This window comes from Balearica regulorum, chromosome 3 (genome assembly GCF_011004875.1).
Source record: "Balearica regulorum gibbericeps isolate bBalReg1 chromosome 3, bBalReg1.pri, whole genome shotgun sequence".
NCBI classification, from domain to species: Eukaryota; Metazoa; Chordata; class Aves; order Gruiformes; family Gruidae; genus Balearica; species Balearica regulorum.
Window position 1 is genome coordinate 81,176,469 of NC_046186.1, and position 64,240 is coordinate 81,240,708.

General features: G+C 42.7%; 2 protein-coding genes across 2 annotated transcripts; both read left to right on the plus strand.

Annotated features, from left to right (window-relative positions):
• The first annotated feature begins 2,522 nt into the window (after window positions 1-2,522).
• On the plus strand, window positions 2,523-39,108 carry NUP133 (nucleoporin 133). Its single transcript, XM_075748674.1, has 26 exons — window positions 2,523-2,764; window positions 6,225-6,343; window positions 7,070-7,173; window positions 8,184-8,291; window positions 10,042-10,173; window positions 12,730-12,900; window positions 13,512-13,667; window positions 13,760-13,830; window positions 14,410-14,557; window positions 15,447-15,594; window positions 16,308-16,465; window positions 17,644-17,735; window positions 19,878-20,041; window positions 21,665-21,759; window positions 21,890-22,114; window positions 23,121-23,243; window positions 23,972-24,071; window positions 25,042-25,284; window positions 26,512-26,645; window positions 28,252-28,410; window positions 29,828-29,963; window positions 31,655-31,773; window positions 33,279-33,359; window positions 35,190-35,254; window positions 37,724-37,812; window positions 38,866-39,108. The coding sequence occupies exons 1-26, from the start codon at window positions 2,580-2,582 to the stop codon at window positions 39,000-39,002; spliced, it is 3,462 nt and encodes a 1,153-aa protein (XP_075604789.1). The 5' UTR covers window positions 2,523-2,579; the 3' UTR covers window positions 39,003-39,108.
• Window positions 39,109-42,991: 3,883 nt separating this feature from the next.
• Window positions 42,992-45,664, plus strand: ACTA1 (actin alpha 1, skeletal muscle). The gene is made up of 7 exons (XM_075748675.1): window positions 42,992-43,378; window positions 43,459-43,599; window positions 43,770-44,094; window positions 44,235-44,396; window positions 44,609-44,800; window positions 44,923-45,104; window positions 45,247-45,664. Exons 2-7 carry the CDS (start codon window positions 43,471-43,473, stop codon window positions 45,388-45,390), a joined length of 1,134 nt encoding a protein of 377 aa, XP_075604790.1. The 5' UTR covers window positions 42,992-43,378; window positions 43,459-43,470; the 3' UTR covers window positions 45,391-45,664.
• Window positions 45,665-64,240: the final 18,576 nt, after the last annotated feature.

Genomic DNA, 64,240 nt, shown 5'->3' on the forward strand with positions numbered 1-64,240 from the left:
GGCACTTTGTGGACCATAGTGAAAACGCTAAAGAGATTCCCATGCTAAGGAATGAACATAAAATTACATCCAGATGTAAACAGAGTACTGATCACAACATCATCACTGTAGTGAATGATTGGCATCCCTGAAAGAGCTAAAGTTCTTTCAGCTTAGGTTTCAAGTAGTTAATGCAATTTTTTGCTTCAGTCTTCTGATACAGAGAGTCCCTTTTCTGTCAAAACTTTTATTATTGAGAAGGGAGTGGATTACAGTTAGGGGAGAAACAGAAGAGAATATCCTGCTTTTGTGATCTCTGCCAGCTCTGTCTTCACATTTCCGCTGCTCAACATTTTTCTTGAAGGGAGAGAATTGTTTCCAGTTACTTAAGAGATCCTCAACTCATGATGCAGTGATCCAATACTCTGACCTATTAGGGAACTCTGTATTCTGGTGAGCTAGATATTACATATCTTATGAAGAAAATGGTACTGATCTTTTATACACATCTTTGTTTAAAGATCTGCCTAGTCCCATAAAGCATATTCAGTTAAGCATGAGAATTTTTATTGGCTCTGCAGGTGATGGAGTTTGCCGCTATCCTTTCAAACTAATTCTTTTTCTAAATAGGTAGGCAGCTATTTGTGGCTAATCTACCCAATCAGTGTATTTATACTGTTTTTCAATCCATCAATTAAAAAAAAAAAAAAAATCAATCCCATGTATTTTGAAGTTGTAGCTGTAATGTAAGTCCACTATTTACATTCTCTTACTTCAAGTCCCCACCAGGTCAGGGTAGTCAGAATTGGCAGCTGGACATTCACCCTGTTCAGGTGAAAAACAAACACCACATGAATCCCAGTTCAAGAACTGGTTAAGTCTCTAACCGCTATCAGCATAAACTGCGTGTAGAAAATGAGGTTTAAAGGTTGAGTTGTGTCCTCTCTCCTGAAGATGGAGCTCTTAACACAGGGCTGGGACAGCAAAAAAAAGCCCAGTAATTCCCTGAGGAAGTGTAGCAAAGCATATACAGGATTCCATCAGAAAAACCTGACTACTCACACTGCATCATTTTAAATATTTTAGAAATGAGATGTGAAGGGGAGCTTTCAGTTTTTAAAATAATATAATGGATGTTGGGAAATGTGGATGGCAGCTTGAATTTTACTCAGTTTTTCCCCATTTGTGTGTTTGTGTACGTGTCTTCCGGTTTGTTTTTTTGTGATGAAACAACAGTAATATGATGATGATTTAGTATCACTACCTGAAGTATAATAGAGAAGGCTAAATAGAAGAATACTACATTAATGTAACAGTAGGGTGAAGCTCCACTAAACGCTCATATTTTTGCTTTTCCCATAAAATCAAAGCAAAAGGAGATGGAGCAAAGTTAAAAGGCAAAGCACTGGAACAGGTGCCTCATCCTTCAGTACTGCCAGATGAAGCATCTCAAGTTTACCTCCTCTGCATTTCAAGTTCAGTCATATTGGACAACAATCCACACAGAAAGCTTAACAGCCATAACTCTTTTAATCAAAGAATGCATTTCTGGAAAATGATGGGATTTTTTTTTAATATTTTATTTTTAGTTAATTTTATCTTAACTAATTAGCTTCATTGGTAATATACATGCAAGTCAAGGTCTTCCCCAAGTAGATGGTACATACACACCTTCTGAAAGCTTTTTCATACAAACCAATGCAGCTGAGTATTTTCTTTAAATGAGAAAATTTTCTTCCCCTTTAAGATTAAAATCTAATTCTATACCAGTTGCAGGGTGTGACTGTTATTTACCATAGATGTGTGACATACCAAGGTTTACACGGAATACGTTTTCATTTTTTTCAAATTTTTGTTAGAAATTTGGGGACAAACACAGGTTACAGCAGAGGCTATTTTAAAGATAAGGTAACTCTATTAGTGGAATACGCATCCTTCCAAAAGTGCTGAACAGCAGATTTTCGAGCGTACCCAGCTGCCTTTCTCTGCTCAAGTTGTTTAGGGCCAAAACTGCACAAACTCAGTGAAAACCAGCCTCGTGCATCCCTCCGGGCGCATCCCGAAGGACCGAGCGCATCCAGCCTTCTTCAGGAAGACCCGAGCGAGGGACCCATGTTTTTGGGAGACCCCCAGACAGACCTGGCTGCCTAAGCCGCTGTGTGAGGAAAGGCCCCTGTGCTGGGCAGGAGGGCAAGGCGAAACAACCCTCCTCTGAAGGTAACAACGTGCCAGCGGGCCGGAACCAGTCTCCTTCTGCTCGCCCCCTCCGCAGGGGGAAAACCCCTCTTCCGAGGCCAGCGGGAGCACTGGTGCAGCCAAGGTAGAAATAGGACACTTCTGCGTTAACGCTTGCGTCTGTGACAACCACAATGTACTTATAAGGGTAGTTTCCCGCCGCTGCGTTGCATCGCGTAGAGCCGCGAAGGCGGCAGCGGCGGTACGAAAGCTGAACCTGCCCCCGCCTCAAGGGGCAGCTGGCGCGGGGTCTCCCCCGCTCCCCGGCAGGGGCTGCGCCGCAATCCGCTCTGCCCCGCCCCGCAGTGACGCAGTCAGCCGGCGCCCGGCGGGAGCCCAGGGCCGGTACCGCTCCTCTCTCAGTCATGTTCCCCTCGGCTCCCGCCTCCCCGCGGACTCCCAGCGGGTCGGCCCGCAGGAACCTCGGCAGCGCCGCCCCCAGCCCTCTCTCCCGGCCGGGCGGCAGGAAGAACCTGGCCGTCGTGGCGGCAGCCAGCTCCCCGGTGCTGTTCTCCCCGGTGGCGCGGAGGAGCGGCTCCCTCTCCGCCCGGTGAGTCGAGTCCCGTCCCATCCCGTCCCGTCCCCTCCACCCGGCCGAGCCCCGGGCAGGCGTGAGGGGGCGCGAGCCGCCTTTTCCCGCCGGGCTGTTGCCTCGGAGCGCGCCGGGAGGGGCGGGGCCGGGCCAGGCCGGAGCTCCCCGGGCTCCCGCCCGCTTCGGGCCGCGCCGCTCGGACCCGGAGGGGTTTCCCCTCTCCCTTCCTCTCCCGTTTCTGGAATGAACACCGACCCTTCCGTTGCCGGGGTTCCGTGGCAGACGCTGCACTCGGGGCTTGTGGGGACCGCTGCCCGTAGTGCAGCCGCCTGCCGGCCCCCTGAGGAGAGGGAGCGGCAGCCCCCGTCGCGGGGCCGCGCGGAATGTCCCCCGGGCACCTCTGCGCCTCCACTGGGCTCTCCCCGCCACCCCTTCCGCTGCTTTTCCGCAGCCACCAGAAGCGGCGTTACCTCTTGCTGCCCGCGTGCAGAGGAGATCCGCAGTGTGCGCTTGCCGCCCAGAAATCCAACCGTGTCCTGGGCGGCATCAAAAGAGGTGTGACCAGCAGGTCAAGGGAGGTGATCCTGCCCCTCTACTCCGCTCTTGTGAGACCCCACCTGGAGGACTGCGTCCAGCTCTGGGGGACTCAGTACAGGAGAGACATGGAGCTGTTGGAGTGAGTCCAGAGGAGGGCCATGAAGCTGATCAGAGGGCTGGAGCACCTCTCCTATGAGGACAGGCTGAGAGAGTTGGGGTCATTCAGCCTGGAGAGAAGGCGGCTCTGGGGAGATCTAATTGCAGCCTTCCAGTACCTGAAGGGGCCTACAGGAAAGATGGTGAGGGGCTGTTTATGAGGGAGTATAGTGACAGGACAAGGGGTAATGGGTTTAAGCTGAAGGAGGGTCGATTTAGATTAGATGTTAGAAAGAAATTCTTCCCTGTTAGAGTGGTGAGGCACTGGAACAGGTTGCCCAGAGAGGTTGTGGATGCCCCATCCCTGGAAGTGTTTAAGTCCAGGTTGGATGAGGCTTTGGGCAATGTGGTGTAGTGGAGGGCGTCCCTGCCCGCAGCAGGGGGTTGGAACTAGATGATTGTTAAGGTCCCTTCCAACCCAAACCTTTCTATGATTCTATGACTGCCATCCACAGCCTCTGCTCCCCTGTTCAGGGGGAGGCGTGCTCGTTTGTTACTCGGGGAAAGAGTCTATTAAATCACTGTTACTGTGGATCTGAACAGGCTCACTCTTTGCTGAAGTAGCAGTTGTTGAGAGAGCTAATAGGAAGCTAGGCTAGTGATAAAAAAGTAGCAAAGGAAAAGTAGCATAATTAAAAAAAAAAGCCAAGTATTCAAGTGTTTGTCATCTGAATCTTTTCCAGTGGTCCAGTGGCTCAATAAATCTATTAAGACATACTTCTAAATGAGCCTAATGAGAGGGCTTTGCCTGAAAGGTCTTGCTTTCAACTGTTTGTGTAAAAAGTTCTAACGTAAGACTTCATCTCTCTTTGCAAGCCCTGCGTCATTTTTATGTTCTTAAAGCCATCATAGGTTACAACATTGCTGTTTTATGAATGTGGTTTTACTGTTGGGATGTATTGTAAGATATTCTGTATCTCTGATCATCCTTAAATCTCTTTTCAGCCGTTTTTCTACAATATCCTTTTGAGATGTGTGCACGCTAGGCAATCCTAGTACTGAAGAAGCTGACATGCTGCGTAGAGTTGTCATGGTGTTTTCTGGTTTGCCTTTAGTTCTGTATTTAATGACTCAGGTGTTCTGTTTGCTGTTTGTCCTAAATAATACTGTACTGTCAAGACACTGTCACTCTGGTAGTTTCTTTTGTGACAGTGCTGAAGAGTTTAGACACCAGTACAGCTTTATGGAATGGGACCTTCCCTTCTCCTAGTAGAAACTTTGCTGCAGTGTGTAAATTAGACTTTCTTTTCTCTGTATTATTTTTGCTTATTGCTTATACAGGATATGGTCTCCAGTAAGACTTTTCCTCACATAGCTTGCTTCCTTTAGGAATCTTTGATAAGGGATCTTTTTGAAAGATTATGGGAAATATAAGTACTTAGTATTGTCTGGATTGTATTCACTGACTTTTTTCAGAAAATTCTGATAAAATTGTTAGGCAAGACATGACTTTTTTGTATGAAAAGAGAAAGAAATCTGTGTGTTATTAATCTATATTTACTCATTTTGCTCATTTACTCTACTGTAGGAGTAGTAGAACTTCATTAATCTATAGTTTCTCAGGTGCTCTCAGATTCTTTGTAGGATATTTGACACGATCTCATAGTAACAAATTCTGACTCAAACATTTTATAGGCAAAGAGTTTTGATGTTCTTTTGTACTTTTAGTGTAAGATATAATTTTTAATGTACAATATCACGTGTTTGGTATGTTCTAAATATCTCTTAGTAGCATTTGAATTCAAGGGTTCCTGAGATGTATCCCTGGTATAGGAAGAATATGCAAAGAATCAGAACCTCTGCATTTAAAGAATAAATTATATCATTCAAAGTTAAGGCATTTCCATCTCTCTATTTTTTCCCCTTTTTATTTTTTTCCCCCTCTCCCCTCTTCTCCCTTCCATGTGAGTCAGAACTGAGGGTTGACATGAGCCCCAGATCAACTTCAGGGTTTCAGAATCCCTTCTCTCAGGAGCAGCTATTTGGTGTTGACATAAACAAGAGTGTCCATTTTCATTTCTGAGGAACTCCTACTCAGATCTGTTTAATATGGTATTTTTTGGAACCAGGTGTCAGGATTGTCTTCTAGCTGTGTATCATCTTTTGGTATTTCATGCTGAGAAGGTCTGTGACATCATTTTGCTTGTGAGGAGAAAGAAGAAGAGGGCACTATCTTCTAAAAGCAGAGAAGTTTTACCTGCTTAATGGCATTCAAAAGACAAGACAGACCTATACTATTGCAGAGAGAAGGTGGGGGAAGATGCAAAGCAGCTTTTATAATTTATATTGAGAAACAAATAATGACTGAAACAGATAAGAACTGCAGTCTCCACAGTAAAACAATGGCAGTGGAAGTGCTAGCTGATCTGAGCTGCCAGGGATGTTCAAAGTGTTGCGCGGTGTGTACTGTGTCAGAACTGGGAATGGAAATAGGATCTGCAGTCAGGGAAGAAAGAACCTCTGTTGAGCTTCTCTTGGTATTGTGGATAGCTTTATGCTGTAGATAACCAGAATGCAGAGATTTTGTTACTGGAGGAGAGGCTGGGGGAGGAATGCATATTCAAAATCAGTTCTTTAAAAAATAAAGGGATTTGATGACAGCTAACAACTTGTAAAGAGGCCGCCAAATTACTGCTTTTGATGGTGCTCCCAGAGGGACCATGTTTATTTCACATAAACCCATTTCATCACATCTATTTCTAAACAGATACTAACAAAGTAAATGTCCGTTGAAGCTGCTGGAGAAACAATAGACAGCTAACTATAACTTTTTGTTTTGTTTAAGAGCAACTCCCACCAGAGTTATACAGCATCCCTCAGCAAGTGAGACTATTAACTATGATGTTAAGGCTTTTGGCTCCTCTCTGCCTGTTAAGGTTATGGAAGCCCTGAAAAAGGCTGATGGTAAGAACTGATTTTATCTCTTATTTTCCTCATGAAAATTAACAAGTGAGAGAAGTGTTAACATGTTGTTGATGCTGTTTAAATGCTGACTTTGCAGAGGAAACTGAGATGTTTATAATATCACTCGTGGGTATGGATGCATGTGAATGTCCTTCAGCTCCTGTCTTAACCAATATATCCTATAATCTAAGGTTATGAAGAAAGTCAATAGTAGTTTTTTAGTAACTTTTGTTACTTGTTTCTTTCTTGTCCTTTTCACTTGTTTTGAATACGTTGTTTCCTAGAGTGGATGCTCTAATTTTATTTTTTTATTTATTTTAAATCCACAATTTGTTGTCACTTCTAAAAACCCCAGTGACACCAACCTTTCCCTGAGTTCAAGGAATTAGTCTTCTAAGCAATTTTCCCCTGATTTCTTTTTCTAATAGATATAATAGGAACAAAAATGTGTATCTCTGACAGCTCTGTAAATTGCTCAGGAGTTTTAAAAATGATTTTTATCTGCTGTAAATTGATGGAAGTATCTTCTAGGATTGCCTTTTCACTCTCAAAAATTGAGCGTTTGTCAAATGGATTTTAAAACTACATGGAAATTCTAACATGGAATTTAATTTGAATAGAAAAGATATTTCCTATTTTCATATGCAAATGAAAGTTTACTGATTTTAAGGTTACTCTACAGTGTCTTAAAAGATATTAATGCTTTAAAATTACTGTTTTATGTAGCTGATGACCAGCTGAGCGTTCAAGTGGATGAAAGTGGATGGGCCTGGCTGGTCCATAAAGAGAGGCTGATTATTTGGAAGATTGGTCAGTCTCCAGTTGCTAAGGTATTTGAAAGATCAAGATGGAAAAATGTGTATGGTTTGTGCTAGTTAAACAAGTTATTCAATTGTGTTGTTTAAAGCAGGGGTTTCTTTATAAATTGGAGTTTATGTGTTTCCCCCCAAAAATGACATGGTTGGTACAAAGTCATACTAACAACAGTAACTGAAATTTAAGCTTTTGAGAGATCTTATAATTTTATATTCCTCTCCTAATTTTTAATTGTCAACCTAACACCCAAGTTAATTTTTTGCATTTTAATATGTCTCTTATGTTAGATAGTCTTGATTAAGTTTATTTTACTAGTTAGAAACTAGTTGATGTGTTACAGATTGGTTTAGATAATTCTGTGACTGATTTTCAACTTGTCAAAAAAAAAGACTGCTTAGGTTCAGCTGTGCTGCAGGTATTTTTTCATGCAGGTTTCTTATGTCAAGAAGTGGATTTTTTTTCCTCTGGGCGGTGTTTCTCTCAGCAGCATTTCAATGTATAGAAAGTATGGTCAGAAGAACTCTGTAGTTACAAAATCGGTGTCTTTCTGCATTCTGGTACTTGCAAAGATTTTTCAATGGATGAAAATTTTTCTGATTGATTTAACTTTTCAGGAGGGGAGGAGTGTTTCCTCCTTCTATTTTGTTAGTACCTAGTGAGCTTTCTCAAGCACTTTCAGTTTAATTTTGGTTTGCTGCCTTGTTAGTATATTATATTAAGGAATATCCAAGTGATAGCACTTCTGAAAGAATTAGCTCAAAATTGTAGTGTTGTGAGAATGCTCGGGGAGGGGTGACCAAAACAAAAGAAAACCAGTTATATTTGAAAATACACAAGTAGATGGGTTTTGGCTGTTTTCTGGTTGTGACAACCTTGCTGAAAATCTCTTGTGACATTCTTTTGGTTCCCTTATACAGTGTCTGGGCTAGTTGAAGATTAAATTTTAGCAGGGTCAAAAAGTCTGAAGACTTTCTGGCAGAGGAATAAGTTCTCATATTTATAATGGCATCTCTTTCTTATTTAGTTATCTCTGTGCAAGGAACTGCAGCTGCCACCCAGTGACTTCCAGTGGAGTTCTAGTTTAGCGGCTATATCTTGTCTCAGTTCCTCAGGTGAAGCACCTTCTCTGCAGGTGATCAGCTTTTAAATTTTAGTGTTTAAAAATGCTTTTAGAGTAACTTTGAATGTATTCTATTTTATCAAGTATTTGAAAACTGCATTTGATGTTGCAACATCTATTTAAAAGTTTAGGATTGTTAGTTTGCAATAAATGGTTTGAAATAAACAAACTTCTGCTAGACTATTCAAATTACACCATTTGCATGTTATAGGATCAGATTAAATTATAGTTTACCTAAAGATTACTCTGCATGCTTTCATAACAAACAAAAAATATAGTCAACTAAGAGGTATTGTGTTAACAAACACTAGGGCAATCAAATTGTCAGTCAAAGCAAGTGCAATTTAAATGCTTGCCAGCTGAAAAAGTTGTTCACCAGTGGTTTAATCTGAGTATACGTGGATGAGAAGCAAACACCAGCACCCTCCCTTGGCTTGTCTTTATAAGGAAGCTGGCCCTGGGAGGACAGCTGATTTAATCTGTCTTGACTGATTACTTTCCTAAGTGCCCTTTCATAACATACTGTGCTGGAAGGTGAGGTTTGAAGATCAGTTGAGTTTTCTGAAAGTATGTTAATGTGTCTGTTGCTATCACTCATGAAGAAAAGAAGCTCTCAATTTCAGCTTGAATGTAGTTAATATATGTGGTGCTCTAATAAAACTGGATAAGCAGTTGTATTTGGAAGTAAGAAGCAGCACAGAATATGTAATAGAATCTTTTCTTTTGACTTATTATGCTGTTACACTTCCAGATGATGAAAAGCAATCTTGATATCTTGTGATTAGCTTATAAAACTCTAAATACTCTATGACTTAGTCATACCCAAAGAAGTTTAAGATTAATTAATATACCTAAACCAAGATTTTTTTTAATTTTTATTTCATCTTCATCTTGTGAGCTGTGCATGGATGCTATGATTTTATAGGCTGAAGCAGGAATATTGATGGTAGAAAATATTTCACTAAAATGAAAATTATTAAATAATGGGCAGGAATCACAAAGGACAGTGCATTCTTTGGTGATTTTTTTTTAATTACGATGTTCATTAGCCAACTGCTCTCCTTTTGAAGATATGTGTCTAGTAAAAAATCAGTTAGAAAACTCCAAGGAGCTCAATAACAGTTCTCACAGTTCTTCTATTATTCTGTGATTTATTTTATTTTGTTTTTTTTCAACAACCAGTAGATTAGGTACAATGCTTTCTGTCTAAATCTCTACTTGAACACAGTCTCTTGCTTCATGCTTTGAGTTTGGTATCTGCTTTCCTGAGTCAGAAGCCCTAATGTAGGCACACTGTGGGCTTATGTCTTTATGAAGAGAAGAGTCACCGTGTGATTTGATATTTCTCTTAATGACACTAGAACAGTTTCTTTGTTAAATTATAGTCTGCATTTTACGTCTTCCATAGTAGCGTATAACTCTTGGCATCTGGAATTCTCCACAGACTTACTTGTCTTGCAGCTGTAACTTTAGTTTGTATTTCAGTAGCAGAACCTGAATTATCAGGAACAAGAACCAGTAGAAAATATTATTTTTAGCAAAATAAGCGAGTATAACATTCCCTGCACATATTAAGTTACACTACAGAATCATTTTGCAATTCAGTTCTAGGTTTGTCAGTGTGTGTCCATATGTATTTACAACTTTTTTGTGTGTTTGTCACTCACAATCTTGATATGTAAAATAACATGTTTCAGTTAAAGCTGCAGTCTGATTATTATTATTATCTTGTGTGTTCTGTTAATTATTTTCTCGCTTCAAGTCTTTGGCAATAATGGTTGCTACCAGTGAAGGTTCTGTGCGCTACTGGCCCAATCTTGCACATGAAGGTTCCTATACAGAGACTTTTACAGATTTTGGAGGCTCTCTGTGCAGTTTCCTAACAGCAGTAAAGGTACGGTACAGTATGATTTATATTAAAATACTGCTTTAATTCCTAAGTTAAAAATGAAAAAGCATGCTTCACATTATCAGTCCTAAATTTCCAATAAATGTTGCAAAGCAAGCTATCAAACATTTTGAGGAGTAATTTCAGAGATTGTTGATGAGTGTGATGATCTTAAGTACCAGAGATAACCAGTAGTTATAAATAATAATGTTAAAGTTGAGGAAGCATGCAGGATTCAACCACAAGGTTAAGAGGACTGGTTTGCTACCTCAGCCTGTGAGGACCGTCAGTATCACTACTGTGATTACTTCCAGTGGTAGAAACCCTGCTATCACAAAGACAGAGAACTACTTCATTTGAATCCGCAGACCAAACACTCAATGTCTTGTGATATAGCTCACTAGTGACTGAATTTGAGAGATTTCTGTAGGAAAGTAATGAACAAGTATATTATGAATTGTTCTTAGAAATTCTGTTTTCTGCTGTTGATGTGCCTAAATGGGGAATACTCTCAAAATGGAATATATCCAAAAATTCAGTGTGTGTTACTATATGCATTATGTTCAAAATCAGTTATCATCAATTAAATTACATTTTATCTCATGACCTTTTCAACATCTACTGTTCATATCCTGTAATATAAATATTATTTTGGAGCATCAACATGTCATACACATTTGTAAGCCTAGTCAGAAGACAGTGATCTTAATGAGAATTTTTTAAGAGTTTCAAGATGTTAGGGAATACTAAGATGTATCTACCCTATTGGAGCTGAATTGTGCCCATGTTTCACTTATCAAGATGAGGAAAGCAAGGTCTTATCACATCTGTAGCTGAAACATTGATGTCAATGTGAAATCAGAGCTAGAGGACCTTTTTGGGTTTTTTAGAGCAGAACCCTTTTATTGATTAATCAATGTTCTAAAGCTGCGTTATTATTCATATGACAACTGTACTTAATTAGTCATCCTGTCACTGGACGGATTTAACCTTTAGCAAAAGTTTTGTATAGTATGATGATGAAAATGGTGCCAGTTTGTTTGGGGTTTTATTTTTATTTTTCATGTTGTTATGTGAACGTTTCCTGTACAGGTAAACAGTTATTCAGCAACCTCCAGGCCCTCAGCATTCATTTTTTTTAAAATTGTTGTACATTTACCAGGCTTTGTTCGTCCCCTGTAACATACAAACTTTGATCAGTTTTAAATTGAAGGCACTTTTTTTTTTTTCTTGTAATGCATTGGCACTAGGGGGCATGAAGGCTATGTCTGTGTCAGCAAGCAGTGAAAGGCAATAGTTGAGAATCTATAAAGTAAAAAGGTTAGTGCTGAGGCAATGCCACTATCTACAGTGGTCGTTTGAAGGAAAGGGTTGTTATTTTAAACTAGTTCCAGCCTAGCTGCATGAAATGAGTGTCTACTTGTGGTCAGAGCCCACCTTCCAGTTTCGTTTCATTCCAAGGGTGTGCAGCTGGTACCCTCAGACTGCTGTGTGATGTGATCCAGCAGGTAGTATGTGGGTCCCCACAGAAGGTCGCTTCAGAAACAGGCTCTTGATAGTAATTAAAGATGCACCCATGAGGGCAAGCAAGGGATACGCTAGCAGAAGTCTCTGCCTCCTAAATGAGGTATATAAGCACCTACGATGGAGTGCATGTTTTGCATAATGCATTAGACTTTTCACATTTTCTTAGTGCAAAGGTAACCCTATTTTTTCACCATTGGGATTGCATGAGATTTTAGTTCTGCTAAACTGAACTGGAGTTTCATGGATTAAAAATGTCATGCAATGATAAGAAAATGAGTCTCTGCTAGTGCTAAGTACCAGTCTGATGTTTCACTTATTGCTAATGTTTATTATTTCTTTTTAAAAAATCAAACAAAAAACCCAAACAAAAAAACCCAACAGAAAACAGTGTATTTCTTTGTATCTACATATTGTTTTCTTTCCTGGTCTGACACTAGCGTTGTGGTATCTTCTCTCAGTTATACATTCACTAATGAACTTTCTTTTTTTAATTACCTATCCCAGTCATTTTTGACGTAACCAGATGGAAGATTTGTGATGCAGTTCATTTAAATTAGTGTCTATAGAATAGGATGCTATTTAAAAAAAAAGTTATAGTGTGCTTAATAACACTTCAAGTTTTAAATGCACACATGGAAGTTGAATGTTATTTAATTCATAATTCGACCTGTGAATGTTACATGTAGTAGTGCCTGTAGCGATTGAATACATGTATTTTCATATTTTTCAAAAATATGGTTTAAAATTAAAGAAGTATGCTGAGAGCTGTATGCTGCACTGATTCAAGCATAGAGGATAACGTGTAAAATTTGTTTAAACAGTCTTTTTATGTGATAAATTCTTTCCTTTTTTATTTTCTTTGTTAGCTCTCAAGTGCTCTGGATGCCTTGTGTCTTGTTCTTGTTTGGTGTTTACCTTTATGAGCTGACATAAAGAATTGTAGAATCATTTAATTTTTTTTTTAATCTGGCAATAGAATTATTTCAGGAATGTAATTTTAATTTTTTAATATAGTTGTTTTTTCTTTTTTGTTAGGGAGGAAGCTTTATTTTATCATCTTCCAGAGGCCAGCTAGTTCGATTGATACCAGATAGTTCTGGCAAGATTCACCAGCATGCCCTGCCACAGGGTCAGGGCATGTTTTCTGGAATTGGTAGAAAGGTTTCTTCTCTTCTGGGTATATTGTCTCCTGGACACGATGCTGTGGTAAGCTTGAAAAATATTCATATTGTAATCTAATTTCTCTCTGTAATTTCTAGCTTTAGTGTTTAAGAAAGGAAAAAAAAGAAAAGACTGTGTAAGGACGTATAATGACCAAAAAAAGAGCCAAGGCTCAACTCATTTGTGTTACTTATATTTCTTTGAAATTTGGAAGAAAGACAGAAACCAAATACATCTGTATGCTGAATAGAAGGAGACTTTAAAGTAGTAATACTTCCTGGGAATACACAATGATTGCAAAGATGTCTTGCCTTTTTCTAGTAATAGCCTCATTACTGCTTGAAGAAACTGACAGTAACCTGTAATTTTACTTCTCTGATTTAGGGTTGCCAAGGATTGGTGATTGGGTTGAGCTTTGTCAATGAATTTCACAGAAGTTGGAAGAAAGTATGAGAGGCATACTTACTATAGATGTTCTTATATCTATGAAATAAGACTTCTGTTGCAAATTACCATGATGCTCTCAATCTCATAACTTGTGTAGGTTGCTCAAGGAAGTGATTTTTTTGTGGACTGAGAGTGGTGTAGATTGTTGTATCCAAATGTTAAGGTTGTACTTTAACATTTTTGGATATTTTTTTTTTTCCTAAATGCAGATTTCTAGTGTTCTTTGGGATAGAGAGAGATCAAGCTTTTATATGCTGACAAGTTCAAATCTAAACAAATGGGAGATTGATGATTCATCAGAACGCTATATTCTCAGCTGGGATATCAACAGGATCCTGAAAGAACATATTACAGATGCAATCTGGGTAAGAGCCTGCTCACCTGGAAAGGGTTAGTGTGTTTGTTTGTTTAATAGCCTATTTACATATAGTTATAAGTCAGATGTATTGTTTTTTAGGGTTCTGAAAGTAACTATGAAGATATTAAAGGAGAAGTAAATATACAATACATGGATTTGCAACAGAATCGGTAAGGAAGTACACTTGCATCTGGTAAGACTTACATTAATGAAATAAATGTGTTCTGTTTTCTTGCAAAGACTTTATGTAAGTAACTGCAATTTAATTTTACTTGAGTGCGACTGTTGATAAAATAAGCATACTGTATTAGATAACTATGTTGTCCTATACTTCATGCTATTGTTATCTCTTGGGCATTACAAATTCGTTAACTGAGAATAATTCCTTTCACTTCTTTTAGTGTCACTTTATCGGGTTTGGGTATTTGTTTTGTCTTGGTATTACAAAGACAGCAAGTAAGCAATTGTAACTTGGTCCAGTAAATGCAGAGAATTCAGTATCTCTGGTGTTTAATTTAATTACGTAAAATCACAACTGCCTTGGTTCAGTTTTGTACTGCAGTATGAATACTGTTAATAAAACAGCTTGAACAAATAGCATAGTCTTTCTAGAAAAATAATACAATATTGGAAAATTTTTATCTGTGATTATACTTAAATATCTTTATTGTGAGTGGTAGAGTTTGAGTTTGAGGAAGTAAAATATGTGATAATCATCTCTCTACGGTGTGATATCTGTTGTTGAATAGTGATGGATTGGTGATACTTGCTGCAGCATGGCATCCTGGAGATCGTCCCTGTCTTGTCTACTACACTCTGATAACAGTAGAAGATAAAGGCTACCAGATGTCTGACGATGTTGTTGTGGAGGTCACACAGTATAATCCATCTTTTCAGGTATGCAAATGAAAGCTCTCAAACTAGGTTAAGAAAGCACAATGTTTCAGAATATTCCTGTACATAAATCAGCTATCAGATTTTTGTCTAAAGTAAAATCAAGTTCTCTGTCTTAAGGTTGGTCTCAGAAGTATGTATTCCTAGTATTCTGAGGAAAACGTGTACTAGCATCTTTTTGTGTTTAATAGTAACTGTATGTAAAGTTTGTGCTTTGCATTTTAAAATATAAGATAAAAAAGCCTCAAAAATAAAAGTCTAAACATCTGGTTGTTACTGATTTATTTTAATTTTTGTCCTGTCTGTGAATGTTTCTACAGAGTAATTTATTGTATACTCATGCAGTCCATTTGGAATAGATCTCAGACTCTGAGACTCTTGTAGCAGAGCAAGGAATTATGAGACCTGTATTTTGGTCCTTCCTAGACAGCTGGCTTGCTGGGGGGGGGGCGGGGAAGGACATGTTGGTTGTCCTTCGTGTACTTCGTTTGTGCTGTCACTTCTGGAAGCATAAACTTGGTCATTAACTTTCTTCGGTAAACTACTTCCACTCTTCCCCTCCACCCTGCCCAAGCCTGTAATGGCATCTTAAAATTTAATCTTAAGATGGAAGGAGAGTGTGAAAACTGTAGAATAATTGATCTGTTTACTTATCTCTCCAAGTGAAATTAGCAAGAATTTAATACATATGGAAGGAAAAAACCCTAGGATCTTCAGGTTTAGGGCAAATTAAAAGTAATTTTGTTTTGTTTTTTAGGTTAGAAGTTATATGTGTATCTACTTGTCAAAAATTAAAACAAATTCAGGCAACTCAGATCAGCCTTTAAAATGTTAGATGTTTGTTTAAGGTTTTGATTATATATGTGATATTGTTCATATGTAATGCTTTCAGTCAGAAGAGGAAGTGTTGTGCTGTCTGGTAGTCCCAGACTACTTTAGCCATGCTGCTTACCTCTATAAGGAAGACGAAGTGTTTGCTTGTTCTACTGGAACTGGAAAAATTTCTTTACCACAAGAGAAAATCATATTTGGCATACAAGGTAACATGCAGGGCAAAAAAACCCATCGCATTTTGTTGATGCTTTCTAATTGAATATTTTTACAGTATTTAGATTTCTTGGAAAGCGTATCATATTTAAGCTCCTTTTTCTTTTTATTAAATCTCTCCTGAGTGTATGGAGAAAGTGCTGACATGACATCCAGTATTGTTATTGCTTACTCTACAGTGTTTCAGGTGAAAATTAAGTAGATCTCCACTCTTGGTATATGCAAGAGTGGGGGGGTTTGTTTGGTGGGGGGTGTTCCCCTTTTTTTTTTCCTTTTCTTCCAACATGCACTGTGGATTTTATTTGTAGGTTTTTTCTTGAAGCTAACTTTGTGTTGAGGCTTAGCCTAAAATTCATACTAGCTGCCTGTGTCAGATATCTCTAAGTATGTCACCTTTGACCTTCAGAGGTGTTTTCAAGTAGGACATGCACATTGGTCATTTGGTAGAATTTGAACCACCTGAATCTTCATTATTTTTTCTTTTTTTATCTTTTTTTTTAAACTTGCAGTATCTGCATCTTGAGTAGCAAATAGTATGCACAATTTCTGTAAGTCAGGTGCAGTTGTCAATTACTGTTGGTTGGTTCATGACAAAACTCAATAATTGTCTATGAAACTGTTACATTTTGTTCTTAAAGTGGCATTTATATGTTGGGTTTTTTCTTTTTCATGTTCTTTTTTTTTTTCTCCTCTTCCTTCATCTTAGGAGATAGCATTTTAGGAGCAGGTTCCTGTACTAGCCTTCCCATCTTTTTTACCAAAAAAAGTGGACTTATCACCATCTTGTCCAGGGAAAACATTTCTTTGCTTCCTGAAGACCTTGAAGATTCCCTGTCCTCTTCTGTTGCTGGACCAAGAAGTGAGGTAATGTTTGTTTGTCCTCTTCTGTTGCTGGACCAAGAAGTGAGGTAATGTTTGTTTGCTTGGCTGGTTGAAAACTCAGGGTAGAAATAAAATGTTTTTCTGGCAGTTTTGAGTTTTCTCTGTGGAACTCCTAGCTTGTTTGAGGTGGTTGGTTTTTTTAATAGAGACTCAAACACTTGTAGTTAAGGCAGTTTTCAAAACCCAGGAAATTTTACAACATCTGTCAGTTTGGGTAACTTTTTTGTTTTCCTTTGCTTAGAGATGAAGATTTCTCTGAAATTTATATTTTCACGTAGATGTATTCCTATATGTCACTAGACCTGATATAACACTACTACAGAGACTCAGACTTTGTTCTCACTTTTTGATCAGGATGGTTTCTTCAGTCTTTTGTGCATATAAGAGACACTTTTTCTTATCACATTGTGAAAAGCTTGGAGGCTAAGCTAAGAAGGGCTATATAGTGGCTGAGTATTGTTTCTGTTATATATTTAATATATTCTTATAAAAATATGTTAAAGTATTTTTATTACTATTTTGTGCAATGTGTGTTTATTAAGCTCTTATTTATATCAAATGTGTTTTGTTTAAAATCTACGTGCCCTAGAGATGTCCCTGGAGTGGGAGGGAAAAATAGAAAAGGTGTTACAATATGAATCAGAGAATATTTCTATGGGGTAATAGTGAATTTCATACCTTATTCCAATTAATTCACCTTTTAAATCAGTTATTAACTAGTATTTCAGTAGCAGACCTTTGTGGTGATTGCTCAGATGGAACTACATTTTTCTTATTGAAATAATCTCTAGTTAGGTTTGTCTGCACTTATATTGTTTTTGTGGGTGATAGTACTCATTAATACCTTTTAAAATTCTGTCAAAATTGTTGGGTTTGAATGCTAAAATATTTTAAATTACCATTAAAAGTTTGGTTGGTGAAATAAGTTGGCATAAATTCCTTTGAAGTTTGTGTGAATTTTATTAAAATGCTTGAGGTCAAACCACTGTGTGACTTTGTAATATGTATTATGGGTTTATGTTTGGCTTAATAAAGACAGCTGCTTCTAGGTAGCATTTTTATTTTAAATCTCTGTTGTTGCTACTTAGAAACATTGTTTTCATTTCATAATGAAGATTGGTATTTGTCTTTCAGCTGAAGTTTTTACTTTGCATTTTCAGAGTCCTGCATTTGATGCAACCAGTAGACTAGAAATTATAGCTCAAGAAGATAAGACTAAGTTACTGAAAGCTGCTTTTCTACAGTATTGCAGGTAGAAATTGCACTTGATTTTTGAGGCTTTGTTTGTTTGCTATTCTTGAAGGCACTCTGACATTTGAGTAAGATTGTCTTGTTAAAGATACTCTTGTGCTGTTTTCATTAAGGTTATTTTAATGACACATGCACATCCTTCTCAGGAAGGTGTTAGCTACTGAAGGGATACCTGCTAGAAAGGAGCAGAATTCTATAATCTCCATGACTTTTTCTTACTTTGCATAAATTGTGTGATGTTACATTACTGCCAGTGAACCAGCTTTAAACTTTGTTATTTTGATGTCTTTATTCTTTTAGTAAGCAGTGTTTTGCTGTTAAAAAAATTCTTTCCTTTTCTAACACATTTTTATTTGCATAGCTGTTTTCAGTAATGCTTTCAAATATGTTTAATGACTATTTATGTGGCCATGAAGAATAACTAGCATGGCAGATTCTCTGGCAAGATGTTGGGGTTTTTTTTGAATTGATAGATATAGGAGGAGCGGGAGTGGAAGGAAATACACTCTTTGTCAAACTAGCCTGATTAAAGCAACGTGACTGTTGGGAAGTATGCAATGCCTCTGAAAGGTTTGATGTTGAGATAAGCAATTTAAACAAAGGAAGAAGAGGAAAGATGAAGATAAAGACAGCTGTAGAGTTAGATTAATTACATTTAGAGGCAATTTGTTTTCAATACATATTTATTTAAAAAAAACATTAACCCACAAACCCTCTTAGGAGTAATCTCCTTAAAGAGTCTTAAAATTTGGGAAGAACAGATTTAAGATAACGGGAAGTATGAGTGCTTTTGACAGAGAGATGGATGTGAGGTAGAAGATTATAAAGGGGATTAGGCACATATAATAAAGGATATCAAGACAAGATCTGTAAACGTGCACGAAATTTAGAAAGAAAATCTATATGTACTCACAAGTGGATGTGCCAGTAAACAGACCTGCTGCTGCAGATGGCTGCAGGCCTAAGGTGATTGGAGTATCTAAGGTCTGAGAGCACAGACAACAAACATGAAAGTTGATGTCACTGAGGATGTGAACAAGGGTCAGAAGAAACCAGGAGGTAGTAAGGAAAACAGTGTTGAAACAGTATGAAAGTTTAATGTTACTTTGATTAAAATTTAGGTTATATTTATGAAACCAGAAGAAACTAATAATTTGATGTGTATAGTATTGATTCAGATTTTTTCCAGGAAAATAGTATGATAAAATGAATGGAGAAATCTTCCACAGAACAGGTGTAGCAATGACCTGTCCAGATGGCCAAGAAGTTGTGCAGAGCAAATAATGGAAGGTTGTTTCATAGTAGATTCAGTATATTGCAGTTTTTAAAAGTATAGATTGCTTTAGTAAACCTTTGTGCGATTTCTGGATGCACTGCTGTTTTTTATTTCAAGATATCTTGGTCATATAAACATTCAAACTAAAAGTCTCATGAAAAATACAAATATTTCCAATTCAAATAATATATTAGAATCATGGTATCGCTTCTCTGTCAGAATACTATACTTTTTAGTCACAAAATCAAATCAGTGCTTTTTGTGAATATTGCATACTTCTTACATAGCTTCAGTACAACGTCATATTTTGGAGGTTTAAGCATTTGGATGCTTCTAACTCTTTTACTTATTGACCTGAATAGAATAGGATTGTCTGAAACTATAGCAAATAAGAATAATGCATTCTATTTGCTGAAGCATTTTCCTGAGAACTTTTACTCTATTGCCATTTGTGGGAGTGATTACATATACTCTTGACAGGATTTTAAAGCAAGCAATAGAAATCTGGTGACTTAGCTACCAGAGACATCTAGACTTAGCTCTGTATGATGAATCTTTTCTCTTAAATAATAATAATAGGGATAATAAAATAAAAAGTGACTTGAAACATTTCCTCGCTTGTGCTTTTTTGTTTTATAGATTGTGCAGCCTACTTGCTTTAAAAGAATCGGAATACCTTTTATCCATAGAATCAGAATACCTTTTATTCATAATTAGTTTAAAGATAGCCCAAACAATGCTTGATGTTTATAATGTAAAGTACTTTACAAAAAGCATATCAGAAAATGCTACTAATTGAGTGGGTCTTGTACCTATAATCCTGTCTATTGTTTTTATTTCACATACTTTGTATTTCTTTTATTTCAGGAAAGATATAGTCAATGCACAAAGCATGGTAGTTGAGCTCTTTCCAAGTAACGCAGATCTGGATTCTGATGCTGAACTGGATAGGGCAGTGACACAGATCAGTGTGGACTTAATGGATGATTACCCTGCCTCTGATCCAAGATGGGCTGAATCTGTACCTGAAGGTAAGCATAATGGTGTGGGGAGGTTTGTGGGGGTTTTGGCATTAGTTGGTGTGGTGTTGGGTTTTTTTGGTGGAAAACCTGTCCATACTATGGACAGTTTTAAAGTTTTAAAGTGCAGGATAATTACTAAAGCCAAAGGAGGCCAGTCCTTTCAGTTTTCTAGATGAAATTGTCATTTAACCTTTGCAAAAAAGGCATAGGTGTTCCTTGCCCTCGTCCACCACTAGATATATTTCCAGAAAGGTTAAAAGACACATCCTACGGGACTGCCAGATAAACTTGCAGTCTACTGTGGTTAGTTCTTGACTTCACATAGTAAACACAAACAGCAAAGAAAGCATTTCTGAGAAGGGTACTTTATGCAAGGAGCAGGTGGTGTTACTTTAGTGAATGATTTCTTGGATAGAACTAAATTATTTTCCACAAACAGATATGTTGATGGAGTTGATTTGCTCATGCTTAGCCTTTTGTCAGCATGGCTGCACAGCTTCTGGCAGGCTTTAAAAGAGGACTAGAGAAATTAATTTTGGAGTATTTGTTGTACATAAAGGATTAAAGCAGACATGTTTTCAGCAAGAAACTTCTTTGTTCGTGTTTCCCTCTTACGAACAGTGTTAATTTGAAACTGTCCCCAGCTGTTCCCAGGACCTCTGGGCAGCAGCTGCCAGTTACTGAGTAGAGACTGACTTTGAAAGTTCATGTAGTAAATAGTTACAGATGGATGATGCTTCCTGCTGTTGTTTCTGCATGGCAGCCAGATAGAAATTGTCAGGCATCAGATCCTTACTATTTTCTGAATCAACTTGATTTTTAGTTCAGCAGCTTATCTGCATTTACTCCTGAAATAAAAGTGAAAATTGATAGTTTCTTGGAAATAGTGTTGCTAATTTTGCTCATAGTGGTAGTTTTGACGTTTTGTACCTTGGTAGTCTTTTGATTTAAAGCACACTTAGAATATACAAAAATTCTGAAATAGGAAAATAACTTGGGCTTTGGAGAACTCTGAGGTGAAATGCTTGTGAGGATAATCATGAAGAAGCTTCCATCATCCTTACTGACTCCTTTTCTGTCCAGACAATCAGTTCCTTAAATAAACTTAGCTGTTCAGATGCAAGCTCATTTGAGGAAGAAGAAAAGTGGTGCAGTGCTGGGCAACCACTTATGTTGTACAGTGGAATTATGCAGGCAACACAGAGTCAATTTAGGTCTGAATGCCTGTTAACGCTTTATTTTGTAGTAGCTGTGGTCTAGGGCATAATAAATTTAGCAATAGCTGGTCTGCAATGAAGATAAATATTTGAATCTGAATCTTACTAAAACTTGAATAAGCTGGTGAGCTGCTATTTTGGCAGCATAATGAATTGAGTGCTTTGAAATAGTTGTACTGGTCTGAAGATAGTTGATTTCTTCTAAAGGCTTTACTTCAGCTATGATAGAGTTCAAAAATCACATTAAAAATAGCACGATAAGCAACATACAAATGTGTGTGCATATATTTTAAAAAGTACTGCTGCAGTAACACTATAGAAATTTATAGAAATATGTTTACCTCAGAGGGGAAAAAAAGTTATCAAAGAAATGAAGATATCAAGTCCTCTGATCCAAGATTTTTTCTGTTTTTAGAAGCAGCTGGTTTCAGCAACACATCTCTCATTCTTCTTCATCAGCTAGAGGATAAGACAAAAGCACATTCCTTCTTCATTGAGTTTCTTCATCAGGTAAAATTCTACTCTTCTTTTGGTATCAGCAGACACAGAGTATTATTTTGTCTTAAAGTAATTTTTCTAGAACACTCTTTAAAGTGCATGTGGTGGTTTGTGGTTTTTTTGTTTCATTTTTTAATAAAAGGTTGGTGTATTTGAACGTCTGGGCAGTTTTCCAGTACGAGGGATTCTGATGGCAACTCGATTGTTGCTCTGTGAGCATGCAGAGAAACTAGCAGCAGCTATTGTTCTCAAGAATCACCACTCCAGGTTGCCTGATCTAGTGAATGCTGCTATACTGATTGCATTGAACAAAAGGGAGTGTGACATTCCACCAAGCCTTACCCCTGCAGATGTGTTCTTTCGAGAGGTAAGGAACCTGTTATTTCTGAATTATTGTGTAGTATCACATGTAGTAAAAGTTGTAATGCTTTAATGTATGCTTTGAACCTTTTCCCTTTAAAAATAAATTCAACTTTACGCAATTTCCCTTCAAATAGGGATGATGTGGTAGTATTTTCCTCACTTTAGTGTACATACTTTTTTAATGTCTGCAGCTGAAATGTGAATTCTGACAAATTTCACGTAGCAGAAGTAAAGTTGTCATGGTTTCCAAATAACCTACATGGATGAGCAATGAAAAAGACCAGTGAAATCCTCTGGCACATCAGATAACGTATGCTAAATTAACATTTTAAGGGGTGAAGAGTATGAAGCTTTCCAGATAGGAGAGCTGCTTTGATGAGCTGTCCTGGATGGAATTGTATCAATGCAGTCTTTCATAATTTTTTGTCCTCTCTAGCATTAGTGAATATTAGATAGTTCTCAGTTTATGCTGCATTACGGTCAAGCGCCTGGTCTTTATTTCTTTCTTCCTTCTTGAGAAGAACTACACACAAAACATTTATTCTTAGGATTTTTTTTTCTGTAGAGGACAGTAGTTGCTAATGGAGAAAAATAAATAAAAAAGAAAATAGAAATAATAGTCTGCTATTTTAAAGCAGGTATGTTATCCAGTATACGTTATCTAACAAAGATTCTACTGCCAAATGTTTCAGAAGAATATTGAGGATTATGCTTAATGAAAGTTTATGAAAATGCCTTCAAAAAAAAGAAGGTTTTTAATTTTTTTTGTTCCTTCCAGATTTAAGTTCAGAAACAAGGCACTTCTTGTATTCTAAGAATTGTATGAAATAGCAGCTGGTGATTTCATTATCTGTTTGGGTAGCTGATACCTTTTAATATTTTAAATAAATATTGATGTGGTTTCTACTAATACTTGTTTATTTTTCTATACAACTCATAACTTGGCTTTCAGGTCTCAGCTGGTAACGGATATGTTTGTGCTCAGTGTAACTTCTGTTTCTATCTTTAAGGTGTCCCAGATAGATTCCATCTTTGAATGCTTACTAGAAGAGGAGGAACAAATCCTGAAAGATATGCCTATTGAATCAATCGAGTGGGCCCAGATAGTTGTCAATGTGAACAACATCATTAAGGTATAGAATCATAGAATGGTTTGGGTTGGAAGGGACCTTAACAATCATCTAGTTCCAACCCCCCTGCCATGGGCAGGGACACCCTCCACTAGACCATGTTGCCCAAAGCCCCATCCAACCTGGTCTTAAACACTTCCAGGGATGGGGCCTCTGCAACCTCTCTGGGCAACCTGTTCCAGTGCCTCACCACTGTAACAGGGAAGAATTTCTTTCTAACATCTAATCTAAATCGACCCTCCTTCAGCTTAAACCCATTACCCCTTGTCCTGTCACTCACTCTGAACTGCATTAACTAAAATATTTGTGGGAGGGGAAGGTGTTTTATTGAAGAGTTGAGTAATTGCAACTTGTTGAGTGCAGTACATCTGAGTTACTGATAGGAGAACAAAAGTGAATGCACTTTTCACATGTCCAGAGATATTAGGAAGGAAAATACAGTCTCATGCAGAATTAGGGACATTCCTTTTCATCCTGAGCCACTGCTAAAGAGAATTTGAGACGTTGCAGTGTCATTGGAAGTTGTGAAAGCATGAGTACAGAGCAAAGAGTGAAGAGCTTATGTTTGAGCACTGAGGTTTCTTGCTCAGTCAGTATGTGCTCTTCTATACAACTGAGAAAGTGGCATAGAAAGAGGGATATTAAAATAATATTTCAGAATTATAAGACAACATTGTTTACAGTCTGTGTATATGCAGGTAGACTTTAAAGTACTTCTTTCCTTTAAACAGGACATGCTACAAGCTGCCTGTCAGTATCGTCAATCTAGAGCCTCTTTATATAAAACAGGAGAGCTTCCAGAAAGAGAACCTGAATATATTCCATGGACAGGTGAGAAAAAGTATTATTACTAGTTTATTAATTATCTATCCTAAACAAAAATACTTTTCATGAATTTCAGAACGTAGAATTTCAATCTGAATGTTAAGCTTACTGTTAAAAGCTGCTACAATGTTGTCAGTAAGAATAGGAGAGGCTAAAGGTTTCATTTGGTGAATGAAATAGAATGAATCGATGAACACTTATTTTGTCCAGTATTGATGAGAATTCTTTAAAACTTGCATTGCAAATTTGACTACAAAAACAAAGTTTGGGAGACAAAGCTGATTTTCTTTATTTATTTTACTATGCACTGGTTCTGGTTGGCAGACCTATGGGATACATAACGTTAAAATGTGATCTGTAACTGTTCTAAAAGGACTGATGATTCTCCACCTAAGTGTTTTGTTTTGATGGTTTAATAACATGAAAAACTATCAGAGCAAATGTTGGCAGAAGCATGTGCTTTCCAGTTGGTGCTTAAGCTTCCCTGTGGCCTCTGTGTATAAAACACACTTGTTTAGTGCTCCCAAGATAAAAATCTTTGGAAAAGCAGGACCCACACAAGCTATTCTGGTGTGTTATGTCTTGATGACTACATCCAAGTATTTGAATCAGGTTAAAAGAAGTTGACTTTTCCTTGCGTGTGTTTTCTACTTTGCTTACAGGTTGTGCAAGCGATTCTTTTCTTCTGAAAAATAGCTGGTATTCATAGTTGACAGTGTAGATCTGTATAGTTCAAGGAGGTGTGTGTGGGGGGTCTGTTCTTTTTTGTTTACTACATTTTGGACAAATTTAATATGTGAAGGTAGATGGGAGTAGGTGTTCGGGGATTTTTTGCTTTGATTTTTAAAAGTAAAATGTTTATTAGCTTTTTTCTTTCTTTCTTTTTTTAATGATACTTAGTAATGTTGTTTGTTATACTTCAGCATAGCTTCCTGTGGTGATAGAATTATTGTTTTAATGTTATTGTTTTCCCAAGCATCTAGTGGCCTTCGTACAGCAATAATCCGTCAGCATGGAATCATTCTGAAGGTGGTCTATCCCCAGGTGGACAGTAACCTCCGTAGCACTGTGGCTGAGCAGTTGGTGGCACTACTGGATTGTTTTCTAGATGGTTATGTTTCTCAGCTGAAATCTGTGGACCGCCCTGCTGATCAAGAGAGATACAGTAATGTGGAAATGGAATATGTGCAGAAAAGATCGGAACTTCTGTCTCCTTTCCGTAAGTACTGTCTGTTTTCCTTAATGCAAAAATCCAATGTTTGCATAGGAAACTATGCAAATCTGATGGAGTAAATGACATCTGTTTATGAATTCTATTTGCTCTACATGCTTGCCTTCAGAGTATAAATGAGTGTTTTTATGATTTAATGGGATATTTACAAAATAACAACAGATGACAGAATTGCGTCCAAGACTGCACCTATGCCCACGCCTTTAATAAGACACTTTGCTGCTTGAATTTTTTTCTTTTGCTAACTTGTTATATTTTTCTGGCAGGAATTTATCTTGTGCCAGCTGGCTGAAAATAGCCTATAAATGGATTTCTAAATGTTTATACTGTTGCTAGTTGACATAAATTTATATGCCTGAAAGTTTGTTTAGTGTTTAACAAGAAAAAGTTACTTTTTGAATCTTGATTATTTAATAATCAAACCTGCTGTTTAACATGTCAGATGTGGTCAAGTCTTTAATGAGTAATTGAAAGCAAGACCTTTTTTTAATTGGAAATAACTCTAAGCAAATACATTTTAGTAAGCTTATAAAGTTGGGGTTTTTTTTAGACTAAAAATGAAAGCTATAAATAGAACATGCTAATAATCACTGTCTTTTAACATTCTTAAACCTTGAGAAAAGTTTCTTAAACTCTCATTGTCAGTTTTACTGACATTCATGGGCTCTGATAGCTTGTAAATACATTTTATATCATTATGTTCAATCTAAAGTTAATATTTCCTGACAAACAAAATTGCCTGTTCTGCTAACTTTTATGTATTTGAACCAAAATGAAAGACTTTAAATAATAGGATTTATATTCAAAATATGTTATCTTTACTTGTTCTACTTGTTATCAAAGGCCTCTGCCTGCTGCTTTGTCACTTTGTGTAATTAAGCGGATATTAATGCAGATATTAATCGTGGGTTAATTTTTTTTTCCTTCCCCCAAAATCACAAATAGCAGATGCTGCTAATTTTCAGAGAAAATAGGATGTATACTGGCGACTTAGTATCCTAGACTTCTCTTCTTCTCTCTTGTATTGTGGGACAGGTGGTAGGTATGTGAGGTTGCATGTGCACAGAGTACAGATGCAGTAAGGTGAATATGTAACTATCTCTGTGATGTAAACACTTGAAACTTGTTTTTGTCTTTCTAGTCTCTGCTCTCAGTCATCCAGCAGCCAAAGATGAACTTGTTTGATGTAACTTCTTTTTCTTCTTGGTTATGTAGTTTCCCTGGGACAGTATCAGATGGCAGCGGCTTTAGCAGAGAAGTACTGTGACTTTGATATCCTGGTGCAAATGTGTGAGCAGACAGACAATCAGGCCAGACTACAACGTTACATGAGTCAGTTTGCAGATCAGGTAACTCTTTTTCCTAATTCCTTTAGATAGTGTTTTATAATACGTTTGCACCTGAAGTGTTGCAAAAGTTATGAGGGGGGTGTGTGTCTGGGTTTTTTAATGCATATGTATTTACATATACACCTTGGAGTCAAGATTCACTGTGCAGAACTCAATGGCGTATTTTACCCTGAGACTACACAAGTCAGCAAAATTACGGGTGCCTGCTGTATGGGCAGTGGCTTTTCATGGGACCTTTTGTGTGTCTCAAACACATTGTCTCACTCTTAACATCTTTTGGCCTTTTGTAACTTCTGAGGTGCTGCAGCACTGAGGTGCTGCAGTCAGTGTACTGTTGTTTTATTAAACTGATGTAATATAAATTTAAGGATAATTTCCAAAAGAGAAGATGAGATTGTTAAATGTATAAATAGAAAAGTAGTTAAGAAGAGTAGGAAGATAGGGATGTTGCTGTGGTCTCTTTTTTTTTTTTTAATTGTCCTGCCAGGTACTTGTTGGACAGTTTTTTCAATGTCTGTCAAAATCTGGTGTAAAAACCTCTAAGTGTGCTGAAAAATTGGAAAGCTTAATAGAGACTACTTGAAGTGAGGGCGACTGGGACAAAAGTTTCCTAATTTGAGAGCTGGTGAGATCAATTTGTTTAGCTTTCCACAACAACTATGGAAAGAGAAATCCTGCTGTCTACAGGTTTCTTAATAAAGTGTACAGAAAGGTTGTTTAGTAAGAAAGCAAAAGTGTTAGTAACAGCAATTATAGTAAACGTTTTTAATAGTGAGGGTTAAATACTCCCACATACTGCTAAAGAAGGGGATAAATTCTCTTCTAGTTCTCTTCAGCTGCCTTTTTTTTTTTTTAAAGGAAAAAAAAACACTTTCTGAAAAGAAGTTACTTTAGCGAATGTAAAGCTGAATAGATCAAGTTTGGTGGATAGAATATCAGACAGTGGCCTCTTCCAACTTAATTTTTTAAATTGTTAATGCAATTAAAATTTAGCATTATTCTAAAATTACTCTGAAAATACTAAGTGAAATCTCAAACATAAACCCTAATTAGTTATGTCATATTGACGTTTTTGAGGATAAAATAGTTGGGTTTTTAAAAAAATAAATATTTTTTTTTAACAATGACTGAGAGAAGTAAGGTTGTAGGTTCAACTGGAGATAGGAGGGAATGTTTCAAAAATGTGACAGCAGAAGCAAACATATATATGAAAGGAAGTAGTAAGCACAGAATTCTGAAATGAAGAAAAGAACAGGTAGAAAAATAAGATTAGGATTGTGGGTGATGTGATACCTGTTTCCATTTTTGTGTGTTAACATGAAGAATTTACATTTGGCACTTCCTTCACTTCCATTGAAGGATAAACCCTGCTGTGTATATCAGCATCTCTTGCACTGTAGCTGATGAATTCTTTAAATGCTGTTTCTATCAGACCTCTTAAGTTTTTTCATCAACAGTGTGTTATTTTTGTGTGTGTATCTTGTTTTGTTAAGCAGGTTCTTACCACATTCTTACCAATTGTATTTTATGAAACATTTTGCCTTGGAAGACAAGCGAGATATTTACATGTAACTTTTAAAATCTACTCATATTCCTTTATCTTCAGAATTTTTCAGATTTCCTGTTTCGCTGGTATTTAGAAAAAGGAAAGCGAGGGAAGCTGTTATCTCAGCCTATTGCTCAGCATGGACAGCTGACCAGTTTCTTGCAAGCTCATGAGCATCTGAGCTGGTTACACGAAATCAATAGTCACGATTTGCAAAAGGTAGGGTTTCTTAATACAACCAAACTGAAATATCATATGTTAAATGAGTCGAGTATACATTCAAGTAGGCAAATTATCTAGTTCTGACTCTTCATCAAAAGAAGACAGCTTATCTAGCTGACTTAAGGGAGAGATGACATGGATTATGAACAGAGGACCAAAAGCCTCCTTTTGAGGCACCATCTGGTATATCATATAAGCCACTGCACCATGTAATGGAAACTAGGGCTGCTTTTCATCCCTTGTTGGTGACTAATATTTTGTATCAAGGAAGTTTTATATGGCCACATGATCACGGCTTTGGTGGAATTGGGAGTTTTACGGTGACTATTAATAGCATCAGATTATCCAGCAAGGGAAAAACTGAAATTTATTTTTCAAAACTAACTGTTTAAAACAAAGGAATTTGGAGGTATCACAAAAATAAAAAAGGTATTGATTACTTTAATCACTCATATTCATAGAATAAAAGCAATATTTTTTAATAGCTAATGTGCATGTGGGTAGGTTAATGGGACATTGTTTTCAAACTTGATTCTTTGTTGCCTTGGAGGCTGCCCAGTTATTCTTTCCCTACTTCCTATTGGTCAGTCTTCCCTTCCTCCTGGTAGATTTATGAATGTATTTCACTTCAGCAAATAAACTAATTCTAAAGAAAAATGGCTTCTTTCAATGCATGTGCACATTTATTAAGCATGCAGAGCATGGAAACATTTATCCTACTGCAGATTATAGGTTGATAATACTTTATGCCCCACACAAAACCTAAAAGCAAACCAACAAAATACCCCAACTAACAACAAAAAAAAAAACCCGAATCCACCCTGAGAGTCTTGTAATATTCCATTTGTGTTGACCAAGGTTTTGTCTTTTATAGCAAAGCACTATGAAGAGGGGACAAGGATTCTAAAATATACAAGTAATTCAGCCTGGATAGTTTATTTCTGAGTAGGTGCTCAGAAATTTTCTATTCCGTTGTCCAACAGACAAATAAATTCTTGCCTAAATGTTTGTTTACTGCAGTGGTTATACGTATAATTCCTGGATTAACAAGTAAATCAATCTGTATGCAAAGTCATCCTGTCAAAGCATATTTGCCTGGCTTTTATGGTGAAGCCTTGAGTAAGATCCCAGAGGTATAATATGTGAAGCTGCAATTTATCCTTTGATCATAAGGTAGTTTTTCCTGATTAATAATGAAAATGGGGTTTGGATGTAATTGGAGTAGAGATCTATATGTCTTCCTGAAGAGTGTAATGCAGAGTTTTAATGTGCAAGTTGTAGAATTTTAAAAATAAGAGTTGTAGTATTACAAACAATACATGGTTGTGAGACTGCAGTTCAGATTAAATCCTTATCTGTTAACCTTCTGATGTTAAACTCTAAACCTGATTTCTAACATCTTAATTAACTTCAGGCTCACAGAACGTTGCAGACTCTAGCAAATATGGAGACTCGATATTTTGCAAAGAAGAAAACACTCCTTGGCTTGAGCAAATTGGCTGCCCTGGCATCTGACTTCTCTGAAGATATACTGCAAGAGAAAATAGAAGGTAAGAAATAAAACTGGAGCAAAGCGAAGAATAGAGTAACGAAGTTATTGAATTAGAATCATGTTAATTTTGCGGATAGTTAATTTATGAGGCTGAGGGCTCTAATGTGGGAAGGATAAATTGGCTGATGATTTTGCTTATTGCAGGAAGGATAAGGAAGAGAGCAGCAGGCAGTAACCTTAGTATTCACCTTCATCTGTGATTTAGGACTACAAGCAAGGGAATTTTGTACCTTTTCACTTGTTATTTATGCCAATATTTTGTGTATGATTAGAAAAAGCTGCACAGTCTTTTTGAGAAATCATTAGACAGTTCTGAAGTAGGTAAAGCTGCATTTTTATGTTGATTAAGGCTGTAATGCATTTTAATGTTAATTAAGTACATTTAAATGCTGCATTTTAATGTACCTGCAAATGTATATATTTGTGATCACTCTCTCTATCTGGAAGGGTTACAGTGACAGTGTTTCATTATGCTCTAGCTGAAAGAATGTTAATGGAAAAAGTAGGAACACCTATTCAGCCTCATGAGCAAATGCAACGGTTCCACTGCTCTGCCATTCCTACCACTTTGGAAAATACCCTTTTCCCAGTACTGTTTGTGCTGCACACATTGCTGTGAGTTCGTGAAAAAGTAATTCTACAGTAATAGTTAAGCTAATCCTGGCCACCAGTGGAAAGCTTTGAAGTATTACTCTAGTTTACTACTCAGGCTTACTTCTATTTATCCATGCATGTTTTGTACAATTTTTAAAAGAAATCCTGTTGAAAAAGGCTGGGGATAATTATGATAACTAAGTAGGCTTCACAAATTATTTTTAGCTTGTAATAATAATATATTTTCTGTCCTTTAAATTATAAAGCATTGCATGAAATCTTGAAGTTGAAATTTGTTTTTCTCACTGCTGTGAGGAAAAACCTATGCTAATGTGAAAAATCTCATCTTTAAATAGGAAAACTATAGAAAAATGAGGAAATCAAAGCTTTATTTCAATAAAGTAATGGACTCTCAAAACTCGATCTGGACTTTACTCTGCTACACATTTCTGTATGACACATGATATAGCTCTTAAAGCGTATGCTTTTTGTGTATCAGTTTTCTATTTATATATAAAGAATAATCATTTCTGCCACATGCTGCATATCCATTTAAACAGATAAAATGCTCCTTTGTACCATGCAATGAGACTTGGGGAGGAGGGGGCGGGCTGTCACATACTGTGGCTGAAATTATTCCATTTTGATTGTTTCCACCTACTAAGTTTATAACCCTGAAGCAGATTATACTGGAAAACAATCAAAAATGAAATAATTCATGAGATGGAGCAGGTCCGTGGCACAAGTCTTCAGCCAAAAGGTACCTCCTAAAAATTGCAGCCAACTTACTTTCCTGCATAGCGCAACAACTTTGCTCCAATCCTATGTATTCATTTTGTGGTTTTGAGAAAAAAGAGTTACCAGTCTGCATCACACTGGAAGCCTGAGTGGAAAGTAAGAACTAGTTCACCAGAATGGCAATATTGAAGTGGAAGTATTCCTGTGCTTCCAGAAAATAGCTAAATAGATAGAATGCTTCATAACAAACACTTGTAGACCTGAAGAATATTGTGACTTGACAGTTATTACTGTTCCATAGAATTTATTATTACATTTTAATAACATTAAACATTTATTTCCTTAAACAACAACAAGAAATATCAGAACAGGAACGCTTTCTGTTACATCAGGAGACACTTCCTGAACAATTACTGGCAGAGAAACAGTTGAACCTCAATGATATGCCAGTGTTATCTGCATGTCAGCTCATTGATGTAAGTATTTCATGTTTTCTTTGTTACACAGGTAAAATTCCAGTATGTTTTCTGCCTCTGTGCGATAAAATAAATGAGAAGATCACAGCTGTCTTTATCCCTTACGTGACTTGCTAAGCACCTAAAGATCTGATATATGAATTTGTTTCTTTGCTTAGTTTCTACCACCACCAAACTTCAGAATGCTGCTTTTAGTTCAAATTTATTTTTGTTGAACATGTGCTTTAGAGTGCTGCTAGGAGAAAAAGTAAATAAAATCAGTGCCAGAAGCTGATTTACTGGTCCGAGGCAGTTTTTGGATATGAGACAATTTTTACGTTCTGTTACATTCTCAGTAGGGCTGAACTCGGAAGGCAGAAGGAACAAAGAATTCCACCTTAGTGGAGAGGGATGCTGCAGTCTAGAAAAAGAAAGGGCTAGAAGCAGGAAGAGGCTTTTGGTCACCTGTTGCAAATAGGCACCCAAAGTCTTTCTATGGTTTTTGTCTGTTGTCTTTTTCAAAAGCACAAAAGCCCCAACCCACACTGAAACAAAACCATGAACTGCTCCAGTACTGGGATCACTAATAATGCTGACCCCCTTTCCGCACCCCTTTCTGGTGGTGGCCAGCAACCAGTAGTCTTACTGTTTCTGCCTTATTGGCAGCATATTTTACCATCCAGCGATGCACAGAAAAATATTCAATGAGCAACAACAATACATTGTAAAACAGATCAGGTGCTGTCTGGGTGTCAATTTTGCAACTCCTTGCTTTTCCTGTATACTGTGGAAAATCAAAAGGTGGTGGTGTGCTTGCTTACATTCTCCTGATTTTCTTAGAACAATGCTAGTAGCAGATTCTGAAGTCGTTACCTGTATCTTTAAGTGAGACTGTCTGTGGAATTAGGGCAGACTAGGAAGTGTCACTTATGACTTGGCAAGCACTGGCACCGTGACAGTTTTCCTTCTGAATTCTCTCTACTGTCAAACCAATGTTTATACTTGCTACTTGCAATGCGAGAATGAAACTTGGAAAGTGTAAATAAAAAGAACATTAATGTTACTTTTCCTTTAAAGTACTAATTTAGACTTTTGTTGGGGGTGTGTGTGAAATACTGGTAGCAAGCTTGTCCACTTTTAAAAGGTGAAAGGCAGTACATGTGCTTCAGTATTGCTTTGAGCTTAATTACTGAAATAATTCTGAGAGCTTATTTGTGGAGCTGAGCTCTGACTACAATGGTCCAGGAATGTTACAGCCTTAAATGGCATTTAAATTTGAAACCTAGCAGCCTTATATCCAATATCATTTGTCCACAGACCATTGTCATGTAGGTGGAATGCTGCTCTAAAACCTTAAGTATATTCCTTACTATAAAAATACTTGCAATTGAATCAAGACATATTTTCATGAAGGTCATGTAAGTGGAAAATACATGGTGGTCTTCCCACAATGAGTTGTCCACAATATCGGTTACATTAGTTTGTAGGCTAAAAATAATTCTCTATGTTAATCTCTCATATCATAGCTATACATATGTGATGAGAACAGAAGGGCCAATGAGTATGACTTCAAGAAAGCTCTTGATCTACTGGAATATATTGATGAGGTAGGAAAAGTTTTTGAAGGATTTCTAATCCTTTTATTTATTTATTATTATTTAAGCTAGGATGGTGCATCTGTAATTAGTTAACATATTAGCTTAGCATACAGTAATTAAAAATAACCCCTGATGTGTTTTTTTTCAGTGTGTTTTTAAGTCACAGGAGACATAATGCCAAATGTGGTTTAGCTCATTTAAGAAAAATGACACTCCTCATCTTCACTTTCCATTTATAGTCTATAGTTTCTTTTTTAGAGCCTTGCTTCCCTGTAGGCTTTCTCCAAACAGGAGAAAGACCATCCTTTTTCAGTAGTTTAGTTCTTGCGTCTTCCCTATTGGCAAGTTCTCTGATTGTCATGACATAATGTGGGATAGTCACCAGCTTTTTAACATGTAAATAGCTTTGAACCACAGACTTGCCATCTCCTTTCTCACTGCATCTCTGCAGTGTTGTACAATCTAGTATCTTGTCAGGAGTAATTTTCCACTAAGCGTGAATAAATCAACTTCTGAGGAGCATCAAACCTGAATTAACAACAGTCTTTGCTAAAAAGTTAGTTGTGTTATTTCAGCGAAAGTATTCCATATGAATTGAAAATGAGAGCTCTCTTCTGGTTATCCCAATTCCTGCTAGTTGGGGTAGGGGTCCAAGTTAAAATCATCTCTGTAGTAGTGCTTTGTGAACACCATTGTGCCATTTTGTTGGCCTTCAATAACTTCGGATTGATAATTATAAATGTCTTTATAATTAAAATGGTTTTAAACTTTAAATTTATTTTAAATTGTTTTTAATTGCATTTCTTTTATCAAATTTAATTTTGAATGACATGTCTTTACTGTTATTAACTAATTTTTGTTTGCTTTATGTATGAGTATGTTTACTTGTCTGTGCATAGTACTATATTTTGTATACTGAGGAAAGAGTATTACTACTTAGAGTAGCAAGTTCCTCTGAGTTAGTTCTCTTTAGTTCAAAAAGAAAATCCAATGCTTTTTTTGATACCTTCCCCCTTCATTTTTACCACATAAATAGTCCAAAAAATATTAAATAAACTTGAGTGAACTCATTTGGTTCTTTTAAATTAGTTTTCTTCTTAAATTTTGTTAAGCACAATTCATGAACACTGAGACAACTATGTTGGTTTTTTTACATCTAAATAAAATAAATGTCACTCTAAAAACATGACATTCAAAATTATTTTTTGCTCAGCTATTTGAGTCTCTAACAACTTGAGTAGAACCTTTCAGCACAAATTAGAGATGGTGGTTTAGACTAGAGTCTAAAAACTAGCTGTTGCCTAGTTTTCCCTGCTTTTCTCTTGCAAAAGTGCAGCATAAAGTTGAGGACCATCCTCTTGCTTCCAGGCTCCTACATGGAAGAATTTGTGGTTTCTCTTATCTCTTATGAGGAGACTTTAAAGCAGATATGATGGTTCAGATATTGAGAGGTGGGAAAAAATATGTGGTAAAAAAAGAGCCTTGACTTCAGTCACCATTTAGCACATTTTAAAATAAAACTTGCCTAGAATACACTGTTTTACAAATTGGTATTTGTTCATTTGCTTTAAAATAGGCCCTTTTTCAAATTGAGGTAGTTAGTCTTCAGCAGTCATGTGATTATGTAGAAAGTCTGAGCCACGTTTTCAAATGGAAGTGAACAGTCTTTGGTTTTCAACAGTCTGATCAGGTCATCTTTTAAAATAGCATGTGTTTAAAAACAACATTCAGTAATTGAAGAATCTAATTAATTGGTATAATCTGTGTGACAGAGTGATTATTTCTTTTAAAAAAAAAAAATTTCAACTTACCTGTCTTTTCTCCTTATATGAATTGAAGGAAGAGGAAGTGGATGTAAACAATCTTAAACTTAAAATTCTCTGTAAGGCTCTCCAAAGAGATGGGTAAGTCCGATATGAATATAAATTACTGGGAGTATTTGTGACATAGCTTTTCCAGAATTACATATTAGTTTACTATTCTCTAGCTCACTGAAAAGATTGAATTTTGTAGTATAAGGTTAGTAAAGTATGAAATATCTGATCTGAATGTGTCTTTTTTTTTTTTATTTGTGAAGTGAAACCCCAGGAAAAAAAAAAATACGCAGTACTTTCTTCGCTTAGCTCACTGGCAACCTACAATGCATTCTCAGCACCTGAGACAGAAATGTACCCGTGCTGCTTTCATTCTTGAACCCTTTGCTAGGGTAAAAGAAATAACTGGTGCCGAAACTAATTTTTATTTTTTTTTCCTCTGAAGTATTTAAAATAGAAGCTTTTTAAGACCAACATGGGCAGAGGTCACTCCTATAAACTTTTATTTCACTTCTTTCTGGTCATTGGACCGCATTGACAAGTTCACAACCTTTTTGAGTTAAAGCTGCGTTCTTGGCTGTAAGAGATCGAAGCCTTAAATACTGCTCAAAAGAGCCATTCTTATGGATGTTCAACACCAAATACAGACTGAATCCAACTGGTCAGAAGATTCTTCTTATCAAGCAGTGCTACTGTTCTCTCCCAGGTTAAATAACTCAAAAATGGCATTTCCTCCTTTTCCTTTCTACTTTTCAGCAGTTAGCCAGCTTTTCTAGCTCCCATTCATCATCCAAGAGGACCTAGGGAAGGAAAGACGAGGAGAGAATACATTCCAAATACAGTGTGCCATTTGTGATTAAAATGAAGATAAGCAGCATTTGGGATCGTACTTATGCCTAGACTAGATTCCAAAGGACAGTGGTCTGTAGAAAATAAATTCCTAGTTGCATGACTAAGTTATTGTCACATGAGACAAATAATATGCAGAAACAGGTTCACATTATTCCAAGTGTTTTCTTCCCTTCCTATTATTTTTCAAAAGAATCCAGTACATGGCACCAGTCCAATAATTGGTTTATATCCTATCCAGCCTGGGCCAAGAACAGAGTTTTGGACATAATATTTAAACTGCTCAAATCACATATAATGCTGACAAAGTTTCGCCCACTCTGCTAGCTAACCGGATGCAATTTGAGATCACTATGTGCTGAATAGTGTTTAGAAAACTTGATGTCCCAGTTGAGTTTCCAGTCCAGCAAGGCTCACAAAGGCTTACAAAGACGTTGATCTCTATTTCAAAAGAGATGGTGTTAACTTTCATCTGTCTGCAAAAGTAAGCATTTGACATGTTACGGTACCTGCTTTTAAGGATGGCATCTGTTTTCTAGCTTAACAGCTACAAATGATGGTAAGGTTCTTGGGTAGAGTGGAGAGCCTCACTGAGTGCGCTCCTCATGTTCTGATAGCGTCCTCACTATCCTCCTCTGTGCCTAAGAGTGATTCGTTGCCTCAAATCCTCCTTCCCCTTCCCTCGCATTCTTCTCAGTAGAATTAAAGATGAAATCCTAGAAGTTTGGAAGTTTAAGTGACATCCAGGGTAAAATGATGGTCTCAGTAAGCTACAGAGGATTTGTCAGGAATAGCTTCTGGGAGCCTGCTCCAGATCTGTTGCAAGTACGTCCCATTGGCCCAAGGAGGTTCATCCTGGTTTAGGGAGTGTTACGAGAACTGGTTTTGTCTGGCAGTTTCACATATGGAACAGGAAATTTTAACAACTGAAATGTTAGAACCACAGCAAAAGGAGGTAGGTTGGTGTTGATTTAACACTGCCACACGTAAATTTCTGCAAAGATGAAAAATTATCATTTAAAATAATCTTTCTCTTACAAGAAAATCCCAAACAGATTTTTCTCACAGATGAGACTCGCATTCTTGAGTCTTCACCTTCGCATTTAATCACAAATGAGACAAACTGTATTTGTTTTGTGTCCGTGTGTGCTGTTACAGGCCTGCAACTTGGATTTTTACAATTTTTTTTCCTTCCTCCTTTCTTTTCTTGGTGTTTGCTTTTTTGGTTTGCTTCAGGTTTTTTTGGTGGTTTGTGTTTTTTTTTTTTTTTTTTCTCCAAATATGTTAGCAAATTGCTGTTCTTGCTTTATTCTACCAAAAAATAAATCTATACTTGCATCATCTCAGTCATAAAATATAATTACTGACATAATTTTTATTTTGATGGATAATATTTTTTATTTTATCAAAGAAACAATGTTTTCTTTTACAGTTTAGAAGATGGGAAGCATTTCTATTGTCCCCCTAACTAGACTATGTTGTAGTAGTGCAATTTTATTGCAGTTTTACTTTTGTAATAAAGAATAATTAACACAAGATAAAAAAAAAAACCCTCTTGCTTTGAGCTATAGCCAAGCACATAACGCTTACTTGTAAACATGTATCAATCACCTTTGATAATTTATCAATTTTTCTGCATATTTTTTCTTGTTAGTTTTCATTTGATTTCATCTGTGCAATTCTTTCCACAAATTATTCTTTGACTTGCAGATGGGCCAGTTCAGATGGTAAAGATGATCCAATTGAAGCATCTAAAGATAGCATATTTGTGAAAATACTACAAAAACTATTGAAAGAAGGTAAAGTGTACTAAATATAACTGAACTTCTTGAAACTGTTTAGTTGTTTCAAAAGCTGCTTAAGATGAATACTAATATAAAAGAAGTAGGTTAATAAATTATCTTCCATATGCATTCCACTAGATCATTACAATGATACGGAGCTAATTCTATCTCTGTAAAATGTTGAAGGGATGAGAGGAGCAGATTTCTTGGTTATAATCTTAGTACCCTCAGATTATTTGCTCAGTAGGGCAGCCATCAGATTTTTAGCAGTTTCTTACTGCACAGTAAAGTATGTCTTCTGGAGTTAGTTAAATATGTATCTTCTGTAAGAAAAGGGAATAATAACTATTTGTCTGTCACTCAGACCTTAAATCTATTTTAGCTTAAATGGGGTTTTTGTTTTGTTTTTCTTCCCAAAAAGCAAAAAAAAAAAAATCCCCAAAAACACCCCACCAAAAAAAATAGAACCTCCCTCCAGTTGAAGCTGGCCATGGAAAGTTATGGCCATGGAAATTACAGCTGGGGGGGGAAGGAGAGGAGAGAAACCATTTAGAGTCAAAGTCCATTTTAAATATTTCTGCATATGAACTTTTTCCGGAACAGAGAAGGCTCCATGTCAAAGATACAAAACTGAAGTTCTTCAGCACAGTTCTACTTTTGTCTGTTCAATCCTGTCAATTTCTTTCCTTTTGTAAGATTCTCACACCTGAAATGCTGCAACTGATGATATAAGTATTTATTATATGATTGATCTTTTTATCTTTTTTTTTTTTAAATTTTGGTGAAGTGTTATGTAAAGACTTGGATTTTAGGTTTAAGGATTTTAAGTTTAATCATAAATTTACTGAGAAGCTCTGTTTAGATAGGAAATATCCTTTTTTTTCCTTCAAAAAAAAATTGAGTTTTACTTAAGCTTTATTGTATTTCTTGACATGTGTAATAGAGTAATCTCAATTCCAAAAGAGTAATTTAACTCTGAGGTAGGCACAGGTGTTTACTTAAAAATCATTTTAACTGCTAATGCAAAGTACTTTTATCAGTGCTGTAATAAAAGTTTTTGTGTTGTAGGAGTTCAGTTAAGTGAATATTTACCGGAGGTGAAGGACTTGCTGCAAGCAAACGAACTGGGTAACTTGAAATGTAATACTTACTTCGAATTTGTGTTAAAGGCAAACTACGAACTCTATGTTCAGGGACAAGCGTGATTCTCACTATTTTTTAAAATATTTTTTTCTAAAGAACTGTTAAATTCATGTATACTTTTTAATGTTCTTTTTTTTGCTAAAACTTTGTAATAAAATCTATATGAGTGATATACTTGGTCTTAAATTTACAGATGTTGACACTTTAGTCAGAGGAGGCAGAGGTGTGTTTTCAGGCAAAAGAAAAAGAAAGTTTTCATTTTCTGTGCCTTTCATAAACTTGCCGCTTCATTTTATATCTTCATTGGTATGAGTCCTGCCTGAGACTCAAAGATACACAGACACACAGGGTGAAATGTGGGACCTGCTGCAGAAGGTGGAAATGTTTGCTCTCACTTCACTGGGGCTGTGATTTCAGTTCAGAGAACATACTGAAAACATTAATGCTGGGTGACTGTATTTATTCTATAAGGTAATTCTAGTCTCTCTTTGTACAAGACTTTTTGCTGTAGAAACCAGGTAGTTTCAATTTTGCATTAAAGATTACTGGCACAGAAAGGGTAACTGGCTTGGCACTGGTCACTCAGCTTGTCCGTGACAGAAAGGAATAAAGCACAGTTCTCATTGAAAGTCCTCTGGTCCAGTAAATATACCATTCTCTCAGTTTATATCTGTAAGATTAAACTTTTTCAAACATTAATATTTTTATCTATTTAACTTTCATTTAAGTTATATCCAGATTTCTAGAATACATATAAAAATGAGATTAACAGCTCACCATGCAGTCATTCACAGCAACTGCTTCAACCTAGGCTCACAAGAAACCTAGAAAGCAGTTACAAAAGTGTGGGAGTCCAGCACGATCTTCCTTACTCAGCAACTTGGTCTCTACTAGTTGATGCTACTAATTTTTTAATTTTTTTACCAATTAGTTATCTCTGACATGGGAATAAAAAAATCCATTTAACTTTTCAATTTTAATTATTCTGATTGGCAGCAGATTTTAATCTTTAAATAAAAGTTACTTTAATCTGTCATGTACCTTCCTTTTGCAAGTAGCTCAATGGCCAGAGAGTGAATGCAGAGCAACTTGCATGCCCTTATGTTTTATTTGTCTGGCTCAATGCCTGCTGCAACAACTTGATCCAACAGCTGAGAAGGTCAGAAGTTAAATTGGTTGAAGAGAATCCAGTTTCTAGTTTTAAAAGCACAGCTCCCCTTCCGTGGCTTCCCCTCCTCCCTGTACTAATACAGTAAGCTGGGCTGAGAGTCTGAACATGTTTGGAAGAATAGATTTATCTAGAGAGGTTCTAACTAATATGGGAAAGAAATGCACTAGCAGTCATCTAAGATTCTTCTAAGAAGCAAACTTTGCTCTTCTGCAGCCTTGCGTGGCTGAGAGAAAGAAGTGCAGGTACAAATCCCAGCTGTGGCTGCAAAGGAGTGGGTCATTTAAAGCTGTAGAAGAATTCCACTTGCTTGTTTAAATGTAATTTTAAAGGTGGCTTCACATGATTGGTAAACTTCACATTTTGGGAGAAAGGGAATAACCTAACAAATGATTGCCACTGTGTTCTCCCTGAACTTTTACTAGACTCTTTAAATTTTGCTTGAAGAGGAATCTCTTCAATTGACCATCCCAGTACAACACTGGGGATATCTCATCCCTTCTTAGACCGTCGACCACCTGTATTCCATTAGGAGCGACAGAAAAAAAGCCAGAAAGCTTGCTTGCCCCAGAAGCAGGCGTTTCTCTTCATCCTTTGCCATCCATCTCTTTCAAAGTGCCTGGCTTATCTGCCGGGATGGGTTTATTCCGGTTGGTGTAAAAGCATTCCCTAGGTTCTCGGGAAACAATCAGCTGTGTCGGCTTCGCAACTAACGTTTTATTCTATCGCTGGGTTGGGAGGCATCTGGCATTTGTACAACAGCTTCCCATCTGACTATTGCCAAAACAGAAGGCAATGAGTTTACTTAAATAAAACCTCATTAAAATAACTTCCATGTCTAAACTTAAGTTTAATGTTCTTCTACTAGGAACATTGAGCTGGTTTGCTGTTCTGTTGGGAAGCTTGAGGAGGCTGGGATTTGGGGCTGCCACTCCTCTCTATCCTGTGCTTCATTATGTAATAGGGCTGTTCTGGGGCAGAAGTCCTGTCTCAGATTACTCCACTGGGATGATGCCTTCATTTACCACTGCATATCAAAGATCATGCCAGAGCTCCAGGTTGTATCCATATGTAACAAAAACAGAAATAAATTTGGGACAAAATTATTTGGGTTTTGGTTAAAAACAGCTCCAGGAGAATGGATAGCTCCTTTTGAATGAGGAAGCATGTGTTGTTTCTTAAATAGTTGCTTTCTCAGTAATGGAAAACAGACATGGTACAGGATGTCCGCACTTCTTTCCTGTGTTGTCACCAGAGTAGCAGGGAAGCTTATCGGTTGTCGTTTGTGATCAGTTGCAGAAGCTGTATGTTGTGGACAGGGATCTTTGTGCCCAGCTCTGCTCTGGAAACTAATGTCAAATGGTTTCTGACTTGGGACCAAAATCAAATTCACTTCATGAATCAAGTTAAATATCGGATCTAAGTGCGGAAAATTATCTTTTACGCAGAACTGTAAGAATTTAACATTGCCATTGGGTATTTTGCTGTAAACTAAATTGGGGTGGAGAGAAAATTAAACAGAAGGGATGGAGTGGGTTTGTGCTTGCATCAGGTTTCATTGAAGGATTAAGAATGTTTATCTTTCAGCAACATTAGGCTTTCTGTTACTTGATTTCTGATTCAACACAACTGACCATATTCTGGAATCCACAATGGAGCGTTGCAGTTCTGTAAATAGATCTGATGGCTGTGATGACTTTAAGTGCTTTCAGGCTTCCGATTTTTGTACTGCCAGTTGTCGATGACAGAACTGAAGAATAATATGAGAAGTTGAAGAACATTATGAGAGAATAGCATGTTTTATCCCCAGTGTACTTTAATACAAAAACTTGAGAGGAAATGAAAATCTGTAGCAGAATGAAATAGGGAGCAGGCAAAGGTAAAAAGGAATGGTGCCAAACTGGAGGGTGCAGAAATCACATAGAGGAGGAGAAAAGCTGTCTGCTTCTCTTGGCCCTTCTGCTCTGCCTTGCAGTGGAGGAAAAAGCTGCAGAAGTGCCTTCAGTTGCAGGAGACTCCTCACAGCATGAGCACTTCTGGCTTACTATTTCTTCCTCCTCTCCTGACTCCCTAAATTTTAAAAGCATTTGCCCTTGGCCAGCTGTGCCTTCAGAGAAGGTCTCAAAGGTTGATTTGCATCAATTCCTTGGCAGGGCTGCAAATCTGCTTCTGCTGCGGCCTCTTCCTTCCATCGGTAACTGGAATTTCTGTAGTCTCCCACATGGAATCTCTGCTTAAATATCCATAGCTGAAGGAGATGAACTCTTCGCTTGCACAGTACCTTCAGCTTATCAGAGATGACTTGCCTGTGAGACTGTGCTCCTTTTGGAAATGGTGAGCCACAGTGATAGCTGGAGGATGCCGCGTTGCTCGGCCGAGCTCAGCAGCCAGCAATGGGTACTCAGTAATGGCACCAGCATTCACGCTACGTCAGGCTTCTGGGATCAGACAGTCACCGGGATTAATGCTTCACCGGGTTTCTCTTCAGGCGTTTGTCTAACAGATGTTATCCCCTGCATTTATTTTTCCATTTTTAAATCACAGCAAAAAAAAAAAAAAAAATGCACGGCTTGATGCGTGAAGCTGTGGCTTTTACACAATGGATTACGTGCAAACCACCGATCTACCTTGTCCCTTCGGCCTCTCTCACTACCCCCTTTCTCCTCCCTGGCGCCCGCCTGTACCTGCGTGTTTAGAAAAAGGTGAGGCCCGTGAGGCCGTATTCTCTTTGCATCCCCAAAGCTGAGAGCTGCGGCGAGTCGGGCCCGCACAGCCGAAGGCCCCGCACCTCCCCCCAGGCCCGCTGAGCCCCGGGCAGGGCCGCGGCCCGCTCCGCCCTCACGCCCCGGCGGGTCCGGGCTCGCTCCGGCTTCCCCCGCGGAAAGGCCCGGACCTGCGCCCGGAGGGGCTGCCGCGGCGGCCCCCACCTGCTTTGCCCTTAACGGGCCCGGCGGTGCCGGGGGATTATTTCGGCCCCGGCCGCGGGGGGGGGGGGGGGGGGGGGGCCGGCAGACGCTCCTTATACGGCCGGGCCCGGCTCACCTGGGCCGCGGCCAGGAGCGCCTTCTTTGGGCAGTGCCGGGCCAGGGCCGTGCCGGGCCCGACGCCCAAATATGGCGACGGCCGGGGCCGCATTCCTGGGGGCCGGCCGCCACCGCAGCCCGCCGCGATAAAAGGCTCGGCGGCCGGCGGCGGCCCACGAGCTACCCGGCGAGGAGCGGGAGGCCTCTCTGCCAGCGGCCCGACGCGTAGAGCCCGCAGCCAGCCCAGGTAAGCCCCGGCCCCGCAGCCCCCTCCTTGCGGCTGCCGGCCGGCTGTGAGGCTCAGCCTGCGCCCCTGTGCCCCCGCAGACAGCCGACACCATGTGCGACGAGGACGAGACCACCGCGCTCGTGTGCGACAACGGCTCCGGCCTGGTGAAGGCCGGCTTCGCCGGGGATGACGCCCCCAGGGCTGTGTTCCCTTCCATCGTGGGCCGCCCCCGCCACCAGGTACGGCGCTGTCCCCCTCCGAGCATCCCCCCAAGCCCTGCCACAGCCATGGCTGCGGGTCCCTGCTGCCTCCCAGCCCTCCGCCCGGAGGGCGGATGCCCGGCCCGCTGGGGAGCCCCATGCTGCTGCCCGTGGAGAGGTTGCTGAGCTCCCCCTTTCCTTCCCTGCAGGGCGTCATGGTGGGTATGGGTCAGAAGGACTCCTATGTAGGAGATGAAGCCCAGAGCAAGAGAGGTATCCTGACCCTGAAGTACCCCATTGAACACGGCATCATCACAAACTGGGACGACATGGAGAAGATCTGGCACCACACCTTCTACAATGAGCTGCGTGTAGCCCCTGAGGAGCACCCCACCCTGCTCACTGAGGCCCCCCTTAACCCCAAGGCCAACCGTGAGAAGATGACCCAAATCATGTTTGAGACCTTCAATGTCCCTGCCATGTACGTGGCCATCCAGGCTGTGCTGTCCCTGTACGCCTCTGGCCGTACCACTGGTGAGTGCAAGTGTCCTGCTGGCCCCTCTTCCCCAAGCAAGGATGCCCAGGACGGATCCCCTCCAGCTGACAAGTGCTCTGCCCCCAGGGCAGGGCCCTTCGTGGGCTGCATCTGACGTGGCTGCTTTTTGTTTCCCCAGGTATCGTGCTGGACTCCGGTGATGGTGTGACACACAATGTCCCCATCTATGAAGGGTATGCCCTGCCCCATGCCATCATGCGCTTGGATCTGGCCGGCCGGGACCTCACTGACTACCTGATGAAGATCCTGACTGAGCGTGGCTATTCCTTTGTCACCACAGGTAAGCACTATTCCCTCCTTCAAAATGTGCCTCCTCGCCTCCAACCCTTGTAGCTCCAGGGATGCTGCAGCCTCTTGCCCCACTGCAAGCCCCGTCTCCCTGTTGGGAGTTTGCGTGTGGTTGGGGGTCTGGAGTCCCAGCAGACCTATGGAGGTGCAAGCGTTCCCTGTCCCTCCTTTGCAATCACTGATGCCTTTGCTTCCCCCTCACAGCTGAACGTGAGATTGTCCGTGACATCAAGGAGAAGCTGTGCTATGTGGCGCTGGACTTTGAGAACGAGATGGCCACCGCTGCCTCTTCCTCCTCCCTCGAAAAGAGCTACGAGCTGCCTGATGGGCAGGTCATCACCATCGGCAACGAACGTTTCCGCTGCCCAGAAACCCTCTTCCAGCCTTCCTTCATTGGTGTGTGTGCCTCCTTCCCTCTCTCCTTCCCCACCAGCTCCCCCCTTTCTGCCAAGTCCTCCCACAGAGCTCTCGTTTTGCGCTTAACACACGCCTGCTTTTCTCTCCTTCCCTGCCCCCAGGTATGGAGTCCGCAGGCATTCATGAGACCACCTACAACAGCATCATGAAGTGTGACATTGACATCAGGAAGGACCTGTACGCCAACAATGTCATGTCTGGGGGTACCACCATGTACCCAGGTATTGCTGACCGCATGCAAAAGGAGATCACAGCCCTGGCCCCCAGCACAATGAAGATCAAGGTAAGGCTGGTGCCTGAAGGACCCAGGTGCAGGAGTGGCCATCTTCTGCCCTCCTGCAAACAGCGTGGGGCTGTGCACGCCCCTGTGCCACCCACCTGCAGTGGGTGCTTCTTCACTGATCTTGGCTCTTGGCTTTTTCTAGATCATTGCCCCACCTGAGCGTAAGTACTCTGTCTGGATCGGTGGCTCTATCCTGGCCTCCCTGTCCACCTTCCAGCAGATGTGGATCACAAAGCAGGAATATGACGAAGCTGGCCCATCCATTGTCCACCGTAAATGCTTCTAAACATGTTTACGTGATCACTTTGCCAACCATGCTCAGGATGACAACCTTCTAGGTTGCAGGCTACCGAGGACCTGCAACAGCCATGTAACTTTCTATTTTGTAACAATTTCTGGTTACTGTTGCTGCAAAGCTCCACATGACACAGTGTATGTAAAGTGTACATAAATTAATTTATTTTACCTCGTTTTGTTTGTTTTTAAAACCAATGCCCTGTGGAAGGAAACAAAAAACTTCAAGAAGCATTAAATCATCAGTCATTCTGTCACACCCCTAATGTGGTTGTTTCTGTCATCATTTGCCGGGCTTCTTCCATCACTCGCTGATGTAGCGCGTCGTCTAACAGTGAGGGCAGTGGGTGGTGGGGCTGGAGCTCCCTGGCAGGAGGAGGACAGGGGAGGGGACAGGACCCCAGCCTGAGGAGCCAGCTTGGGTTACAGAGAGCAGCCTAGGGCTGGCTGTGTGTTGCATCATGCCGTTGCAAGGTGGGTGCTTCCCCCACGACCCAGAAGGGAAAGGGTTAGCTGGACCCTTGGCTTGCAAAGGATTTTGACTCAGACTGCCAAAAAAGTAGCCCTGGCATGCTCATGCAGCTCCAAGCCGTGATGGATGGAGGCAAGGCTGGGGCTGAGGGCAGGTGGCGGGTGCAGGTTAAATAAAGAGCTTTCCACTCCGCTTATGGGAAGCCTGCCTGCCATCACGCTGTCCCTGGGGGGCCGAGGGCAGCCAGGGCCACTTCCTCACCCTGCCTGACACTCTTGCCCTTGCCCCTGGTTGCACATGGAGGCACCACCCCTTCTGCTGCCCTCCAGGTCCCAGATCCTTCACTCAGGGACTCCCTGGGAGTTCAAAGGAAAACTCCAGGGCTTCCCCCTGCTGCAGGCGTTTGCTTGCCCTTTCTGCCTCAGAGGGTGGGGAAGCTGCCCCTGCCTGTCTCACTTCTGTCTTACTGAGGTGGGGGGCCCCAGAGCTTCCACTGTCCACCCCACCAGATGCTCAGGTCCCTTGGGGAGCCACCTGAAAGCCCTGCCAGGCTTGGCGCAGCTCCCTGGGCCAGAGCACGTGTGCAGGAGCAGGCAGCCTTTGGAGGAGGACGCTTCCTGGAGCACAGGGCTCTGGCGGGAAAGTAGTGCTTGAATTTTGGGGTGTCCCTTTGTTGTGGGAGACAGCAGTGCTGGGAAAAAAGATGAGTGCCAGCTCAGGAAGGTTTTTTGCTCTGCTGTGACTATGCCAAGGGTGCACTTCTGCATTTTGGCTGTTTTCCCCTGCATTAAGGTGAGAGCCACACGTGAGTATGCTTCTTTGTAGGAAAAGCCTGCGGGAGGAGCTGCCCGGATCCTTCCCCGGTACCTGGGGGCGGAGAGGCCCCTGGGCAGCCCTAGGAGCTCCTGAGCCAAGATCCCTCTCCGAGTGACTGGGGTTGAACTGGAAAGCAGGAACACGGTTGCTTCTTAAAAACCAAACAGGAGCTTTTACTTGCTGCGTGTGCAAGTTGTTGCGTAGTGGCACTTATTTGAGCTGACAGCTCTGTGTGGGGATTTGGGGAGATGCTTAACTAACATTAAGTCCTCAGTACTTGACCCCTGATCTCAGGTTCAGTTGTGGCTTAAGTGGTGTTACGAGATGGATTTTAGGACCTGTTTCTGCTATTTGATTAAAAGGCTGGTTTAGCAGCACAGATGAAAGTGAAGTTACAAAAGCAGCCTTGTGGATTAGACAGTGCTCTCTGTGGGCTACCAGCACAGACTCAGCTTTTCCACCTGCATGATTAAAGTTAGGGTCCTAAACCCACAATAGGAGGGACTGATTTTTGGGGGGAGTGATGCTGAGCCAGCCACCCTCCCTCCAGTGGGTGCCGGGGATGTATGCTCCCTCTGAATGAAGACCTAGATTTTGCAATGCCAAACTTGAGTTTAGGACTGCTCATGTGAGCGCAGCCATGGGCAGAGGGCAATCCTCCGGCAGCCAGGGCATTGCACGGGCGCTGCCTCGCATGGAGGGGGGGGGCTGATGCCGCCGCTGGCACCTTGTTGTCGGCTCTAACAGCAGCGTTTAGTCTCGTACTAACCCACAGCACCAGGTGTTCTCAATAGTCTTAATGCCAATTTCATCCTCTTGAAACTAAGTGCCAAAAAGTGCATTTTTACAGCTAAAAAAAAAAAAGACTGTTGTGTTGCTTTTGTTGCTCAATCAATGAACAAATGCAACAAATTTTTAAGCCTAACCTTAAAACCAAACCAAACCAAACCTGTTCAGGTTTTAATTTCAAACCAAAAAGCATTCTTTAGTCTGAAACCCCACTTTTATTTGAGCTTCAGATTTTCAGAACTAGAAGACACAGATTATGCGGAAACAGGTGAATTGAATTTTCACACGGTTTATAAGCCCTGGTGTTGGGTAGATGTTTTGGAAAATTTCACTTGCACATAGCGGTCCGGGTTTGGTCTTCGTTGTGCATTTCTTGAGAATTTCATTATCCTCCCTGTGCCTGTAACGGTGCTGTTGGCGGCAGGCGAAGGATCGCCAGGACCAGCACCCTCTGTTTTGAGAGAGGCAAAGGAATAAATGTGACCGCAGAGGAGTAAAAGGGACTAGAAGGAAGGACGCAGGACACGGGGGGTGCCGTGGGAGGGAGGGGAATGGCAGAATGGCTCTTGCCAGCAGCATCCTCTGGGGCTGTCGCTCACCGCTTGCTCCCAGGCTGCTGCATCGGGGCTGGACCAGTGCAGGACAACTCTCCATAGCCTGGCTCCGCAGTTGCACCCAGTGGGCAAGGCAACAAGCTGCCCTGGATGCAAATATCACCAAGGGATGGAAATTCTGGAGAAAGAAAGGGTCCTTGAGGGGAAAAAAATTATGTGGGGCTGTTTAAATGAGCATGAGAGGCACAGTCAGGGCTGGGCTTTGATGTAAGCTTCCCCGGGGTCTGCAGATGTCTGGGCTGTTAGCAAAAATTATTTGAGAAGCTACGTAACAGGGAAAACCCGGGTTCTGAGGGACAGGCTGGAGGGAGCCTCTGTGAGCAGAAGAACAAAGGGAATCCTGGAGAAGCTGAGGGCACTGAAGGTGCTTCTTAATTTCATTTTGATAGAGATTTTGCTAATGTGATAATCTGCATTGCACAGCGAGCAGAACGTGGCCCGGGATGGGCCACCCCCCACAAAATGTCACGGCTCTGTCCCCCATTTGGGAAAGGGAACTGGTGCCCTGATGTGCTTCTCCCCTGGGACTCCAAAACTGCAGAACCAAAAAGCACTTTGACCTGCAGTATTTATTTGGTTTGGCTTTGCTGGGAGGAGCTGAACACCCTCCCAGCACCAACACCAGTGCAGCTCCACTGTGTACTCAGTTGACTGTGAATCTCCCGTGGGCGGTTGGCCAATAATATTTATTCAGTGTGATTTAGTAAAAGGACAAAATAGAGGCCACTTGAAAATTACCATTATTTTTCACAGGAAATTCCTAAGCAACACATTCTGTGGCATTCTTTATTTTTGAAAGTGAAGCATTAAAGCAAAGCCCTTCAAAGCCTCAAATGATTTTATTTTATAAGAAATTTTCTTCTTTTTTTATTTCATTCATCCACAGAAAAATTTAATCAAATGGAACATTGCCTGTTAGGGTTTTTCTTTCTTCTTTCTTTCTTTCTTTCTTTCTTTCTTTCTTTCTTTCTTTCTTTCTTTCTTTCTTTCTTTCTTTCTTTCTTTCTTTCTTTCTTTCTACTGAACAGGCATTTTTCTTTCACAAATAATTAAAAGAGTTATTCAGATGTATGGATTTCCATGGTGCATCTCCTGGCACTGGAAAAAGGAGCACATGAGGGTGACTGTAACCTATTGATCAACCGATGGATAATTGCAGGCAGTGCTGGTGTTGGGGGCTCCCACGTGGGAGAGATGCCAGTCAGGGTGGGCAGCTTTAGCAAGAGGGCCATTCGGAGCATCCCCCAGCCTCACGCTCTTTCCCGGGAACTGCTGGCAGCTTTGGGGATCCTCTTCAGTCCCTCAGGGGCACAACAGCCTTTGAGAGGACCAAAAGGGTCTGGCTTGAAGCCTGGGGAATTAGTAGTAATTGCAGCTGGCAAAGGCTCTGGTTTTTATTTGTTCAGGACCTGACAAATAAAGCAGCTTCCGACTGCGATGCAATGAGGAAAACCAGGAGTGTTGCTGGCTCCCACTGGGGATGTGATGGGGATGAGCAGATGATGGAGAAAGCTTTTATTGCCCAGGGGCTCTCCTTCTCCCCCCGTCACTCCCCAGGGTATCCTGTCAACCTCGAAACTACGCTGCTCCATGCAGATCTGGGGCCAGCAGCGTGCAAACCTCCAGCACCGCAGCGACCCTGGGCAGCTTATCCTCCTGTGCCTGCAGGGACCGCAGCCAAACCCCATCTCGTCTCGGCTGCTCAAGGCCATGCTCTGAAACTAAAGCGTGCGGCTCGGAGGCAGCTCTGGCCGTGGTTGTTCGGGGAGTGCCACAGGCAGCCTGGGAATGAGCCTCTCAGTAACCCCACCTTGGGGAGCTGCGTATATATAGATCCCTGGAAGCAGCTTTCTTCCTTGGCACATCCTTCCCACCCGTAATACCCTCCGAACGTGCTCTCCCTGCCCCCCTGTGCCCTCGCTGCTTGGCTTCCAGCAGCTTCTCTCCCTTCCAGGGAAAACAAGGCTTTAGAGCTGAGAAATATCACTGCTGGAGGGAGAAGGGGGAGGACCGCCTTATAAAAGGGTTTTCACACGTGCTCAGAGATGAGCAGCACAAAGAGAATGGTCACAGGCATCGGTGCCTGACCCTGCCTCATGGAGGCACATTTATTGCATTGCAATGCAGCTGGGCTCTTTGACGAGGACTCGGGTTGTATTTGCAAAGGAGATGATGCCTCGTAGCTCTTCTGGTTGGGTTGCCCTCTTTCACTGAAGCAGGAGTGCTCTGAGAGGGGGTTCAGGTACGTGAATGTAAGGGGACCTCTGTATGGCTGCAGCTCTCTCCTTTTCCTTGGGGAAAGGCTGCCGTGGTGCCCGGCGTCCCCACGCAGGGACAGGGGGGCTCCCGCAGGCAGCACTGGGGTGGTGACAGGAGAGAGTGACCCTTCATCTCACACCTACTGGTCCCTCAGGCACAGACATCCCCTAATCTGTCTGAGTGCAAAATAAAATGAGTTTCCATTGACATGCACGGTGGCCGGTGCCGAGCTCAGGCTGCTCCCCGTGGCTGCAGGGAGCCGGCTGGCTGCAGAGAGAGGGATGGGGACCGTGCAAGCGGGACAAGGTCCGAAACAGATCAACCAAAAGAAGCCAACGTGGTTTTCCAAGACGACTACATCTGCTTCTGTAAGGTTTTTTAAATTCCCTTTAGCAACTGTAATCACAAAGAATGGTTAAAATGACAGGGCATGAGGATCTAAACTGGTTTGAGTTTGCTGGAGATGAACAGTGCTGTCACTGGTCTATCCGTCTGTGGAGTGCAGCCAGAGGCACAGCAGGGAGCTCTGCTACATCCCGTGCTGGAAATGAAGTGTGGCCCAGGTGCTGAGGCCGTCCACTTTCTTGCAACAAGTTATTTGGAGTGGTTGTGTAAGGATTGAGGCACTTTTCAAAAGGCTGTAGAACAGGATATTTCCTCCACAAGGATTTTTTGCCCTGGAAACCCCTACCCCCAAAAAACCCCAAGAGATCTACCAGAGCTCCCTAACCCCAACCATTTTGAAGTAGATACGATGTTGTTCCTACCTAATCCCAGGAGCACTGCCGCAGGTGATACGCCATGTTTCTGTAGCTGCAGAAACTGAGCAGTTTACATTGGGAGGTTGGTTTTCTTGCCCTTTTTCCCCTTTCCATCCCAAGCTCATCATGGTTTTCCTCCGTGACCACGAGCAAGTCAACACTCGCAGCTCCGTTTGTTGCCAGCAAAGTGGCTTTTCTGTTTTCCGTCTCAAAGAAGATAATGAGGAATAGCTGATGTTCATGAAGGGTTTTGAGATGTTGTCATAGAAGGTGTTTGGGGAATGTGAAATACTTGCGATCCTAAATTTAGCTCTGAAAGTCATGCAGCCCAGTTTCCTGGCACAAATACCAGAGAAAGTCTTGAAATCTGAATGTTTTCCAAGCGCAGCCCCAAGCTGGAGCCTGCAGTAGCCGCTGGCGGTGCCGGGGATCTCCGGCTGTGCCTCCGGAGAGTCCGTGGTGCTGCTGGGAGCCCAGACCGCTCTCTTCCTCCTGAGCTGGTCACACCAGCAACCCGGAACACCAGCAGGTTCTGTCCTTCCCCGAGGTGCAATGCATCCATACTTGGCCTGCAAGAGCCCCGTGGGACGATATTATTTTTCAAACCTAATAAAAGTGGCAAATTTAGGAGGATTACTGTATTCAATCCAGTCAACTCAGAAAGAATATGAGAAATCTCTCTTGGGATAAATGTGTTAGGAAAAACATGGCAACAGATTTTTGACTTACTGCTCTGAAATTTACCCCCTCTTTCCTTTATTTTTGTTAGCCCACTGAAGCCAGCCCATCCTGGCCGAGGCTGCATGGTCGAGGGGTTATGATCCCCCTGTTCACATGGGAGGGGTTAAATACCAGGCGGGTTAATAGAGAAGATCGATCTGCTTAGACAGCAAAATATGGCATTAAGTGGAACTTGGTGCTGAAATCCAAAGTCCAAGTTAAAAAAGGTGTCATTTAATCCTTTGAGGTGCTTAACCTCTGCTGACACCTTGCTTTTTTTTTTTTTTTTGCTTTTTTTTTTTTGCTTTCCTTAGTGCCTGCTGCACATATTCCTGTGTGGAGAAGCAAATTGACATAACTGCTGTCACATCTTGACCAGGACCCAGAAACCAGATGTAGCTCTGCCCAAACTGGGGGCACTTGTTTTCTTCATCAGCTGCAGCTTCCCCAGGCAAAGGCTGAAGCAGGACCGCAGGCAGCCCAGGGAGCACACCTGCTGAATGTGCATCATTGTTTAAAAATAAAAAGGGGAGAGCAAAGAATAACACGGAAAATATTGCAAGGTCAGCAGGCGGCGTGGGGAGGGCTCATGCCTGGGCAGGGGGGTCTGAGCAAGGACAGAACAAGTACTGGGAGTTGTGGACACAAAGGCCACGTAAGGAGAAGGCATCTGGGATGATCTGCAGCACAGAGGTGATGGAGAAGGCTCCCAGTAGTGCACTCAGTACTCATTTTTACTATTTGTGCCTGTTTCAGTGTTGCAGCAAAGTTTCAGCCCATTTATCCAATCTCAGATATCATCTCCTGGGTTAGACAAATCCTTCATTTAACGATTTGCAAACATGCTGGAATTGATTCATGCAAGTAATCCCCACTGAAGCCACTGAGAGGAAAACAGATTTGCTTAATGTTTAAGTGCTTGCATGATCAGGTCCCAGATTAAGAAACAAAGCCATAGCAATAAAAGCAATCACGTGGGGAAGCAGAAGGGAGAAAGAGGGAATAATTAATTTTATTGCTCTAAGTCCAGAACCTGGCATGGCTTGAGGCCATGAAATGATCAGCTGGAAGAAAAAGAGTAAAAATCTATTCTTTTCCTGAAATGTGTAAGATGTGTGCATTTAATCTATTGCCTGTTCTGGAGAGATTTTATTGCTGATTTCATAATTCGCATTTATTTTTCTCCATTTTCTGTGCAAGAATCAGTCTGAATTAAGGATCAGTTGAGCAAATGAAGGTATAGAAGAAAACTGAAAAGCAGTAAGACCCAAATCTGGACCACAGGTATTCTGTAGGAGTAGTAGCTTTGACAAATAAGATACATGGGTGGAAAAAAAAAGCATTTAAGGAGAAAATTGTTTATGACATAACTGCCATCCCATTGACTTTGCGCTGGGAAAGAGCGCTGAGTTGAAGAGCTGGAAGCGAGGGCAGGCTGAAGCTCTGAGGAGGTATTTTCCTATCCAATCCTGGTTTATCTCTGACCAGCAAGGTGGTAAGTGGCTTCTGAGCAGTTTTGGAGAAATTACCATAAATATACTGTCCATGTATGGGAACGATGTTTTTATAAGGTAAGTGTAACTGTGAGCAGGGTTTGGTATTGCTAAATGAATATTTAAAGCAAATGTCTGATAAGTTCTTCACTGGCAGTTTGACTTGTGAGTCACGTTGCACAGTCCCCAACCATGCCCCTCTCTATTTATAAATTCATGCCTTGCTATATCTGACTTGCTAAATAAGCCTTCCAAATTGTGGAAGGGATTCTAATGGCGCATTATGGGATGCAGGGAATAATTTAGAAGAGTAAGGGAAGTTAGAAAGGGCACGGCAAATCTCCGCACGTCCACCGCCTTCTGAAGAGCAGAACGTATGTGCCGCTCAGCTTTTTCGCCACGAAACAGTCCAGGAGGCACGGGCCGTCAGCTTCAGTCTGCCGGGCGCAAGGTGGGGAAAGAAGAGCAGAGCGAGGGTTCACCTGGGCCGAGCCCCTGGCTGCGTTTTAGGATGCGCGGAGGACCGGGACGAGGTTATCCCAGGGAGGCGTGCCCACAAACCCAACTGCGGTCAAGCTCGTTGTTTGCTCCCCACGCACGGTGCCGGGAGGGAGGATGTGGAGCTGCTGGATCTCATCCCCACCCCTGCTAGTGGAGAGGAGCAGAGTCTCGGCGGGGGTCCCCGCCGGCATCTGCCCGGGGCCCCGCTGCACACCAGTGCCGTTTCCGGGTCGCTGCCCGCCGGCTGGCTGCCGGCCATGGGGTGCCGCGGTGCTGACAGGGCTCGGACGTGCAGGAGGGTGAGCGGACGCATCTCCAGAGCTGCGCCCTCCTCCCCAGGGCTCCAGCTGGGGAAAAGAGTGTGTTACCAAACGCTGGGCTGCAGAAACCTTCCCAGACAGGGCGTCAGCCTAAACTGCCGGCACAGGGTCTCTGGCACCATCCGTGTTGCTCCCTGCAACGGGGAGGCAAAGGCTCCCTGTGCCCTGCCTGCCGCTGCCTTCTGTGGGGCAGAGGTGGGCCCTCCGTCCCCAGCAAGGGCCCAGCCAGACCCCTCGTGCACAGCTGCTGGGTTGTGCAGGGAGTCCCATTTGGGGTTTTCTCCAAATGTCCCAGTCGGTGACCCGTGCACACGTCCCCATTGCGCAGGCACAGGGCAGGGGTGATGAGGCAAGGGTGCATAAGGCACGCAGTGGAAATTGTATTGGGGAGCACAGCGGTGGTGCCGCTAGATGCGGAAGGAAGAGTCCTGACCTGTTCTGCCTGTCCTCTCTCCACAGGCAAAGGGCAAAGGCAGGCAAAGAGTTTTTAAAGGGTGGTTCGGATGAATGCATGATCATCCGCTTCCCTGTCAGTCATTTGCCCATGGTCGTAATCTGCAAATGCACCGGGCAAGTGAGAGATCAGGGCTGAGTGTGGGACACACTCAAGTCCTCATCTTCGGGGACACCTTGGGGCAGAGGCAGGATGATGCAATCAGTGTGCTTGGTAACATACACAGACACACACGAAGTTCCGTACACATCAATCAGTATTTCGACTCCACGAGACAGGCAAAGCTTCTGGAACGACTGTACAAAACCCCAGGGAATCACAAGTCCTCTTCAGGACACCAGCTCAGATGAGGTCTTCCTGTTGTGTTCTCTGGCGAGGCTGAAGTAGCCAGGCATGGTGCCCCTCAGCTGACCGTGGAGTCCTGTGTTGGCACAGCTGCCATATCTTGGGAAACAAAATTGCTCATTGTTCACTATGTTTAATGAAGGCTCTTTCTACTCGTATCCTTGGCCAAACTTGTCCCCTGAGAAATGTCCAGAGGGAATCTTGGGTTCACGTGGCCTTGCTCCTCTCCACAGAGACATTTGACGGGAGGGATGGAGGGCGATTTCTGCAGCAGATCTACTTCTCTGTCTTCCTTGGAGCCTCAGGAGGTAGCTGTAAGATTAAGAATATCAATGTAGTCAAGCCCAGCACGTCTGTAATCTTCCTTGGAAAGCAGATTTGAGGGATTGCAAAGTTGCTTGTTTCTGAGACTTTATGGACTGAAGGTACTGGGTTTATTCCTGCTTGCCTCTTTCTGCGTGCCTCCTGGAGCTAACCACTTTCTGGTGGACGTTGTTTGACTCTGAAGCACTTCACAGGAAGGCAATTTCTTTCCTGCCCAGCTTAGCAAGGCCGGGCTGCTGTAGCATTCATTCAGCTTTCCTGAGCACCTTCCTCCACAGAGGTCTCGGGGCAGGCAGTCAGTCTGAGCACCACAGGGACGGAGTAAGGAAACAATCGCATACTGCCGTACCGCAGACAACAGTCCAACTGCAAGGGAATTAGTATTTCACAGCCAGAGGAAGACGCTGCTCTGCCCTTCCGCAGGTGGGGGAGCGGGACCATGGGGAGGGCGGGGATGCCCGTCTGGCTATGGGAGCGCCAGGGACACAACCCGGAGTCCCAAACTCCGGGTCCCTCAGGAGCAACGCCTCCCGCCTCGTCAGCCGCTGCTGGCAAAATGCACAGCTCAGGTTTGCTCGTGGATAACGCTCGTGTTTCCTCTCAGCGAGCATGTAGCTGGTAACGAGCTTCTCCGGCGAGCTCATCTCAGCACAGCTTTTTCAGTTCTGTATCCCCTGAATTTCCTCGTGTTGTCCATTGCCCCTGACCCAAGGTGAGCGGAGGGTGCAGCGGGAGGTGAGCGGAGGGTGCAGCTTTCTCGCTGGGTGGCAGGTGAGTGTCGGTGCTGGGGCAGGAGCCAGCACGCTGCACAGCCGCCTCCTCTGCTGCTCCAAAACCAGCTCCCCGCAGCACCCTTGGCCCCCTCAGAGGGGAAACCAGCACGTAATTCTCCACGTGCAGCCCAGCTGACACTTCGAGTGGTGTTTGTGGACACCAATGGTTCATTTTGCACAGGACAGTGAGGATAATGGCGGTCCAGTGCCTTCCCCCCCCCCCAGTGCCGCTGTGGGCTCAGGCCACCGTGGTGGGTCGTGCAGCGAGAGGCCTGGCTCACGGGCGGCTCAGGCTGGATTCACACCAGCAAGCTGGGGAGATGAAAGTCAGCCTAACACCACTCTCCAGAGCCAACAGGTTCCCCGTGCCGAGTAGATAATTCATTATAAATAATATACACAGATGTCAGCACTCTCTAGGGGAGCCACTCACAAGTGGTGCACAGGTTTTTTTCAAGGGCATCCATTTGTCAAAACCGTTCTCGAGATAATTTCTGGTGCCTGGAGGGGGATGCGATGTTTCAAGCTGGGGCTTTTCCTGCTGGGCACAGGTTGCACTTGCCCCCCTTCCCCCAGAAACCGAAATCCAGGTGCCAAGCCGTGTGACAGCAGATGCGAGGTATCTTTTTTGAAAGGATGCTGCAGGATCCGTAGCTGCCGTTGGAGAGCGGCTGGCCTTTTCGGTGACTGTCCTTGTAGGGAGGCTGCTTTGCTGGAGTATTTTAGGATGGAGAGCACCAGAGGGGACAAACAGGTGTCTGGAGACCAATGTATTAAAATTTTAATCTGGAGAGACCTGGGGAAGTGGCTATAGTGTTTGTTTTTCTGTATTTTAAAATGGTGCTGTGTTTTGCTGAGCAGCTAGGCTTTCTCCAAGGAAGCCGTGTGGAACCCCTTAAGACGGGATGAGAAATCTTCCACAAAATGCTGGTCGGCGTGAAGGGCCACAGACAACTCCCCAGCCCCAGGCAGGCCAGCGGTTTTAATACAGAACCGGAGGAGGCCCAGGTCGGCAGGTGCTCGTCACTTGCTGGCTGCGTGGAAGGGGCAGCGGGGCGCAGGGCAATGCCAGACCACAGGCCAGGGTGGCCGTCGTCCAGCCCCACGGGCTTTGCAGCGATGCTAACAGATGGGCTGAGCCTCCGTGGCAGCACCGTCCTGCCGCCGGCAGCTACCCGCGGGTCGCCAGCCTGTGTCTCACCCTCCCTGGGGTGCCTCGGACTACACGGGTGTTTCCCGGTCCGATAGCCAAATGGCTGATTGCACGCCTCTCCCTGGCTGCAGAGACTTGCACACATGGGGTTTGCACATCTGCAGACTCCACGGGGTTAAAAATAGATCTCACCCCGCCAATGGCACATTTTATGTCCATTTAAAGGTGTGCCATGCTTTTCATGTGAGACTGGAGAAAATGCCTTCACGGTGGTGACATTTTGTTCAGGAAGACCCTTTTCTTTTTTTTTTTTTTGTTTTTTAAAACTGTGGCTGCCCAGGCTAGCTCGCCTTCGAAGCGCTATTTCAGCAGGGCTGCATTCGCCCCCGGCTGCCTTGTTCTAAATGGGGAACTGCAGCGTGTTCTCCTGCACGTTTGTGGTGCTCTGTGCTGCTGCCACGGTGGTGGCTGCCCCGACATGTAGTCAGTAGCTAATGAGTTCATATTTCTGAGCAAGGCAGGAACTCACCCTCTAGAATAACTAAAATGTTTTCCTCTATTTTTCTTTCTTTATTTATTCTGATGCCCTGGTGCAGGGAAGACTTAGAAGAGCACTGTCCTTTCTGCCGCTTCTGTGTGTTGGCCATGTGGGGTGGTGGTGCTACTTTTGGGGTGGACATCCCAGCAGGTACCTGGCACACACGCTCCTCCCAGTGTCCGCCATGTGCGTGCCCTAGGAAACAGCTGGGGCTGGACCAGGGTGCACCAGTCACCCCAGCTCAGCACCCTCCCCGGCCCGGGCTCAGCTCCCTGGGTGCTGCTGCTTCCCCTAAGGCAGGGGAGAAAACCGGTGCACATGGTGGCCCTGGTGTGGGCAGGGTCCGGCCCCAGCCAGCGCCACGGGGCAGGGGGCTTCCCATGCACGGCTCCTGGGGCCAAGGACGCTGCTTAGGCTGCAGATGGGATGAGGTGATCGGTGTAGCACACAAATGGGCATTTGGGCAGATTTAGAAGAAGGAAAACCAAAGCAGGGCTGCTATGGGTCCTGCCATCAAGAGGAGCACTGAGGAGGGTGCTGGCCGGCAGCATTGGCCTGCAGCCTTTGAGGCGTGTGCTGGTGCTGCGGTGGCCAGGAGCGGGGAGCAGGGAGCGAGGCAGGGCCTGCGCAGCGAGGTGGTGCCAGCAGGTTTTCTCTGCAGAGCGATGCTGGCAGGAGCCGCGTGCTGCTGGAAAAGGGGCTTTTCTCTGCTGGCATCCACCAGGTCACACAGAGCTCAGGCCACCGCCTCGCGCAATGTGAAACCCAAGAAAGCCTGGATAATCTCCAAAGGGCAGACGAAATTCCCATATCAAGCAAGCCTCACTCTAGCTCTGCTAAAGCCCAGGGAGGTTTGTCTTCGTGGGAGGACCTGGGTGCTTTTATAAGGGGTTCCATTCTTCCCCCGGGAGCCCCCAGCCAGTCAGCGTGGCTGAGACCATATTAGGGATGCCATTCCCTGAGTCTGGACTGCACACCCCCGTCCCGCTCCCCACAGGAAGGCTCCCCGCGAGGTCCCCCCTACCCTGACTTAAAGAGGCAGCGAAGGCAGCAGCTCCTGGGTGAGAGGCGGGGAGGACAGGGCCCGACTGCTCATCCTCCAAGCCGGCGCTCTTCCCAAACGGGTAGAAGTGAGGACAAGCCAAGGTGCCAGCGGGGAGGGACAGGGGAGCTGTCAGCCTGCTCCCAGCCTACTGCGTGTGGTTCTCAAGCCTGACTTTGCCTTCCCAGCAGTCATTTCCCAGTTTCTTTCTGCTGCCCCTGTGCAATTTTGGAAGCAATTTAGAAGCTCAGCTCAGCAGCTGAGCCCTGCTCCTGTTTGGTACAAAGGGAGCTGAGTCCTCGATGCGAGTGGCTTTATTTGGGACTGAACCTTGGCAGGGCACATCAAGAGGCTGGGACTCCTGCGCGCTGGGTACCGCTGAGGGCAGGGAAACCCCCTCTCAGGGAGCTCCGTGCATCCCTTCCTCCTGCCCCATCCATGCCTCATCCTCAGCTGGAGCCAGCAAGTCCTTCAGGGCTGCTTCTCTAGGTGGGCTGGGGAAGAGCTTTTAGTACTCAGGCTTTTCTGAACTGGTGCTGGAGGTGCTTCAGAAAAAAGGTAGACGGCTGTGGCAGTCTTCAATGGATGATCTCAAAGCACACAGTCATGCCACTGAAGTCTGTGAATGGAGTTTACGTTGCGATGAGGTTCATTCTGTGTTTAAGACCCACTGTTTCCAGGGGGAAGAACAATGAGATTAGGTTACACAGATTTCACAGACTGACAGCAAAATCAGCCAAGTGTCAACACTGAGCTGCCACTAATTTCTGGTGTTTAAAATCCAATTCAGGAATATGCACTTCAGCTGAGCTTGCTCCTTAGCCCTCTCATTGCAAATCCTGTGAATTTTTTTCAAACACTAAATTATTTTCCACAATGCATTTATTATTACTCATCAGTAACGGAAACTGAGTCCCATCACTGAGCAGGCTGGTGTGAGATTCAGGACCGGCACTGGGCCCCATGGCAGGCAGGTGCCAGGTTTGCACGTGGGGAACGATGAGGCATGCCGGTTCCTACGCTGGAAAAACCCAGCCTGAAGCACCTAGAGGTGCTGCTCACCCAGCAGGGACAACCTGAAGCGCTGACCTTTCAGACCTGATCATTTAGCAGCACTCCCTTACTGCTGTGAGATGGGGAAGCAGGTTACAGCGCAGGAGCCTCCGTTTCTCTCCCAAAATTTGTATTCTCCCAGTGACAGATTGGATCTCAGAGGTGACCATCCCATGCCAGAGATTTGTAACCCCTTGCTTAGCTCAAATGCCATACTGGCCTCTCGGGTGCCGTGCTGTGGTCCAGGGGTGGAGGAGGAGAGGAAGACGTGCCTGGGATTGAAAAAGGAACATGAACAGGAACGACAGTAAAAGTAATCCCAACCTGTGGCTGGGATTGCTGTTCCAGAGCTCCAGAGGGATGGGGAAACAGCTTCGTGCAGCATTATGAGCTTGAGATAAGGTTGGAGGAAAGTGTGTGAGCTCAGATACTTCTCCACTGCCTGCCTCTCCCTGCCTGGGTGCACACAGGCTGCCTCCTGCCTCGGCTCATGGAGGTGGCATCCTGTAGGTGTTACTGAGTCCACGAACTTGATAACATCTTGCACATGTCAAGTGAATGCATTGGGCTCTGCCACTTGGAGCATGATCCAATTCTGCCTTGATGATTTTTTATGGAAGTGAGATCCCTCCACATGGAGAACTGCCTTGATCCCTGCTTATCTTTCTTTCAGGAGAACTTCAGAAATAACACATGTAATTTCTGGCAGACATTCAGAACTCAGACATTCCCAGACTGGGCTTCTTTGTTGTGAGCTATTCCCTTTAAGCATGGAGAAGGAGAGGTGGCTGCAGGTTCCCACAGCGTTTCACCTCCCATGCCCTTTCCACCTTCTCTCCCAGGTCCTGGTGGAGATGTGGCCAGGCTGACAGTGTGGTGAGGGCGAGAGGAAGAAAGCAAAACAGGGAGTGAGGGAAGGCAGAGGGGACCAAGGCAGGGGACACATATGTGGAAATTACCTTCCTGCACTCCTCCTGCCTCCTCACCACAGCTAGAGCGCCTGTCCCTACAGCACAATCCAAACCATTGAACCAAATCTGTCCTGAGGGACACCTGGGAGCTGGGCACAGATCTGGGGCCAGTCCCTTCCCTGCAGGAGTAAATCAGCACGTTCCCACCAACATTGGGCCAGCTGCTCCTGCTTGCCCCCACACTGCACCTTGGAGCAGAGAGATGTAGGAACAAGCTAGGAGGGCCCAGAGGTGTGAGAAAGCCCAGAGATGCTTTTCTGGAGCAGGATTAGACTCAGGAAATCTGTGAGAGGTGATAGCTCCTGGGTCCGCCTGCGATAGTCCAGCTGTGAAGAAACACATTTTGCTCTGTGGAAAAAAAGGCAAGCGGGCAGCCTGCACAGACCAGGGGGGCACAAGCAAATCTGATGGACAATATGGGGGAACAAGGGTGGGAGGGAGAGAGGCTGGCTGTTGGGAAGGGGGAAGGCAGCCTGTGAGGGGGGTGTGCATGCACAAAGCCACCGAGCTGTGCTGGGGACAGTGGCCCCAAGGCTTTAGAAGAGCCCTGGGTTGGAGATGACAAGTGAATATATGTAGATTTTCAGGGAGTAGCTGAATCTGGAGTTACACCCCATTCACTGGCCACTTGGGAGGAAGGGATGCGGTGGGGCAGTGCGGGGCGAGCACTGCTGCTGCCATGCAGCTGCTTCCACCCGCGCCCGCTCCCCACTGCTCGTACCAAGCTGTGCCCACCTGCGGGGAAACCACCATCCATCACGGAAAATACGCAGGTGTGCAGCCGAGAGCAGGGTGCCCTGCGCTGCCCACGGGGAGCCAGACAGCTGGAAGCCAAATCGTCGCCTCGGCCACGGGAGGGACAGCCGCCAGGCAGTGACCCGGGCTCGCCGGCCAGCCTGCTGGTCACTGGGGCTGCTCAAGAGAGAGCAGGCAAGGAATCTCTCCCAATCCTCCTGTCTCTCCCTTGGCTGCATGTAAACTTGGATTTTTCTCAGACCGAGTAGACAGCCTGCAACTGTATTGCTGGGACAGCACCTTGACAAGTCCCCTGTTACTGCTGGCCCTAAGATCTGTTCCCTTGCTGGGATCCCCTTGACCTGTCAGCAATGGTGTGCAACCTCGCAACTTTAAGGAGCAGGAGCCAGGAAGAAAAAAAAATTGGGGAAAAAAAGACTGATACCAGCAGGGACCTTGTTCTTTGCCCATGGTTACAGTTTTTAAGCTGGGAGCTGAGCTGCATCAGGTGGTGAGGAGCCAGCCTTGCTGCATGCCCAGTCCAGGGCTGCCTGTTGCAGCAGCCAGAGGACACTGGGCAGTGGGAGACATCTCTCCCTGCTCCTGGGCACACATCCCAAGGAGCTACATCTCTTAGAAAGGTGGATGCAAAGCATGGACCATCAATATGGCTTGGAGGAGCTGCTGAGGTTGCTGTAAACTGTGCTGCCGTGGGTGCTGTGATGGTAAAAAGTTTCAAGTTGCTCCAAGAAAAATGTGAGATTTGCACAAGTAACAGGATTTGTGCTCAGAGCTGCTGGAAGGGGGGGTTGCAGGGCTTCCCCGGCGGGTTGCAGCCCATCCTCGCCATGACCACATATCCCAGAGCTCTGGATAACAGCATCAGGCAGTTCTGGGGGACTTTTGCAGCCAAATGCACTGCTGCTGGCTAACCTGCCCCGCAGAGCATTTGAACAGGCTCTTCTGATCCTTCTCTCATGACAGCGTTACCCTGTGGGCAGCTGGTGCAGACCTAAAAGGGATAATAGCCCATGAAACCAAAGACCCCACATCTGCGGGATTAACCAAGCTTCTATTAACAGCACGATGGCTTGTTTTGTGAGGTGACTGGGACAGCCACCCCTAGAATTTGGCAGAGCGTCACTGATCTAGGTGAAGGCAGAGTTTCACAGGTCTAGCAAGCCTATGTTTTTTTCCCTGCCTGGCAAAATATTCTTGCTGGTTTGGATTTTATGCTGTTAAATACTTTAAAAATACGGTTCTTTATGAGAAACAGCTTCTTTCTTTTCCCTGTTTCCTCTCTCCCTCAGACTTTACCCAAGCGATAGCTCAGCAGCACTATTTCAGATCACGACAGCTCCTGTTTCGGCTGGAAGCTAGTCTGCCAATCTGAAAGCTGTGTTGACACGTAATTTTCCACTCCTACTACATACAGACTGTCTGCTCTCCCCCCTTATTGCCCAGAGCCACAGAGAGGTGCAATGGCAAAAGACTGCAAGTCAAAACTGTGTGTAAACTACCCCACACAATTACCCTGTGTCTTTCTGTGACTGCACTCTGCAAAATAACATACATGCTCATTTTTGGTTTCCTGCTACTTTTTGCGTAAAAATCAAGTTACCTCTCTGCTGTTGACTTTGCTGTCGTTATTTCAGACAGAAATAAGACTTGTTAGTAACCTAGGCCAGGCTGCTCTCCTCTCTGGAGAGAAGTTCTGGTGCTCCTACTCGAACAGACGTAGTGGAGGAAATTGGGACTCCTGGGGTTTGGCATTGATCAGTCATCTGCCATTGATCTGGTATGAAGCTCTTGACTTACTTACCTGGCCATCTGGTTTGCTACCTCTAGGAGAGCAATAATAAGGATTAAGAGGCACAACTAAGATCCTCAGGGAAAAAGTGCTTTAAAAGGAAAAAGCGAGTTTAGAATTTCAAGTGGTGTCTTTATTTCATTTTTTATTGAGGGAAAAAAAGCCCAGCAAAATATGCAAGGGAGGACATTCTAGTGTTAGTATCAACATCATAAATATTGTAGTTCCTCTTTCAGGAATCATTTAATAACTGGCTAGTGTCAGCCCATGGAAGTCTCTGCTGCGGGTATTGAAGCCAAAACTCATTAGGATTAATAAAATAGTAATGTTTATACAGCTACACTGAGAATATCCAGAGCTGCTGTGTTGAGGACAGGGAACGATTCTTGTCTGGCACATATGGAGACACTTGGCTCTAGCTGGAGGGGTGAGGGAGGAGTTGTCCCTCACCCAGGACAGTCTCAGCATCTTCCTCCAGAGCTGCCGAATGTGCTCTGGAGCCGGTTTGGGATGGTGGCTGGCTTGGAGGGACACTGGGCCCTGCTGCCCAGCGGTTCCTGCACTGTAAGCCTGAAGACTGATCGTGGCAGGCCACGGGGAATGTGCCCGACAGCCACCGCTGCTGCTCCACTGGCCTTAGGTAACGTGTGATTTCCGGCATCAGCGTTGCTGGGTGTCTCTGCGTGCCTCAGTTGCAGGTGGTTTTGTGCAAATGCTCCCCAGTTGTTTCCCAAGCCTAGCTGCTGCCAACCCGCCCGGCACTATGGGATGTGCGTACAAACCGCTGGGTGGGAGGGATGTGCTGAGAAGGAGAAACTGGAGCGGGAGCGTGAAGGTGCAGCTCACCTTGTAGCACACAGGCGGCTGGGCACTCGTTTTCATGCCAGCAAGGGATCGAG

What these genes read in the sequence shown, in the direction of transcription:
- ACTA1 (XM_075748675.1), top strand. Translation starts at nt 43,471, where the DNA reads ATGTGCGACGAGGACGAGACCACCGCGCTCGTGTGCGACAACGGCTCC. An exon ending in CTATTCCTTTGTCACCACAG is followed by an intron (nt 44,397 to 44,608) that starts GTAAGCACTATT and finishes TCCCCCTCACAG; the next exon opens with CTGAACGTGAGATTGTCCGT. An exon ending in CCAGCACAATGAAGATCAAG is followed by an intron (nt 45,105 to 45,246) that starts GTAAGGCTGGTG and finishes GGCTTTTTCTAG; the next exon opens with ATCATTGCCCCACCTGAGCG.
- NUP133 (XM_075748674.1), top strand. Translation starts at nt 2,580, where the DNA reads ATGTTCCCCTCGGCTCCCGCCTCCCCGCGGACTCCCAGCGGGTCGGCC. An exon ending in GCTTTTCTACAGTATTGCAG is followed by an intron (nt 17,736 to 19,877) that starts GTAGAAATTGCA and finishes CTTTTATTTCAG; the next exon opens with GAAAGATATAGTCAATGCAC. An exon ending in CTGCATGTCAGCTCATTGAT is followed by an intron (nt 31,774 to 33,278) that starts GTAAGTATTTCA and finishes CTCATATCATAG; the next exon opens with CTATACATATGTGATGAGAA.